The following is a 72,089-nucleotide window of genomic DNA, read 5'->3' as shown; positions in this document are numbered from 1 at the left end:
CAAGTGATTGATCATGAGTCGGGGCCAGTATGGTAACTCGTACCATAGAGATAGTCTCTTCATCCCTGGAGGCAATCCGTCATCGCACATCTCCTTTTGCTCTAACCATGCTTGTGCAGACATCCTTGGTGGCTCTCTTCCCAAAAAGCCGTCGCGTAACACATGATTCTCTGGAAGATACGCTTGATGACCTTCGTAGATTTGCTTCTTCAGTGAGGGTGCCCTACGTGCATTCAGTTTAGGTCCACATGTGACACATGCTCTATATATTTGCTTGTTTGAAGCCCTGCATGTATACACATGATAATAGATCAACTATGGGAAAAAACAATATTTACAGTGTCTGAGTGAGGAGTGTCAATAGATCACCTGAGCATTCTGTTAGCCCGGGATAGTCATGCATGGTCCACATTAGAATGCCTCTGATCAAAGCATTCCGTCGTCCTGTGTGTCGGCTCATATCCACCACCTCTATGCCAATCCACAATTGTTGTAGCTCTTCCAATAGTGGACGAAGATACACATCCATATTCCCCACTTTATATCGCCCTAGCACAATGAAGCTTAGCCATAGGTGCCCCTTCTTCGTAGTCAACCACGGGGGAATGTTGTAGTTGACGATGACAATGGGCCATACACTGTAAGATGTTGATCTTTGACCAAATGGATTTACGCCATCCATAGCCAGGCCTAAGCGCAAATTTCGAGCTTCCCTGGCAAAATCCGACCATGTTCCATCTATATGTTTCCAGGCTGCGCAATCTGCAGGAATTCGTAGCACACCATCCGAAGATTTATTCTCCTCATGCCATGATGCTAGGGCGGCCATGGACTTACATTCGAAGAAATGCTTGATGCGAGGAAGCAAAGGAAAATGTCGCAAAACCTTTTGTGGAATTTTTGTCCCGTGGAGATCTACTCGATATGTTTCGGAATCACATTTCGGACACTTCTCCATGTCTGTGTATTCCCCTCTGAAAAGAATGCAGTCATTAGGACAAGCGTGGATAGAATTGTAATCCATTCTCAAGTTTCGCAAAATCTTTCTTGCTTCATCTCGGGAATCTGGCATCACATTGTCAGCTGGTAGTATGTGCTCTTTCAGCAATCTACACAACATAAAAATATGATACAGTCGTGTAAAAATCTATCAGATCATTATACATTTAGAGTTCTATTAAAGTAAACTAACTGTAATAGATCACCTGAAAAGCGTTGTGACGCTAGTGTCACTCCATCCAAACTTTGCCTGCATGTTGAGAAGAACCAGGAGTGCTTTCAATCTAAACATACGTGCTCCATTATACAATGACGTATCGGCTTCACTTTTCATATCATCATAGATAAGCCTTTCTGAATCCATGATCGTCTCGATCATTTCATCAATCTCGGGCTCAAACATTGCCTCGTTGGGAATGTGCTCTGCATGATCATCCCCCGAGCTGTCAGAGGCTACATCTTGTGGCCTCACATATGCTGCTTGACCAAAGCGCCTGCGAACACGTCTATTGGGTTGCAAGATTGCTGCTTGTTGGCCAGCGTCAGAGTCCGACGAGTTATAATTGGCAACAACTCGATCTATAATAGATGGATCGAACTCGCCAAATTCGCGAACGTGCTGCAAAGAAACACGTCTTGTCCGTCGCACAGCATGCTTGCATTGATTACAAGGACATAAGACCCTCGTTGAGAGATAGGTGTTTCGGTTGGACGGTCCCACATCCTCGTCGCTACTCATAATGAGGATAAAAAACTTAAACCTGGACAACAAATTTAATATTCTATTGGCATTCTTCGTCTTATCTCTCTCTTTCTCTCTCTCTCTCTCTCTCTCTCTCTCTCTTTACCTCACATTCTCTAGTCATGTCCAATCCCCGCACACCTCGGTCTAGAGGTGCACGGAGATCAGAACCACCGGGTTATAATCTCGTCTTTATTGGTCAATACCTATATTTGTGGGTACAAGAAATCTACACACCCACGTCTACATGATACTGCATGTAGTGGACAAAATCCCTTTGCCTCTTCTCTAGCTGTAGCACTTCACTTCATCTTAACATCTTTTCACAGTAGATCTTTTCACTGTTCGTCTAACTCTAAACCCTAAACCGTAAGTAATTCTTGCGTGGACTCGATCTAACGTAAATAAGCGTAAATCTAAATAAACGTAAATCTAACTAAAAATAAAGCTAAATCTAATTTAACGTAAGTCTAATGACTAGAGGTTGTCTAGATGGTCATTGTGTCGGGGATGTAGTGACTCTTGCCGCCCTGAAGATCCACCTTCTTCCCTATCTTCTGAAGACATTTCACCAGTACTTTTGGATCGACGGAGCCCACCATGAGTGAAGGCAGCAATACCCTATATTCCATTGAGGGCTTTCTTCACCCGCTTCATGTAGGCATCGCAGTCTATGGAGACCTAAATCTAATCTCATATAACGTAAATCTAAATCTAACTTAAATAAATGTAAATCTAGTTAAAAATAAACCTAAATCTAATTTAATGTAAGTCTACATATAACCTAATCTTTAACGTCTTTTAAGATAGTTTCCTACGACGTTATAACTCTCTTCTTCTTGTGTGTGTGCGCGTGTGTGGATGTATGTGCCAATAAAAAGAGATAAATGGTATAACCTTTCTATCACCCATGCCAAGTATGATAGATTGATTATGCCATTTCCCTCTTGAATAATAGGTCTTCAGTTCAACTCCTCGTCGGCTAGATCTTTAGGTCTTTTAATTTTAATTAGTTTCCTACGACGTTAAATTAGTTTCTCTCTCTTTCTCTCTCAATGTGTGTGCGTTTTTTTGGATCGTATGTATGTTTTCTCTCTCTTTTCCTCTCTCAATGTGTGCGTTTTTTGTTTATGCATGTTCTCTCTCTCTTTTCCTCTCTCAATGCGTGCGTTTTTTGTTTATGCATGCTCTCTCTCTCTTTTTCTCTCTCAATGTGTGTGTGCATTCTTTGTTTATGTATGTGAGTGTGCGTTTTTGTTTTTGTTTGTACTCTCTCTCTCTCTCTCTCAAAAACACTATGTGTGTGTGTGTATGTGTGTGTGTGAGAGAGGGAGAGAGAAAGAGGGGAAGGGAACATGAGAATGAGGAGAGGGAAGGAGCATACCTGGCTCTCCTTCCTCTCCTCGTGTGTGTGTGTGTGTGTGTGGAGAAGAAAAAGAGAGAGAGAGAGAGAGAGAGAGAGAGAGAGAGAGAGAGTGAGGGAGAGCGTTACCTCCTATTTGCTTGAGGGCGCCGAAAAACTCAGATCTGAGATCTGAGTTTTTGGGCGCGCTCGGTTATTTTTTTACCCCAGCCGGCGTCGCTATGAGCGTCGCTATAAGCGTCGCTATGAGCGTCGCAAATTTACAAAGAAATTTGCGACGCTCATAGCGACGCTCATAGCGACGCTTATAGCGACGCTCATAGCGACGCCGGGAAATTTTTTTTTGAGCGTCGCTGTGTGAGCGTCGCTAATATGAAGAGCCTCTTGTAGTGCTCCTGGTCTTGAGATCTCACATTGCAGCTGCGGTTGGTGCACTTGTAGTTGCAGGAGTTGTTAGTCGTGCGATGACTAACACTGGCATGGAGCATGGGGGAGCTATGCAGGTCAAAATTGGATACCTGCAGGATATGCAGTTGAGTGTGTGTGTGTGTGTGTGTGTTGACACACACACACACACAAAGAATATATGTGCATTCTCTCTCTCTCTCTCATCTTTTTTCTGACTATGTTGTGTGTGTGTGTATCTCAACACACACACACAAACACACAATACACACACACAGACACAAACACATGAGAGTGAGTGAGAGAGAGAGAGAGAGATAAATATATATATATATATATATTAGAGAGAGAGAAAGAAATATAGAGAGAGAGTCTCTCTAGATCTCTCTCTCTCTCTCTATATATATATTATATAGAGAGAGAGAGAGAGATCTAGAGAGACTCTCTCTCTATATTTCTTTCTCTCTCTAATATATATATATATATATATATATATATATATATTCTCTATCCCAAATCTTTCTTTCTCTCTTGCGCTCTCTCTATTTATCTCTCTCTCTATATTTATCTCTCTCTCTCTCTCTCTCTCTCTCTCTCTCTATATATATATATATATATATATCTATATATGTCTTTTCTCTCTCTCTCTCTCTCTCTCTCTCTCTCTCAAGAGATATATATAAGGGGGGGGCGGGGGGGAGAGAGAGAGAGAGAGGTAGAGAGAGTGAGTGATTAAGGTAGAGAGTGGTAGATTAAGGTTTGTGCGACAACGAGAAAGCCCGAAGAGAGCATGGCAGAGGGCTGGCTTATCCATGAATCCCTCGTATACATATTTGAGTTTTTGAGCTCGCTTGACCCTGGAATGTCTCTATTAGGGACCCAAGACTCTGATTCAGGCGTAGAAGGGGAAGAGGCATAAGGTAAAGGATTGGTGCGCAAGATGGACTCCGAGCTGCGAGACAAAATCAACACGTTTTGCATCCTAAAGTCTCAGCCAATGGAGAGGTGGCTCGCAGCGTACGAAGAAGAAAAATTACAAAGGCAACAACAAAGAGTGAATTTAAAACGCAACCGCAACACACGCAGTCTTCCATATCCACCAAACTTGCATGCCCTCCCCACGTTTCCAACGCTTGCGTGGCTTGATACTCGAATCCGGGATGGAAGGCAAAATGGAGAGCTCGTTTCACAGGACAAGGAAGAGCTTGCTCTTGGGTGTGACTAGCATATGTAAGTGCTTTAGTTCTGACCTCATTCTAAATTTGAAAGCTTTGCTCTTCACTAGCCTTGACACTTGATTCAATTTGTGATCTTCATACATTATACTCCAGTTGGTGCTTTGGTCGCATGGCCGACACTTTTGTGTGGAGAGGATGGACCGCAACCGTGCAACATTTGATTGCGAAGTGCATGTAAACTTCGAACATGAGAGTCGTGCAAGTGACATCACTATTGAGCTGGGGCCGTTAGATTACTTTGAACAGCTCCAAGATATATTAAAGGTCAACTTTCGTCAATTTGACATGTTTTTTGTTGACGTACAATAGTTCAAGGTAGTTCTTCGAGGCCCCAATGCAATTGTACAATGCGACCCTACCGGTCTCATTCAGGTTGATTCAGTGAGGTTATGGACCGATGCTAGAGACACGCTAGTTTTTCCCACACATTGTGAGCAAGTTGTCTTCAAAGCAGACCCTATTGAACCACGCTGGTGGTATGTGGTGCAAGTAGTGCCCCACAGTAGGTTAGTGTACGAAGAATTAGCAGATACAGACTTTGAGGATGTTTTGTCTTCTGCTCAAGATCATCTGCTGTGGGACGGTGAGGACTCAGAAGAGGACGAACAATAGGAGGATCGACTACTGTCCGAAGTAGTTGAAGAGACAGAGGATAACACCGAAAGGCGAGGATGGTATTGTTGATGAGACGAAGTATGTGAGGATGCGCTTGAGATCGACGCTGTAGCTCAAGATGATCTTAACGAAGATATCTTGTGAAGATGAGAGGATGTGTGCAGGTATCCCCTAAAGTCGTGAGAGCCGCATTTTGCACTAGTACAACTTTTTTCTTATTTTCAGCACGAATTCAATAAATTTACTAAATATTTTTCAAATGTCTTTTGCAGGACTGATGACAGCACACCATCTAGGCGGCGGCGACTTTACGTTCCCTCCCACTCCTCAGGCGATGAGCCCTAGGGGTTTGTCAATAGCGCCACTCCAGAGCAGTAGGACTACGCGCGTGCATGTTTCTCCAGCAAGAGGTAGGGACGAGTGCGATGCCCGCACCTCTGACCATAACTCCAGTCACGCCTCACACCAATGTACACACCAATGTACCGTCCTCACCACACTTTGCCGCTCCGAGTAGCAGTACATGGCCATCTGGGTCGAGACGATCTTCACGACGATCACGTCGTCGCAGCTCAGGTGGTGGTGGGTGTTGTGGGTTTGGCTCCACTGACGCGTCGACTCCACTGAGGGAGCGGCCATCCCTTTCGTCTGTAGAAACAACACCCTTATCCTTAGCGCCTCTTCCGTGGGCCACGAGGGTGCCTTCTACTGACCGTACGTACACTGTTTGTGATGGGGCGCCCATCATGGACAATGTCGGCAAGGAGATGAGGTAGCGGATTCACCAGCTCTACACTATTCAGTTTGGGCATGAAGTAATGAAAAATTAGGACAAGAGAGACAGGCAACGAGAAGAGCTACATCATTGAAAGGATAAAATCTGAGTTCGTGCCAACTGAAGATCAAGTCAGCAATGATTGGATAAAGAGTGTGATGGTGAGCACGATGTCGCATCGTAAATCCGAGGCCCGAGATGTGTTGAGAGAAGAAAAGTCAAAGCCAACATGGTTAGATGCTACAAAGTGGCGACAGGTTCAGCAAAAGGCGGCCGATGATCCCAACAAGTATCATTAACAAAGAGAGGCAACCAGATTGAAGAATGAAAGTGTTGGTTCTTCGCATCTGGGGAACAGCGGTTACGATACACTACGAGATGAGTTTGTAAGTGCCTCATCACCGTGTTGTTTGTGTTCCATTATTTTTCTAATAGCTTTGTAGATTGATTTGATTCTATGTTTATATTGTGTTTGCAACTTGCTGTGACGAGTCGACAGATTCAACAGAGTGAGGAGCGTTATGCATACAAGCATGGAGCTCAAGCAGCTGGAGTCTAAGGGAACTCCCATTTTCTGGGAGAACCTTTGGGCTAGGTAAGAATTTGTGAGTTGGCTTTACTTTTAGCTGATTTTCATATTGATTGATTGCAATTGGTAAAGTTCCTAGTATATGTTTTTGTTTTCTTTTTTGGTTTTGCAGATCTTCACTATATACTATGTTTCTTTTTTCACACCTATTGATGTAAAGAATGACTTTGATAATAAACAAGGTTCTTTACTTCTTTTGCTATATTGTATTTTGATTACAGTTTTATTATGTTTATGAGATTTTTTTCCAATTTGCATTGTCATGTCAAAATGATGTCAAAATTTAGTCAGGTTTGTGTGAATAAACTGCTTTGTTGACATGTAATGTTTAGTTACAACATTGTGATGTGTCTGGATTCTTTGACACATACACATACGAGTACAGTTGGCAAGTACTCTATTTGGGTGCAGAATGGTCATTGCACCAACACTTGCAAGAGTAGAGTTGTTGGTGCATGACCATTTTGCACCCAATAAACTTTTGCGGGTGCTGGCTACGGTGCTGCCCACGGTAAGTTTTGTTCTTTACCAAGGGCGAGACCGTTGTGCCAAGACCGTGGTGCACATCGAGGCGTGCGAGATTTTCACGCCCGCCTTTTGGCCTCGGTGCGAGCCGCAGTAGAGGCCCGCCTTGTTGTAGTGAACGATATAATGAACCATAATCAACTAGAACAAAAAGAATTACATATCGTCAAAATTGAATATCATCAACGATATAATGAATTATTCATAAGAAGGTATATTATTAAACCATAAAAAACTGATGGTACAAACTATTAAGTGGTAGAACAAGAATGATCACAAAATTTCCTATAAATCGGGCAGAATTATCAAGAACAAGTAATAAATCATCATTTATCATAAAATAACTAACAAGATGATGTCGACGTCAAAAAACATCAAATAAAATAAAAAACTAACCATGAACCTGAGAATCGTGATCTTTGGGAATCATCAAGTGTGATATAACCAAAAACTTATTGCGAGCATCTAAGAACATCTCTGCAATGAATCCAATCAAGATTAAAAAAATTTGACGACCAACGGAAGTACCTGTTATAAGCGTTGGAGAACAGATCAAAAGCATTCAAAAAAAGATCTGTAGTGAATCTAATTACGATTGTTGGCAAGATCGATAGGTTTGTTGTGTTTCATAAGCAAAACCTGCAAAATACATTTTAATCAGGAGAAACAATGCGAACAGAAAACAAAAAGCTGCTTTACAGATAGATTCAACGTGTCTACAAATAGTATCTCAAAATCCGTGTAGAATTTGATAAAAGTTATATCTGCAAAGTTAAATACCACATCAATTTCAATAGTTTCTAAGAGCAAAACTTGCAAAATTAATTTTAAGTAGGAGAAACAATCCAAACAGAAAACAAAAAGCTCCTCAGAAAACAAAAAGCTCCTTTGCAGACAGGTTTTGCAAATGAGATCTCAAAGCTCGTGCAGAATTTGAAAAAAATAGTTTCGTTTGTAAAGCTGGAGAGCACGTCCATGCAAAATTTGAAATTAGTTTCTTCTGCAAAGTTGAAGATTACGTCGATTCCGGTAGGTTGCTTAGGCAAACCTTGCAAAAACGATTGCAACTATTCAAAATAAAAACAAAAAGCTACTTTATAGATAAGTTTGCAATTTTCAAACGATATCTCGAAATCCGTGCAGAATTTGAAAACTTCCTTCTGCAAAGGTAAAGACCACATTGATTCCAATACATTTAGCAAACAAAATTGCAAAAAAATTCATACAAAAAATAACTACTATGTGTTTGTGCTCCAAGCTTCGTCTTCTTCTTCTCTAAGCTGTGTGCATGTTTTTGCAACCCTAATTCCAACAATTGGTATCAGAGCAGGTTGTATCTCCCGATCACCAGTGTCGCCTATGCCTCGTAGGTCATCTTCTTCCATTGGGACGAGATTTCACAGTCATTTGCAGGTCGACTAATACTTTGGGCGAGCTCGATAGGCATCGATTTTTTAAGAAGTTTGATATGGGCTCATTTCGGCCTCCATTCGCATAACTGCTAGTACTGCGTAGGCTATTTTTTCCTTAAAACAGGGAAAGGGAAATGGAAGCAAAACCCACGATGAAACTTAACATTCAAGTAGTAGGGTTGGTAGACATGAAGACTAGACCAAAACTACATGATGATGAAGTTTATCTAGACTCTTCTGATAAACTTGAGCAAGAGGACGAAGCTGATGATGACGAAAGGTTAGAAGATTTAGAAAATGAAAACTCGGGTGAGCAACAAAATGAAGTTTTTTACGACTTTCCAAACCAAAGCGCTAGAAGACAAAAACGAGATAGGGGAACGAGAGAAAACAAAAAAACAAAATGGAAAACAACAAGCCATAACCAAATTCAGAAACAAGACACATTTTCTAGGGGAACTCAATGCAATTGATTGTGTTAAAGACAAAGTTCTAGGAAGGTTTCTGAACTGTAAAGTGGCTTTGGAGTGTCCATTGAAATCGTTGAAAACAAAAGAAACCAGTAAGGGGAAAACGAGGGCGGAAAATGAGAAATTGGATGTCTTTGGAAATCCAATCATTACTAAAGTTGAACGGAACAAAAGATGAAGTGAACTCAAACAGACATTAAAAAATGTGTGGACAACGGAAATGGAGAGCAGTAACAATGATGAGACAAAGGCAAGTGATGGAAGTGGTAAGATTGACGTGCCACCTCACTATTGCAAATACACTATTCAAGATAGAAAATTGGTGGTCCAACAACCCATGAGAAAACCAAACATAAATGAGTCGTATGATGGTCCTGAAAATGCGAAGAATAGATCTAGCGGAGCCAGGAGAGATCCCTCGTCCAGCTTACATCGCAATGGACTTACCTCAGGAGGACGAAGACTTGTTAATCAAAACCCTCAAGGAATATAAAGACGTCTTTGCATGGTCATACAAAGATCTGAAGGGGTTAGATCCGAATATTTGCAAACATTTGATCCCTTTAAAATTTGATACGAAACCCAGCAGACAACGTCCTTATACATACAATGAAATTTTTGCTAAACGAATCAAAGAAGAGATAGAAAACCTTTTGGAAGCAGAGTTTATCTATGAAATTGAACACACGGATTGGGTGCCACCAATTGTTGTGGTCCCTAAGAAAGATGGAAAATTACGGGTGTGTGTTAATCTCAAAAAGTTAAACACCGCAACCATCTCAGGGATAACTATATATCCTCTTCCCATTAGTGAACATGTGCTTGAACGGGTAGCAGGAAAATAGGCATATAGTTTCTTCATAGACGGGTTTTTGGGGTGTAACCAGTTGGGGGTTAAGTTGGAAGATCAATACAAAATGACATTTGCTACAAAATGGGGCATTATGCTTTTAGAGTAATGCCATTTGGTCTTACGAACGCCCCTGCTACTTTCCAAAGACTCATGAAACATGCCTTCAAGAAATATTTGAGAATATTCCTAGATATCTACATGGATGACTTATGCGTATACTCTTTGATAAGGGAAGATCATATAGATCATCTTAAAAAAGTGTTTGAGAAATACAGCACATATAGGATATGCTTGAATCCTAAAGAATGTATTTTTATGGTATGCAAAGGTAAGATCCTCGGTCATATTGTGTCTGCAAATGAAATCTCTACTGATAAGGAAATTATAAGGGTAATTGTAGAGTTACCAAGGCCAAATACCGTGAGAGAAGTTCAAGCATTTATGGGACATTGTGGGTATTACCGACGTTTTATCTACATGTATGCCATAATAGCTAAACCCTTGTACAGCTTGATAACTATCTTCATATGGATAGATGAATGTAATGAGTCGTTCCAAAAATTGAAAGATACATTGGTGTCTGCACCAATCTTGAAAGCACCGGATTGGAATAAAATTTATCATGTGCATGTGGATGCGTCAGCTTATGCTATTGGATGCATACTAGCACACCCAGAAGGGGAAAAAACAGATTTGCCAATTAGCTATGCTAGCAGGCAACTAAATAACGCTGAGAAAAAATACACCTCGACAGAGAGAGAGAAGGATTAGGAATGATCGATGCAGTAAAAAATTTTAGACACTACTTTCTTGCAAACAAGTTCACGTTCTTTGTGGACCATCAAGCGTTGTTATACTTGGTAAATTGGTAAACAAACCGTGTAACACAGGACGCATTGTAAGATGGTTCATCATTTTACTCGAGTTTGATTTTACATTAGTAGTGAAAAAAGGGACCACCCATCAAAGGAATGATCACCTTTGTAGACTATTGCATGGTGAACCACCAGTAGGCGTGGATGATGATCTACCGAATGCATATCTTTTCAATATTGAAATGGTGCCAAGATGGTTAGAATTGATGATGTCGCTTTTGATATATGGCATGAATCTGGACGATAAATGCACGATAGAGGATGTCTGACTAGCAAAAAACTTTGTAATGCTAGCAGGTAGAATGTACCACAAATGGACAAACAAAATACTGAGACTGTGTATAGGAACTGAAGAGTATGACACATACTTAAAAGAAGCACATACACAAATGGGAAGATTTCATTGTGGAAATCAAAGAACGTACGAAAGATGGACAGAAAATACTCCAAGCAAGGCGAAGATAAAGCATCATTAGTGAAGATCATGTCATGGTAGACATGAAGTCGGAAGGGGGGAGTGTTGGAGCCCAACGCGGAAGTCCATCATTGACAAACCCAATTCATTGTAACTTATGTCATTCAAGGAAAGCCATTGTAATGTAATAAGGGTTATGCAGAAGCCAGGATGCTGTGCGTTTCCAGATTGTACAAACATTGAATAAAACCCCAGTATATTTTTTGAACTCGTTTTGTAATAAGAACCCACCCCATCGACCTTAGTATATAAGTCACTTTAGGTTTTGTAAAAGGTATCATTTTCATTAATCAAAGTTATCTTCAATCGTACTCTGTGTGTGTGTGTGAGAGAGAGAGAGAGAGTGTGTGTGAGGCTTCTGTCGTTTGCTACTTCTCCTCGGGCATCACATTGACAAACCGGATTCTCCATCGTGGTAGCCTAGTTGAGAGCTACACGCCGCTCTCACATCAACATTCACGCCGGAGCTTCCCTCGCAAGAGAATTTCCTGGCCGCTCTCTCGTAAGTAGAGTTTCCGATGTCCGTTTTATGCGTGCTCATAGTCTATAGAACGAGGGCAAGATAAGCTACAAGTAGATGTTCATAAACTTCATTTCTGCACACATCAAAATTTTGCTCTGTGACTCTATCGTACTTGCAGTTGATAGGGTTTGATTCTAAATCTAGTGTTGAGATTTCTTGAGTAAGTGCATCCTATTGAGGGGATAGTGCTCAACAAGTTTTGTGTAGATTGGAGATGAATAGGATGTTGAGAGAGATATGCGTTTCGTGGATCATGGTGAGCTGAGAGTGGTTGAGATACATTGGTTAGGAAAGTGCCACATCGCTCAGTGCGTATGTGTAGGTCGGTCTCAACCTGACAAGCTAAAGAGATTGCCTCCATGCACCTACGAGTAATTTGTGTTCTTGGTTGACATTCATGTTGGTCAGGATCGTGCTGGTAGCATGAGAAGGTTGGTTTAGACTCGCCCACAAAAAACGTATATGCTTGGCACACATGGACGATCATGGATTGTGGGATGATCTAAGAAAGTGTGCCCAAATGAAAAATAGCAATCCTACAATTTTAGCATCCATTGATGTCGCTCCCCATTGGAGTGTAATCAGGGGAGTAGGAGGAAGGAGGAGGACCAAAGTGCGACTGCGTTAGGAGGCCATCATGGGGGGGGAAGGGGGGTTCTCTTCTATCTGATGTGGAGGGGTTTATGGGTGTAAAGGGATCTTACGCCTACTAACGAGGACCTCCCTACTCCGCCCCACGTAGAGGTGGAGGACGATCATTTGCACATGAGGCAACGATGGAGTGCAAGCCTGAGTGTGCATGTGAAGAAGCCGCCCAAAAAACCAAGGATTCGTTACTAGAGGCAGCTCACACCGCTTTCTACAAGGGATGCTCTATCTCCCTCTCTTGAAATCTTGAATACCCAAGCAATGTTTGTATGGATCAATGTAGGGGTCTATGAAATCTTGAGGTACGTAGTGTAATAATGAGTTTATATGTTATGTGTTTATATGCAATAATGAGTGTTCTTTATGTTATAGTGAGGCCATATTTTCTTCTTCTCTCGCTCCTTGTGTGTGACTCCTTCCTTTGGGGAGGGCTTATAAGAATAAAAAAAACTAATGAAAGAATAATGCATGAGATGGCCAGCAATTTCCAGCCGACCACCTCACACACACCACATGGTCGTGGGGTCCTCTCTCTCTCTTGCGCCTTCTCATGGGCTGACGGGTTTGATTCCTTCTCTCTCTCTCATGCGCCCCTGATGGGCTGGTTGCTCCGGTCCCTCTCTCATGGGCTGGAATCCTCTCTCTCTTGCATCTTTATGGGCTGGTTCTTCCCCTCGTGGCTGATCCGATTCAGAGCATCTCTCTCTCTCTCTTTGTGCCCTCATGGGCTGAGCTTACATCTCTCATTCTCTCCCTCTCTCTTTGCACCCTCACGAGCTGAACACATTATCTTTCTCTCTCTCTCTCTCTCTCTCTCTCACACACACACACACACACACACACACACACACACATACGCGCGTTCTCTATGCCCCTCATGGTTACCTCGTGGGCTGCTGAGTACACACCCACACACACACCCTCACTTACTCACTCACTCTCACTCTCTCACTCTCTCATACACACATGCACCCATACACATACATCTATATACGTACATCTACACACGGATATACACACATGTATACATACACACCGTAAGAAGGCAACACACTCTCACACTCTCTCTCTCTCATCAGTAAAACGCCTAGAACTTGCACACACACTCACATACACAGAAGCATGCACACATACACAAGCACCAATAAGAACCGGCCAAGCAAGGCAATCGCGACAAGGCAACGCCCGACAAGGAAATCACTTATATGCACGGACGATGGCAAGCGAGGCTCGAGCAACGTGTGTTCTCTTCCCACTTTTCTCAAGTTTAACAACCGCAAGCAAGGTGTGACGTCGGGCAACCATGGTAGATACCAATCACTGCTTCACGACGGAATTTCAAAAGTAATACTCTCTCCCCTCTCTCCGAGTATGATTATTTTGCGAGCTTTTTATTATTATTAGAGATTTCTCAATACACTGATAAAAAGAACAAAACAAATTCAGTATATATCCAAGTGCAATATACACCATGGTACACTTGATATTAATAAAATTTATGTTGTCCAACACTTGTAAAACAACTCAACACATTCACCATCAAAACCAACATACAACCCCTCAATATTTGGCAATTGGGTTAACAAGAAAATGAAACGAGACATCCACCAAGAGTGATAACATGCACCACAAAAGGTGAACCAAAAAGTTGTAACAACAAACAACACTTGCCATTATTAAAACAACTCAAAAGCTTTTTGTCATGATCAAAAAAAAAAAGAGAAGCCAAGTCTCAATGTTAAAAACGTCTTCACTGACTAAAAGTCTTCATTGACACAAAATCGCCTAAACTATCAACTACTCATCCACTTCATATTGTGCCCAATTTGTATCATTTGACAACACAGCCGCAATCAAAGGAGCCATCGGTGCCATAGATATTTCCTCAAACTGGCGAACATGGCTTGTAAAGATGGCCTCATCATGCTCCATCACAACAATGCCGATGCAACTCAGCACATGCCACTCCCATGCCACCACACCCCGCAAACACGTCAATTGTGACAGTACGCTCCTCGGTCAATGTGAGCACTAGCCACCTATGGCAACATATTGAAAAGGAAACATCAATCAAAATAAGTACACTACCACACAAGACACCAACGACAAACTAACTCATAAACTTACTTGAAGAACTGCAATAATCTCTCAGCCATGCCTCGCAATATCCCTCCACCAACATAAATGCTATTGTCTGGCTCAACCAGCACACCGCACTTCGCATCAAAGTTAGTTGGATGCACTGTGGCCCCCCTTTCTCTATCATACGTTGGGCAATTTCCTTTGCGATAAAATAGTCCCAACAACAAGAATTCGACCTATATTTTGAAGTATTAAGAAATTACTGTACCTCAATGCAAGTTGCAATAGTGTAGAAAATGTGTTTCAACTCACACTTACCAACTCTAGTGTGCCTTTCATTTTATATATACCCTAATGGAATCATGACAAGTGTGCGGTACAATTTGAAACCACACTCCATATACAGAAACAACTTTCATCTGTATGGAAGGTAAAGAGCAACTTAAACTTTTGTTGAACATAAATGCATTATGTCCTCACCGTGCCTCGTCAAAAGGAGTGACTTCGAGCATGTTCACCATGCTTGATGAAATTGTAGTGGTGCAAGTCGACAAAGACTTACCTACAAAAGTCTGTACCCCATCTCACCAGAATTACCATAGCCTAGAAAGATGCACTTTCTACTCTTTGGCTCAAGTTTGTTCCTAAATTCCTTTGGAACGTGAGTATATGCCTCACAGCCAAAGACTCTGAGATGCTTGTATGAGGGCATTTTGCCTGACCATACCATCTCTGGCACTGAATCCTTCTGCAAAACCTTGCTAGGAGATCTATTTACAAGATGAACAGTTGTTGATACAGCTTCAGCCCAAAACCCATTTGGCAGCTGTGCATTAGACAACATACTTCTGACCTTCTCTTGTATGGTCCTATTCATCCTCTCAGCAACACCATTTTGAGGAGGATTGTAAGGATCAGTAAGTTCACGTTTTATACCTTTTGACTCACAAAAGTCCTTAAAGGCCTTTGAAAGATACTCTCCACCATTGTCACTGCGTAAGCATTTAAGCTTCTTGCCACTCTGATTCTCCACAAGTGTCACAAACGTTTTGAAAACACTAAACGCTTCATCCTTGTGCTTGAGAAAGTAAACCCATACTTTCCTCGAGTAATCATCTATAAATGTCATAAAGTAAGAAGCTCCCCCTAGAGATAGGTTAGGCATAGGTCCACACAAATCACTATGAACAAGTGCCAACTGTGTATCTCTTCTACTGCTTCTATGCTTATGTGGTTGCTATGTTTGCTTACCATACAGACAATGTTCACAGAATTCAAAATCATTAAATGAAAAGCCAGACAAATAACCAGAACGAGACAAGATTTCCATTCCCTTCTTGGACATATGTCCTAACCGGCTATGCCACAAAGAAACGTTCGGTTGCTCGGTTACATTGATTACAGTTTTAGAGACATTTGATACATAAATCATGTAAAGTCCTCCAGACTTTACTCCATGTGCTACTGTCATAAAACCCTTGGATATCTTCCACATGTTCTGTCCAAAAGTGGTGACGTAGCCAACATCATCAAGTAAACCTGTGCTGATCAAGCTCTTTGTAATTGCGGGAACATGTCTCACATTCTTCAGCGTGAAAGAAGAGCCATTCTGAAACTTCAATTGAACATCTCCAACACCTAAGATCTCACATGTCTGCCCATTGCCTAGCCGAACATGATCTTTAGTGGTCACATAAGAGGTAAACCACTCCTTGTTTGGAGACACATGAAGTGATGCCCCTGAGTCTATAATCCAGTCACTCAGTGCATTTCCATCAGATGTTGTAAGAAGAGCTGAGTCCATTGTATTCTTCAAGAAGTAGATGTCTCCTGACACTACACTGTCATCCTCTGCAACAGTGTTTGTCACATTTATTTCTTGAATCTTCACTGAGGACTTGTTCTTCTCACCATGATCTTCAGCTTTCTCTTTGCCTTTTTCTGCTTTCCATTCTCTGCAGTCTCTTTTCATGTGACCCTTCTTGCCACAATGGTAGCATTCTATGTCACTCTTGCCTTAGCACTACGGGACTTGCTACGAGACTGATTCCTCTTTCCACCTTTGTACTTTTCTTTGGTCCTTCCCCTGACAACTAAGGCTGTTCCTTTGCCTTTGTCCATTGTCTTTCTATTGGTTTCTTCAGTAAGCAGACTTCCTTCTACACCTGCTATGTTCAAACCATCTGGAGGTGTAGAATTACTCAAAGCTGTGTGAAAAGTGTCCCAACTTTCCGGCAATGTGATCAACAGGAACATAGCTCTAACAGGTTCATCAAACTTGACACCTTGAGCTGACAACTGACTGTAGATTGTGTTGAATTCATTCAGATGATTGGACATAGGTGTCCCTTCTTTCATCTTCAAGTCAACAAGCTTCTTAAGCCAGTATACCTGTGAAGCTGCACTCTGCTTCTCATAAAGATCACTCAGCTTTAACCATGCTTGATAAGCCGACATCTCGTCTGCTACATTGAAGTAAACGCTTTCTGCCAAAGTCAGCATAATGGTAGAAAGTGCCAATTCATCCATTTCTCTCCATTCATCTTCGTCCATATCTTCTGGTTTTATCCCCTTGAGCTTTATAGGTTTTATCTGCTTCTTTTGTACCAACACGTGCCAAATCTGCTTCTTCCACAATGGGAAATTGGTTCCATCCAGCTTCTTGATATTGTAAAGAGCAGTGTCCTGTGATCTAGCCATAGCTACGCTTCACAGTAGTTTACTTTCCTGGGAAAAATTCGGCAGAGTTTCCCCTGTAAATTGACCTCTGAACCAATATCAACCTGCCAAATGAACCAAGAAAGCTTCAGATTCTGCAGAAATTTTAGCAGAGTCTCCTTTGTAAAATGGCTCTGGTGTACTAAAAACAGACCAAAAAACAGCTCAAAAAACCACTGTCTCTCTAACACTGTAAGCTGTGGGTAAACCTGTCCTGCACCTGTACTGTCTCTGACTGTCCTGTAAGCATAGACTGCGACAATGCCTCAACGGCAGTAAAGCAAAGATGCAATCCCAACTGTCTAACTCACAGTCAATACATCCTAGCTACCTATCTAAGGGTGCTCGAGGGATCGCTCCAAGACCTGTATCACCGAAAGGATCTCAACATTCGAGAATCCCCCAGCTCAATAAAACCTCACTCGACCCTCAACAAAGGCTGTAGTAAATCTGACAGTACATAGACTTCCCACAAAGTCATACATCCACAAATTTCCCACTGTATGCTGTAACCGCTGCAGCGGTTGTTTGCTGCGTGACTCACAGCCATCAAACCCTCAACAGACACACCTCATCTCTGACAATACATCCCATGTGGAAGTACCTGCAATGTCGATGAAATCTGGAATATCAAGTAGCAAACACAAGCTACCTGATGAACTAGTGGATGTCGCCTACAGTCTGTGTGTAGATGTGCCCGTGTCATATGTGACACGTCTCCAAGAACTGTGAGCTGTCCTTCGATGTGTAGACAGCCACAAATCAACACTCTGGGAGTGTCGATATCATCAGCACCTGCAGTCGTAGGCCGAAAATCCAAATTTGCAGAGTCGGATCTGCACCCGCTGAGATCACGTAGTCAAAAATGGCCTGCACAGACCTTTGTTGAAGCCGAACGGTGGCCGAGATGACCTCAGAATGAAATTCTGACAACACCAAGCCCTTCGGGCTTACCCACGAGATTTGGGGTCGTGTCTTCGCCTGTCGAATTTCACTCCAATCTGAGCTGGTGACTCTAGCCTCCTGCAGTGCTGCCCCGAGCCTCGATCTGAGCTCTGATACCAGTTGAAGGAGTATGAGCGGAAGTGCGACGCGAGAGAGAGTGCGAGAAGAAGAGCACGACGATATGGTGAACTCGCTCTACTGTAATGTGTAGAGCATAGTGAGTTCTTATTAGGTTTTTACAAAAGAATATGTGTACATACCTGGCAGCCCACCCACTTACCTGGGCGACCACATTGGGCTTTATACCCCAACAAATGAAAGGTGCCCCAAACACGCTATACCCTGATGCCTCAAAGCGCTTGACAAGCCCCTAAGTCCGTGGCCCCACAGCCCTTATAGCTTCATTCTCCATGAGATGACAAAGAGGAACTCTAGGTGCTTCTTGACTTCTTTTGAGTATAAAACCACTTCCTCCAAGACACGCACAGAGATATCATTCCCAAATTTTGAAGAATGATTAATAGGTTTCTCCACAAATGTTGGGGCCTCAGAATTAGTAGCAACCTGTTCTTCATTGGTAGCTTCAAGGTGAAAACCAAATGGAGCAGTTGGAACCAATGTAAGAGCTACCGGTTCTTCCTCTTCCTCCACACCAAGCTCGACTTCCTCTTCACTTTGAGCTTCTTGTTCCCCAAAAAGTGGGTCACTTAGCATGACATTGCATGATGCAGTGGATGCATGCACGTTAGCTCAAAAGCGGGTAGATCTTGATCTTAGTTCATATACTTGTCCTTGGACAAGAAAGACATTAAAAAAAATGAAAACAACAAAAAAGAATTGAATCAATCAAAGTAAGTAAAAATGTATTTACGTTGGGGTGTAAGTGCAGCACTCTTTTGTTGGAGTGCGCCGCCCCATTGCAATCTTCCAATGTTAAACCAAAATAAACGACAACAAACACAAAATTAATAGATAAATCACAAAAACCAAATCAAAAAATGATATACCAAAGTTTAACATACACCGGATTAAACTGTCAATACTAGAGTCTATCTGACTCTTAAGTATAAGTAAGAGTTCAATATATGAATACAAGCCAAATATTTGTCAAATCAATTTTACATAACCAATCTTAGAACACGCCACAAAACAACAACGTGCACTCTGTCTTTTCATTCTACTATAAAAAATATCAAAGTCAAAATTCATCAAATTACAAGGTACAAGAAACTAAGCAAAATAAAAATTTCTAGCAAACATAATTTATCCAATGCTTAAAATCCAATGATAAAACACAACACAAAATAACCGCGTGTACTCTGCATTTTCATTTTAAGAATAAAAATTCAAACAACTACTTTATGTTACAACTGTAAACCAAAAACTATTGTAAACAATTACAAAAATGACTTCAAAATACACCACAAAATAGCAGTGTGCACTCTGTCTTTTCATTTTATATTTTAAAACAAGATTAGAAGCATAAAAATACACATTTACTTTGGAAATTTATAAATATCAAGATGAAGTATAACAAAGAGTATAATATACTATGGTGCATTCAAGAATGTTACGATTTGTATTTTTTTGGACACAATGAAAACACAGCATGCAATATGTGTTTTCATTGTGTGTTACAAAGTAATAATCAACAAATTTAAACATAAAAGAAGACTGAATTAATAATTCTTTGGTTAAATTTATGAAATACTCTATTATACAATATCATATTCAAATCCAAAAACTATCAATCGCAACATCCCATAAGAATTACGTCATCAAAATACACTTTAAAGTTTCAAATAACAAAAAAAAATGATATAACTTCAATACAATTTCAACAAAAAATTATACATGCAATTTTCAATTTCACAAAATAAACAACCACATATACCGTTTTCATAACTCAATTAACAAAATTAACATGAAAGGAATGAAATATACCAACAAATTTGATAAACCGCAATAAACAAATAAAATCACTTGATTATTATTATCTGTGTATGTGTGTGATAGTGTGTATGTATGCATTTGTGTGCTCATTAAAAAAAAATGCATGTGTATTTGCATGCATGTATGTATGTGTGTATGCTTACATATGTGCATGTGTAACATGTACACAAGTGCATATCCATGTGTATGTGAATGCGTGTGTGTGTGTATGTGTATGTAAGTGTGTGTGTCCTCCATGAGCAGCGCGTTGTTCACCAGCCACCAAAAAAAAAAACAATTTGTGTGGCTGGTGAACGGCGCGCACGCTACTCATAGGGAAGGGATTTCAGAAATTTTTATACACATTTGCTTTTGAAATTTTAAATTTTCAAGATAAATTATAGCAAAAAGTATAATTTAACGTAGCGTATTCAACAATGTTAAAATTGGTGTTTTTTTAAGCACAATGAAAACACAACGTGCAATATATATGTGTTTTCATTTTGTGTTTGAAATTGAAAATCAGCAAATTAAAACATAAGACAACAAAATTGTAATAATGCAATATATTAATTTATGAAGTACTCTATTATACAATAATTGATTCGTATCCAAAATCTATCAACCGCAACATCCCATATAAATTACATCATTACAATACACTTTTGAATTTAAAGTAAACAAAACATAATATAGCTTAAATATAATTCAATAAATATTTATACATACATTTTTCAATTAAACAAATTAAAATCATCATCTAAAAATTTCATAACTCAATGAACAAAATTAACTTCACAACAAAGAAACATATAAAAAAATTTGCTTACCTCACTGAACATACACAATAACTTAATTAACATTCTCCGTGTATGTGTGTGATAATGTGTGTGTATGCATTTTTGTGATTGTGTGTATGTGAATGTGTTTGACAATGTGTGTGTATGCATTTGAATAATTATGTGTACATGTGAATATATGTATGTGTATTTGCATGCGTGTGTGCATTTAAGTAATTGTGTGCATATGTGAATTTATGCATGTGTACATGTGAATTTATGCATGTGTATTTACATGCGTGTGCACTGTGTGCATGTGTGTATGCTTGCGTGTGTGCATGTGAATGTACACATGTGTGTATGCCTGTGCATGTGAATGTACACATGTGTGTATGCTTGTATATGTTGAGTGTGTGTGTGTGGTGTGGCGGTGGAGATGGGAGCAAAGCTGCCCCCATTTCCCCTTTTCCCTCCCCCGTGAGCATCGCTGCTCAAGGGGGGGGGAGTGGGGGGATGGGGGAAAGGGGGGAATCTTTGCCCCCATATCCACTGTTGATGGATGGCGGCGATGGAGATGGGGGCAAAGTTGTCCCCATTTCCCCCTTTCTTAGGGAGCAAAACACACATCCACACAAATGTGTGTGCACACACCCAAGCATATGCATCACAAAGAGAATGGAAAGTGTAACCTGGCATCGCGATGGGAGAGGTGATGTAGGCGGTAGAGAGCTCCCTTCTTCCTCTTCACTATTTTTCTCCTCTCTTCTCTGTTCCTCACTCTCTCTTTGTTTTCTTTTGTTCTCTTGTTCTTTTTAAATTTCCCCTTCTTATGCATATTCTTGCGTACAAATCATGGCTACTACTGAAATCAAGCTTTCATGGAAGGTATGTGACAAAATTGTTACACATCAATTGAACCTATGCAAGGGAAAAATGCTTGTGAGTGAGTACTATCTGCAAAGTTTATTACCCCCTAGCTGTAAGTTCATCACTCTCAATCCGGTAGTCTAGTTTGGTTATATTAAATCAAAAGTCAAAGGTACAAAAGGATATGAAGGACAACAAGCACTTTATAATAGAAGCATCTCTTTCAACATAATTTTCTATAGTTCATTCTTTGATTGTGCTTTATGTTTCTGATAATGGCGAGGAGCTTCCAATGTCTAGTGATAGTAGTGGGAAAGAAGCTGAGCAACACAAACCAAGTGAGTCTACAAAAACGCGCATACACGCTAGGTGGTGACCCCTCATACCATGGTAGCTGAGCCTATTCTCCCCTGAGGTGATCGTGGACTCCAGCCGTGGAGGTGTGGAGGCCACTCCCATCCGACTGCAATTCTTTGCCATAATTTCCTTGGTTCCCCCAGCGAGGAACACTTTTAAAGAAACCTTTAGTTTACAAGCTGACATGTTTGCACCTAGTGATGCATGAGTGGCTTAAGGAGTTCTCTAACTGGACCACCAAAGAGGAAGAAAACCTAGAAGAATTAAGGGCTTTAATTGAAACTCTTCTACTTGGTGTCTTTGTTTTAAGATTGGAAGAGGTGGCCTCACCAGCTCGCCAAAGAATATCCCAAGAAGGCGAAGGCGTCGAAACACAAGGCAAGATTTTGTATGCAGTCATTGCCATTGTCCTATTCACTCCATCAATGAGTGCGTCTCAAGGAAGAAATGAGCTAACAACTTTCTCAATTGACAATCGCACTGGCATTTGCACAGCTATTGGCTATTACATTGCACCTGATGTCCTCATTCCGGAGCCAACAACACCTTCCTCACCTAAGCCAAAAGAGAATCTTTGCAGCCTAAAGAAGTTGATACGGACGAGTTGTCCCTCTCTTACTCTTGCAACAAGAAATCCTACTACGAACAAGGCGGTTCTTGGACCAAAGAAAACAACCATTACACGCTGGAAAAAGGTATATAACATCTTGGACCCCAACATCTCATTACCTTCTTATTGGCAGGAAGCTAGCAATAGCAGCATGGAGAGTTCGTAAGTCAAGGAAGCTTGCACCTCCAGCCACTACCTTGAAACGTGAAGAGAAGAGCTCTCTCACCTTATCGTATGATGAATGGAGAGAACCGGCCTTTTGTGTCAGGGCAACCATATGCACCGCAGAGGGTGCAGTCTATCGAAATCATTCTCGATCGCAAGATGCACTACCAACAAATAATCACATCAATGTTTGGAAGGGAGCGTCTACACGAGATAAATACCTTAGATCAGCCTTTTGTCCTACCACTGATTCATCACATTGTTAGCTTTGATTTATGGATTTACGTACTTATTTGAGCTGATGATTTCCGCATTAAAATGTTATAAATATTATTTAAAAAAGGAAAAAAGAAAAAAAAGTGTTTCTAAATCCAAGGCTTGAATGCTATGGCAAATATCTCTTTCCCTACATTTACTGGTAAAGTGGGTGAAGATGCTGTAGATTTCCTTGACAATCTGGAAATAGCATGTGTCATCTCTGGGCGAGATGACAATGCTTCTCTACTACGAATTTTCCCTCTACTGATGAAGGTGGAGGCCAAATCATGGTACAATGCTTTGCCGCAACCCACCAAGGAGGAGTGGGAGCTTTTACGAGTCGCCTTCATAAGAAAATTTGGTGAGGGTACCTCTTCGAAGAAGCTCTGCTGGCAATTGCTCATAGAGCTGAAGCAAGGAGGCATGTTTGAGTATGCACCATACGAGTCTAGGTTTGTGGATCTTTGGGAGCGATGGATCGCTTCGCTACAAGAAGGAGTGGCACCAGATTTCCTCAAGAAGGACCACTTCATTGCTGGTCTTTGGACTCCGCTTAAAGAGAAGGTGAGAGGAAGGTTTCCTGTTCCATTTGAGGTAGCAGTTGAAGTAGCCCACCTTAAGAACAAGAAGCTGTGTTTCCAAGCCAGAGGAGCAGAGAAGGAGGAAGTTGGTGGGTCCGGGACACCGCAAGCGATACCGACACCCACGCCCATCCAAAGAAGTCTACCCCAGGAAGAAGAAGAGAATCAACATGCACTGTTGAATCGGATCACCAGTCAATTGGAAAATCTATCAATACACTTAGTATAGCAAGGGCGCGCGCCAGCGAGAAACCCAGAGCAAGGAAGGATGCAGCGACGGCAAGCCCAAGAATACCACTGCTACAATTGCAGTGAAAATGGACACGGTATGTATTACTGTCCACATCCTAAGAGACAAAACTTTAATAGGGAACCTAGGCCAAACCAGCTGTCACCACCAAGGGAAGTGCCACAACCACCACTACCTTGTTGGGTATATATAGCAGTAGTGCTATATATAATCATATATAGCACTACTGCTATATAGTCAAAATACCTAACATAGTACAAAGGAGGAGCTTACAAGAGTAAGAGATAGATGTCTACAAAAGAGACTACGCGTTCATCTTCTTGGATCCTTGCACGCTCAAGCTTCCATGAAAGCTTCAAAGTTGAGAGATCTCCAAAAATGTACATACAAGAATGAGTTATGAATGAGGGATTTTGGCTTAAATACTAACTTATGACCATGCCACACTCGGGCGGACACTTGGAAAGCCCAACCCAAAAAACAAAAGTTTAAAATGGTCTCTCTAATGAGCTTGGGAGCTCTCCCAATGCTAATCCCCATTGATCCTTGATCATCTTCTATTGCACTCCATCTCCATCTTTGCTCGTCCATGCATGTTGCCCTCACAACCCGCACAATTCCCTTCTACCAAATCGGCTCTTCGTCCGCGGGAATCGTCAAAGGCGTTCCTGGAAAATCAAACAAAAGTGAGGATGCATGAAAGATAACTAAAATGAGTGCAATAACGAGTGCAAATAAATTGCAAGAAAATATATTACTTGTTTCTATGGATACCAATGGCCCAAAATAGCTATCAAGGAACTCATAGATGAAGACATCCATGGACACAACATTGCAAAAGGAGAACAATAACAACATGCAAAGACACTAAACACTCATCATCGAAGCATGACATAATACATTATCCTTTAAAGCACAAAATAGTTCCTTGAGTGTCTTAAGTTATGGTCACCTAGCAACACAACCCAACACATGGATGTGACTCTAAGATGAAATGAGCTTGTGTTGCTTTTACTTAGCTTTTTATGTAGCTTGCAAAGTAACCCGGGAGGCTTCCCCATTTCTTCTCTTTATTTTTCTTTTTCTTTATTTTTCTTTTAATTTGTTGGGAGCCTTGAGGACTCTAATACCAATGCCTTGATTATTTCTCTTTCTTTTTCTTTTAATTTGTTGGGAGCCTTGAGGACTCTAATACCAATGCCTTGATTAGCTGGGAGCCTCGTGGACTCTAATACCAACTTGAGCCGAGTGGACTCATGGCCACATTTATTTTTCAAGCATAAACATATATCACAGACAATCCACTATTGTACTTTTGAAAAGATGAAACGTGTACAACAATCAGCTTTGCGTACATCAATTTTCAAACCATCTTAGGAACACAATCTTACATTGAAGCGAAAAGCTACCAAGGTCATAGCTTTACATACTCCCTTGACATCAATCAAACCTTATTGTGACACAGGGTAAGTGGATTATACCAAGCCTTAGGAATCTAAGATGCTTAGTGACTCTCCACTATTATTGACTCAAAGAAAAAAGTAAGATCCATAGAATTAACTCAACCATGCAATGCCTTAAGCTACAAAGACCGTGTATCCATAGAAAAAAGCAAAATATTGTCACACACATGCATGTGTCTCTCTTGCTTGTTTTCTCTTTTGTTCTTTTTTTCTTATCTTTTAGACAAAATGAAAAATGAAAAGATCTTGAAAACAAATTGAGGAAAAAGGAACGAATCAATTTTGAGGACTGAAAATTATTCTGTTGCCCATGCAAAACTTCACATCTTATGCTCCTGCAAAACAAATACACTACAAAAACCCTCGCATGCCTCTACATCCCCCCCTAGACTACAGATATTCTTATTCAATTGGTCTTTTAAGGAAACAAAATGTTGTAGAGATCAAGAAGTAGCCCTAAAGCAACCCCTCTATCCGCAGGTTCAACAATGTCATCAAGATAGATAAAATCCTCGCTCCATGACACGCCTCAGAACAAAGACCTAAATCCTCCTCCTCATATGGTATAGAAAGGTATTATAAATATGTTGCAAGGCCACAAAAGTCAGTTTTCTCAAAAAAATAGGCCTCTGTGAGTGGCTCAATTCCCTCTACTGGGTATGGGTCACATGCAAAGTAAAGTCGTACTAGCCACTCTATCTCCTCAACATGTCCCTCACATCTTAAATCCATTATCATTTCCTAGTCAAATATAAGAATTGGATTGGCATAATCAATTACCCCCATGAAATATGAAGAGAAGACCAGACACCCAAAGAAGAGCCAAGAGATGAGGATGGAGAAGTCATATATGTGACAAGCATCCACAACATGAGTATAGTAAAGGAATTCCTTTCAAGAATGTTACTTAAGAAGAACAATAGATTCAAATGTAGAGACATGATTTAGATGTCTGGGTTGTCATATGTAAAGACTACGGCTAAAGGGATGTATTTGTGAGGCAATGGCACGTGCTTGAATGGTTTACGGTCTTGGATTGTCAACCTTGGATTGTCAACCAACATAACTTGGGAGGGTGACATATCTTGACTCACATGAGAGATCCCATGGGCAGTAGTGGTAGGTGAGGGAAACAATGGTTTCTTTCCCAATGGAATCCCACAAGGAGCCAGTGTATTTTCAATATGTAAGTTTTGTGGCTTGGGGAGTTGTGTTTTTTGGCGCTATGTTGGTTGAGATTTCCCACTCTGCACACTCAAACTGGGCTGCATGTTTCGACATGGAGATGGTACGTTATGAGGTTTTGTGGTCATTGGGCTAGCTTGAGACTTGAAGGTACCTTGGTTAGGTTGGATTTTCTTAGGAACCCACAAAGTGGTGACACCATCATAGTATCCTTGAGCCATTAACAAATGTTCTGGGACCTATCATTGCCTAGTAGAGCTAGAAGATCTATGCCAAGACTTACGTTTCAATTTGTGAGAGACGTTCATTGGTGTTTTAGACTTTAGATTAAGCGTTTGGGGCTCACTTTTTACAAAGACATGAGCTTTGGAAGTGGAAGCTTCGTGGTCATGAGTGCCTTTGACAAATAGCTCAGGTGATGTAGATTCCACAAATGGTATTTTGATGGTGGGTATTGGAGGTTGTGTAGACTCTTCATGCGACAACACCATAGATATGGTTACATAAGAATCCTTGGAGGAAATTTTCACGGTGTTGGCTTCCCAGTCAAAAGAACATTTGTTCTTCCGCACATCCAGCCTCTACCAAGGATGGCTAGGTGGATAGATTGTTTGGGCTACGCAATGTAAAAAATGATCTCATCCTCAAATGTTTTATGACATAATCGGAGTGAGATTTTTCCATGCACAATGGTATCTATTGGGCCAAAGGATGTGAGTGTTGTGGAAGACTCACATAAAGAGCAATCAAGCTTTTGGAATGCCTCATAAGAGAGTACATTGACATAAGCCCCAAAATCAAGGAGAGCCGTAGAATTATGTCCTTCAACAAAGAAATTTACAAGGATAGGGAGTTCATAATCATCAACCATGGTTTAGGAGTGCACAAACTTGATCCATTAAATTCACTCCCACTGCTGGGTGAATAGATGTTCGGGAAGCATATTGAGAGTGCCGTGGTATAGTTGTAGCAGCTAACGATGGTGAGTGGCTTGGTATTAAGCCTTCCAAGTGAGGTTTTACTCTCACATGCTTGCTTGGGATAGGGATTACTTGCCTGGTAAGATCTTTACTGTCATCCTTAGTCGCCTTGATATATAGGTTTCCCCAGTCATCAATGTACTCAAATGATCTACCCCCATCAGACTCATGAACATTCATCGTGAGAGTATACGTAGAAGGGTAGACTGGGCAACATATTGGTCTTATAGAGGTCAGTATTAGAGTCCTCATACAACACAAAAGTATTTTGATCAGGGTAGAATCTATTGACCAATATTCTTGTTAAGATAGCCTTGCCACGAGGAATTGGCATGCTTGGAGCAGCGGCCGAAACCCTAGTTGGGACCCTAGAACTCTCAAAAATATGGTGCAGTGGTGGAGCAAAGAGGGCTGGCAATGTTCAAGATCCTATGTCAAAAGAGACAGGAGAGGTTCCTAGACTTTGCCAATTACTAGGTCGCTCACTAGCAGCCCTAGAGCCAATCACTAGGTTCCCCCATCGATTCATGTCGTCTGGTCTCATGGTTTTAAGGTATTTAAAACCCTCCGCATCCATGTAGTGATCCCCGTGGTCAGTAACATTCACCACTTTAGGAGGACCAAGTGGTGGGATCCCACTAATGTCTCTCACCCTAACTGCAAACTCAGTTCTATCATTGGTGTAGACCTTACCCCCATGGTTGTTCAAATATTTGTAGATCAAAACAATGGTTGGATAACCCAGTAAATCTACAAATAGTGATTCCTCAACCTCTTGCCCCTCTCGTTTTTATTGGACATTGATTTAGACTCGGAGTCTTATGAATCTGAAGAGCTTATAGGGCCCTCCAAACTAGCCTCTAAGGGTGCTTTGGCAGCCGCTCTACTACTACGAGTGGAAGCCCTAGAAGGCACTTGAGAACTAGATGGCAACTATTTGTTTGATCTCATATGCATGTAGCTTTTTGTCCGTAAGTCCAAGTGACTTGGGACTTAGTGCGTTAGAGCACACTCGGGAAGGACTACAATCACTCCAATCTAAAAAAATTTGGAGGATGTTTTTTTTGGGCGGCTTTTTTTCTGTTTTGCCCTAAAATGGTTGTATCTAACACCAGAAATATCAGAATGTGTAGCTGTTTGTTTTTATGGAATCCCTAGGCTTGGTGGACGCATCTACCAAATTTGGGTCAAATCAGAGATAAAAAATGTGCACTTTTGTTTTTTCCTTCGGCCTTAATTCTGTTACCCTAAACCTAAACCTAAACCAAAAAATAGAAAATGCAAAACATGAAAAAAATGCAGAAAACATAGATTACCCTAAAAATGCAGATTACATCAAGAATGCAAATTATGCAAAAAAATGCAGATTACACTAATCATGCAAAAAGTGCAACAAAATGCAGATTACACTAATCATGCAAAAAGTGCAGCAAAATGCAGAAATTGCAGAAAATGAAAAAACACACGAAAAATGCAGAGTTTGCAGATTATGCAAAGTAACTAAAAAAAAACTTTCAAGCATGTTGTATTTTTGGTAGTTTACTCAACTGGCATGTTAGTCAACAATGGTTTGTGAAGACATAAATCCTTTTCTTTCATGCAAATGCAAACACCGAAAATCATGAAATGAATGTAACAATAAGAATACCTGCCAAAGAATGTGCGGTCTAGCGGCAAGCAAAACACACTCACTCAAATATATCAATCCGAAAGAGATAGATCACCCACAAACTAGTTAGTTGTTGCTAAACCCAACTATCTATCTACACATAGAAAGCTAAGGATCTACCACCCACTTTCCATAGCCAACAAAGTACTTGCATATAAATCAATATATCCTCTCAGTGATGGATATATCCTGGCTGCCCATGCACACCGGGTCACTATCATGCTGCGGGATTTTGATACTCTTCGTAGGCTTCGTTTCCACTACAATGGGCTGCTTCAGCCAGTACCAATCCGGGATAGTAGAACCATGGATATTCTCAACATCCCCCCTCTCCATCCTCGTGCACGACAGACAGAGCCGTCTAGGGCTGAAACAAACAACAGAAGGACCCGATCACGGGTCGAGAGAAACGACACAGATGGGCAGGCTCAGATAGCCGCAGAGGGCCAAGAGAAAGCCAGAGTGGACCCCGAGGCAGTCATGGAAGAAACAGAGACAGTTATCGAGGATCTAGCTAGACACCAAAATGAGCAAGTCATGGAGGATCCGCAGCCCATCGTGGATGATGAGGGACAAGAGTAGGTCAGGGTGGAGCCTGAGGCATCTATGGAGCAACCAATATTGAAGGAAAATGATCCGGAGCCTGAGGCTGTTAGGGAGGAGCCTGAGGCAGCCAGGGAGCCAACTTAAGAAAGGGAAGGGCAAGGCTCTGCATCAGAAGGGCCATCCATCGTATTGGATGAGTCAATCATTTTAGAGCAAATCAACGAGGAGAATGAAGAGGAGTTGAGAATTTTGTTGAGCTCAGCGCCTCTGCATGCGCACATACAACTGCCTCCAAGGTCAGACGAGGCCTGCATTACCAACCTCGATAATGTAGACTTCATGTGCATGCGCAAATTCATCGACTCGCTCGCAACAAATGAGGTCGTCAATGTTGCTTTGTGGTAATTCTCATGCTCTTTAATTATTATGCTCATTAAATGGGTCTCTACCGAGACATGGGTCAATACCAAGCGAGACAGTGGGTAATGAAATTGAATTTTGGTACTACTCGCTCGGTATTGAACCATGTCTCTGTGGCAGTTGCCAAGTTTTTCTTTATAATGGTTCACTACCTTAAAGACATGGGTCAATACCAAGCGTGTCAATTGTTTATGGAATTGGAATCCACCGCTGACTCGCTCGGTATTGATCCATGTCTTTAAGGTAGTCGTCAAGTTCTTCATTTCAGCCAAGACAATGGTCAATACCAAGCGAATCAGTGGCGTATGGAATTTGATAGCTGCCCCACTCGCTTGGTATTGACTCACTTGGTGTTCAAGTCTAATCTTTGTCATTTGTTCATATTAGCCACGTTGTTTTGCTTCTGCCCCCTGAGGTTCAAGAGAAAGTATACGTAATAGATCCGCTGATATTGCCTTATCTGCAGAACAACTCAGTTTCCTTTTTGAGTCTGATGAACTGGTTTAGCAGAGTCAACTTTGATCTAGCGCGCTTTCTGCTCACTACGTACAATCAATCGTGAGTATATTCTTGCCTTGTAAAAAACATCTTGCATTGCGAATCTCTCCTCATCTTTGATGGTGTCTTTGTAGTGATCATTAGAGTCTGATGTTATTTGACATGGAAGCTAAGATTGTTTACTACACAAACTCCGGGCAAAGTAGGGCATTTCACGGTCGTGTAAAAACGTAAGGTCTATTTGGGTATATTTGGAAAGCAGTGTAGTGTCTCTTTGGAATGTGTTGCTGACTCAAGTGGTTATGTATGTAGTGCCGCGAAAAAACTTTTATGTTGTGTAGAGCATCTTTTGTTAGAACATGATCTAGGAAATGTAGTCAAGCACGAATGGGTAACCGTGCCCACACAGACTGATGACTATAGCTGTGGCTGGCGAACCTGTTTAAATGCCGTGTTTCTCATCAGTCAAATTATGGATATACCGAATGTAAGTAATCTGGTGTTTTATTGTTTGCTGCAACGTATGTATGAAGCAACAGATGTTTGTATCACGCTTCTACAGAAACTTCGATTACATAACTACACCAACAATGATGGGTGACATTTTTCTGTAATGACCATCCAGCATATTATAATCTCGGTAAACAGACGCACAAGAGAGGAAGCGGCGAGAGCTGACGAGTTTGAAGAGGCTCGCATTAACGAAATGACCCAACACCACAATCAGACTCAAGAAGAAGTTCAAAATATGCAAGAAGCAGTACACCAATATTATGCGGACGCTGCAGAAGTAGAGGAATGGGCTGCACGTCGACGGCAAGAGCAAGAACAACGGGAAGCTTCATAGGTGCAAGAAGCATGGGAAGCCATGGAAGAGGCCCATGATTTCGAGCGACGCGAAAGGATGCCTGAGACCAGCGTCCCCAGAGGCAGAGGTAGCAGCAACCGGAGCAGAGGACAGGGAACGAGTGGCACAAACCGGGGGAGAGGACAATAGCTGGGAAAGGGAGAAAATTACTCTTGACAGAAACAACACAATATGTAAAGTTTTGAAACATTGAAAATATACATTTTTGAAACATTGTATGACCGCCAAAAAATATCTCTGCATTAGTCATTTTGAAGAGTACATCATGGTTTGCATGGCATCAAAGCTCTTTGCGTGCACAAGGTATGTGACCTAGCTTCCGGTGGAAGCAATTAAGTGAAGTGCATTTGTTATGGACTCCTTGCACAATGTTGTTTTCTCCTTGCGCCTGGGAATCTGAAAAGAAGAAAAAGTTAGATTCAGTCATAGTGTATTAAAGACAATCAAAATTTGTCGATTTAGTAAGCACCTTTCTATTGTTGAGACTGAATGCATACAATTCCGGCAAAAGTGGAAGTTCTTCACATGTAAGATCTATCCTGAGCTGTGCTAGAGTTGTGCTTGACATTGTCTCCATCACAGTAAGTAGGCTGTCTCGAAAGTAGAGCTCCATCGATAAAGGTTTGTTCTTGAGGCTGTTCTCTATATCTTGGTCGAGTGGAATAAGCTGCCTACTAAGAAGATGATATCTAATATAGTAAAACGATACTAAGAAATTTTGAGAGCTTATAATGAACTTGCAAATTATGGACTTCTTTTACAAAATACAGATTTTGTTCTGTGATTGTTTCCTATCCTAGTTATCATCTAAAAAGTCCAAACAGCTCTCAGACTTGCAAATGAACATTGTTGCGGTAGTTCTTATTTGCTCATCGAAGAAAAAATATGCAAACACTTCAAGAGGCATAAATACTGCGAGCCAAACTATTTTTGTGGCAATTGAATACTTGAGGGACTTTTGTATATCCTGAAACAACTTATTCCTGAAGCTTTCACTAGTTTGCGAAGTAGGCAGGGACCAATCCTTGCTGTTGAGAGCGAATTTTTTGAGATGGGGCTCAACTCAAGACTCCCACCAGACAACCACTCCGTGAGACCCTACACACGCATATTTCTTAGGGGCACCACCCTCTTTTATGGAGAAAGAAGGAAACCAAAACAAACCATATACAACACACACACACACACACACACACACACACACACACACACACACACACACACACACACACTCTCACACCTTCCTTATGTGCTTCAACACAAAATGCCCTTCAACCATTCAACACACACTCCTTAAGCAATCCCTTTGAACACTGCACAAACTCACATGCAAAGATTGACCTTCACCATATTAGTGCTCATATACTTCTAAGAAAAGCAAGCACAAAACCTCAAAACGCAAAACACCATAATGCACAAATACTTGACAACTCCTTTCCTTTCCCAAAAGAAGAGACTACTTACACACATAAGGCGGCATGCATAGAGAGCTCTTCTCCATCTATGCAGCCCCAAGACTTACTTACACACAACATAAGGAGAGAAGCCAAGCAAATAGACACCATGGTGCACAAAAAACTTTCTCAACAAACAAGCAACCCAATGAGCACAAAATATGAGAAGCTGCCAAGATAGGCTTACCAATTTTACATGCGTTTAGAGTAAAAGTGTGACGACGACACCCCAATTGCAACAATTTGTTGATCAGACCATGAGATAGATCATTGAACTTGATATCCTTGCTCTCATATAGAATCTACAATCCTTATTTAGGGGTGAGTATGATAAGAGAAATGTTTGCAAGAGAATGGTAGCAATAGCATATTGATGCTCTCTCTATGGTGCCGCTTATGATAGCGAGCTTAGGAAATGGATAGGGAGACAAGAGGAGAGAGAGATTAGGGCTTCCCTAACCTTAGGGGAGCTTATTTGCAGCAATGGAGTAGGTGTGTGTAGTTTTGTGCTTGCCAAAGGGCCTTTTTATAGTTGTACAAGACCTTGGGTTAGGTTAAACTTGACTAGGGTAGGTAATTAACCATAGTTAGGTTCCCTTTTGACCATTCCTTCAATTATGCAAATAAGGGACTTATTTTTCATTAAAAATAGCCTTTTAGGTCGTGGAGGCTCCATAAGGGTTGATAATGTATGTGGGCCCCACCATGATGTCCCTCCAGTGGCCCCTGCAGAGTGTCCCCATCCTGTTTGTTGTATCTCTGGAAGCATCTTGAGCCGACCCCTCCACATGCAAGTGGTTTTTAACTCCCCATTGGTATTTTAGAATGTTGGAGAAGTCAAGAAAACTTTTCACCTTTGTGGCTTACCTGATTGTAACTTTGACCTGCAGTAACAGTGTCCGCAGCACCTTGTTTTCACCATAACTTTCAGCCTGTAACTCAAAATTGGGTGCTGTAAAAGGCAAAGTTGACCTTCTCAAAGTGTTTAGGCTGATTTTGGAGTGTTCCTCAAGTATACCCACGAGCTAAGGCGTTCAAGATGCATCCAAAACACCTTTTGAACCAAGTCTCCTTGTAGGGGGCCCTTTAGCATGCATCCAAGGTGTAGCATGCTTTTTTCAAAAGGGAATCCACCTTAAACAAATGAGGTAGGCTCCAATAAAGTTTGATTTATTGGGGATATACATTATATTTAAGATTTGTTGACCAACACAAGTAAATGATCCAAGACTTGGGTCACATAGTGGTGGGGAAGGGAAGGCCTACAAGGTTAACCCCACCCTTGAGAGAAGATGGGTAAGATAAGTGCCCATAAATTATTTATTTACAAATTATGGGATGTAGATAGCTATTTAAATTAGTAAAGGTAATTAGTTAAAAGAATATACAGTAAAAAAACTAGGAGAGTAGAATTAAGTTTACTATTTACATTTAGCATGAAGAGAGAAATATGATGTAAATGCATAAAGATCTAACAGGGTAAGGTGTTTGTATGGAAAAAGGCTATTACGGAAAGAGAGAATGAACACTAGGTTAAAACTTTGATAAAAAATATATACATTTGAGTAGAAATGTAGTGCAAATGCAAGGTTACCATTTAACGCTACTCATATTAGCCCTCCCCCTTCATCTAGGATCATTCATGCTCCTAGATGAAACAAAAGAGTTTTTTCTTTCTTCTTCTTTTTTTCTTTTCTTTCTTTTTTCTTTTTTTTTCTTTTCTTTCTTTTTTTTCTTTTTTTTTCTTTTTTTCTTATTTTTTCAAAAAAAAAGGAGGAGTGATATACACTCTTTTACTCCATTAGACCTGCTTTTCATTACCTCAATCCCATAAATCGGAGATGGGAGGGTTGCCTTGGGTATGTTGAGATTCCAAGGCTGTTTCTTCTTTGCACATCAAAGCTTTAAAAATAGGTGGAGCATTTGCCAAACCGAAGGGAGCCATGCCAATTTGGAGCTTAGACGATGTAGGTAGATGACTTCCTATCAACGGATTGATACGTTGAAAGTAGGGCTTTAATCTCCATCCATTGACTCTGGTCTTGTGGAGTTTTCCTGATAAATCTGCTAATCTGTAACTACCATTCCCAAACTTTGTTTTTATCATGAAAGGTCCCTCCTATCTTTGCAAAAACTTTTTGTCAAGTCGAGTATCAAGTCGGTTATCATAGCGAAGAACCAACATACCTTCCTTCAATCCTTTCCCCTTGAGCTTCTTGTTGATTTTGTCTCTTTGGCTTGTGGCTTGGGCAATGTAATAGTCGACGGACTCTTCTCTATCAAGTTCAAGTCGTTGAAGATCTAAAATTCTTTCCTGCAAAGCTTCTTTTGGCTTCTTTGCTCCCCGTGAGAGAATGCGTAGGCTTGCAATCTCCACCTCAATAGGAAGGAGTGCCTCCTGTCCATATACCAAATGAAAAGGAGTGAATTGAGTGGATACCTTGAAAGATGTTCTGTATGCCCATAGAGCTGCGGTCAAATGACGATCCCAGTTGTTTGGTCGATCTGCAACCTGCTTAGAAATGATCTTACATATCATTCCATTCACCTTTTCAACCAACCCATTGCACTGAGGGTAGTAAGGTGTAGAATGCAAATGTTTGACTTTTAACTTTGTCAAAAGATTACCTAGGAGCTCTGCTCTAAACCCTAGACCACGATCTGACAAAATCTCTAATGGTGTGCCGAATCTACTGCATATGTGATCAAAGATAAATTTTGATACCTCCTCGACTGTAATTCGTGTTGTACTTGCTGCCTCCGCCCATCGTGTCATGTAATCTACTCTCACAATGATGAAGACCTTCCCGGTAGATGTGCGAGGTAAGGAGCCTATTGCATCCACACCCCACTTCTCAAAAGGACCATACGAAATTATTGGAACTCGAGGTTCGTAAGTGAGTCGTCGATCTCCAGCAATCTGACAACCTTTGCATGACTTACACCAATGCTGGACATCACGGTGTAGACTTGGCCAAACAAAACCTGCTTGCAAAATCTTCCTGTTTGTAATATCATGAGAAAAATGACCCCCACAGACATCATCATGGCATGAAAAGAGGATTCTCTCTATTTCTTGAATAGAGGGCACCCTTCTTAGCACCAAATCTTTCCCTTTATGATACAGATCATCTCCTATGAGTTGGTAAGGAGTTGCCTTTTTTACCAACCTATGCCTTTGAACTTTATCCAAGTGTTTAGGGCACTCACCAGTTTGGAGGAAAAATATGATGTCCTTCAATTCCTCTTGGCCTTGGTACTTTGGTTCGTAGAGCTTCACACCTCCCACCATGATCTGAAGTTTCTCATTGGCGAGATAATCTGCTTCCTTGTTGAGGGTTCTCACAACATGCTGTACCTGTGTAGCTTCAAAGTTCTTTATCAAAGCCTTCACCTGTCTAAGCCACTCCACTAGAGTAGGGTTCTTGCACCTCCATATCCCTTGGATTTGCCTAATAACTAGTAAGGAATCACCTCTTATTATAAGTCTTTCGATGCCAAGTTTTCTGCATTCTTCAAGCCCCAACTTTAAGGTGACATACTCAACCTCATTATTAGAATGAACATTTTCCAAGGTGATACCTTTCTTAACAAGAACTTCCCTTTGTGGACTTAGAATAAGAACCCCCCCTGCTGCCTGATCGTGTTGTCGTCGGTAAGCTCCATCAAAGCACAAAATGTGTGCATTGTCCATCTCCTCCTCATTATTTTGTGGTGTAGCTTTGTCTCCTGCCTTTGGTGACTCTTTCCTTTCTCTCACTTTGTATGTGAGAATGTCTGCAAGACCTGCCCTTGTGCTATCTTCCACAAGAAAAGTGTATTCGAACTCTTGAAGTTCTAGAACCCATTTGGCTATCCTAGATGAGAGGCTCATGTGTTGCACAACATATGGTAAATTGTTTTCCATGGTGAGAATGACAAATGGTGCAGGTAAGAGATATGATCGGAACTTTCTTACCGCAAACATAATTGTGAATACCACCTTCTCCATATCGGTGTAGCCCTTCTCTGCAGCGGTCATGACTTTGCTTGCAAAGTATACTGGCCTCATGTAGCATGTTTTTGGGTCTTTTTGCATGAGAACTACACCGATGGCCTCCATTCCTACACTTGGCGTGATGTAATATGTATCCTTTGGATTTGGTGGCATTATTGTTGGAAGAGAGTTGAGAATACCCTTTACTTCAGTAAAGCATAATTCGTGTTCCTCTTTCCATTCAAATGTGGGTTTGTTTGCTAGCTTGTGCAAAGGTGCAATAGATTTCGCTAGAAGGTGAATGAAACGAGACATGTACCTTACTTTGTGGTTGAAAGTCATGAGCTCCTTGGTTGTCGTTGGTGGTTGTAGTGACAAGAGAGCATTTACTTTTGATGGATCCACTTGAATTCCTTGCAAAGAAACCACATGACCTAGCAATACCACTTGTGACTCTGCAATGTGACACTTCTCAGGATTAAGCTGTCCCCCAAATTGATGAAGCCTCCTAAGCCCCTCCTCAACTTTTTGGCAATGAAGTCTTAGGCTACTATAGATACAGAAGTCATCCATAAAAACCCTAATTGACTTTCCAAAGAAGGGCTGAAAGACAAGAGTTGTAAACCTTATAAAGGTACTAGGAGCATTTGTGAGCCCAAATGGAATCACTCTATAGGCAAAGCAACCCCAAGGTGTGATGAAAGTGGTTTTTAACTGATCTTCTTCTGCTATTCTGATTTGAAAATACCCTGAATACCCATCACACACTGTGTAACATTCATAGCCGGCTACTTCGTTTAAGATTTCATCTTGGAAAGGAAGAGGAAAATGATCCCTCTTTGTTGCAGCATTGAGGGGTTTGTAGTCAACACAGACCCTCCATTTTCCGTTCTTTTTAGGGGTTACTACAATTGGGGATACCCACTCAGAGTTAGACACAGGGTAAATGAAACCAGCTTTGAGGAGTCGGTTAACCTCTGTCAAAAGTGCCTCTTGTTGTATTTTTCCTAGGCGCCTTAGCTTTTGAGCCACAGGTTTAGTACCTGGTTTTAATTCTATGCCATGCTCTATAACATCCACACCTCTAATTTGTGAGTAATCAGTGATAAAAAAATTGGGATACCTCTTGAGCATATCGATGTAGGACCACTTCTCCTCAGGGGTAAGATCTTTTGCAAGCATCCTCTCAAAGTCTTCAAAGTGCTTGTGGTCACCTTTGTCATCCTTTGTTTGCTCCTTTTTTGGGTCAACCTCTATTGATGGAGTTTTTGATGTGTTGAAGATGATTCCCATTACCTCCAAAGATGATTCTTCTTTGCTATTGGATGTAGTGGTTGAACTTTCCTCATCGCTTGAGCCAAAACTCTCTTCACTTTCTTCATCAGCCGTGGTCTCATAGTTGATGTCGAGCTGCTTTCCTTCATGCCAATCGTATACTACATGTTGCCCCTTTTTGAGAATCAATTGTCCTCGTCCCCATTTTTGATCTGCATTCACAGCAATGAGCCAAGGCCTCCCTAGGATGATGGGATAGCCCTCCCCCTTGGCTGGCATAACATACATGTCCACACGTGCATCTATATTACATACAGAAACTTTTACATTCTCGATGATCCCTAGGCACTTCACACTTGCATTGTTGGCCAGCCTAGCTTGACAATTAGAGGATTTAGTGATTTCAAGCCCTAGTCTATTCATGGCTCTTTCCGTGATCACACACATTTGTGCTCCACCATCAACATACACGTTGGATACCTTCCTACCCCTTACATAAGCATCTACAATAGGTTCCACATCTTGTTGTGGCTTTGAAGTCAATGTCTTTACTGTCACCTTTTCTTTCTTTCTTGGGAGTCTTGTGCTTACAAGTTTGGACCAGTGCTTTCTCACCTTGGGTGATAGATGTAGGAGTTGAGGCCAAGAAATATTGGGCTTTTGAGTTTGCAGATCTTCTAAGATGTTGTAGGGTTCCATATTCTTTCCTAATGGAAAATCGTTGATGCCGATCTCCCTTCGCCTTGACCTTTGCTTCTTGCCTCCTTCCTCCTTCTTTGACTTTTTCTTCCTCTCCTTCCTTGCAGGTTCTGACTCTTCATTCCTTGTGTCTTCATCCTTGTTGTGTGCTCTTGTGCGCTTTTCTGCTGGCATAACATCAAAATGTATAGGGCTCACCTCTATCTCCTCTTCCAGCTTTATGACGTTTACTTCTCTCTCTTCCTCCACTGGTGGGACAGGAGGGATGTTTGCCACTGGAGGTGGTGGTGGTCGACGAAGAATTTGCGGGGCTTGAGCATGCTCTTGCTGCACCATGAGCGGGGGGTCTAGGAGGGTATATGTCCCCTGGAAGCCTTCGAGGGTGAGGGAAATTATACATGCCATGACCAACTTCGTTGCAATTCCAGCATCTCAACTCTTGTGCTTGACGTCGTTGATTGCGATTCCCTTCTCTTGGTTGTCGTTGTTGGGGTAGGCCCTGCACTAGATTCAAGGTGAGACTCTGTAGTTGTTGAGTTAATCTTTGCAAGATCTCTTGTTGTGATCCTTCCCCTATTTGTGAAGTTTGGGCAAGAGAGCCCCTAACTTGTGCTCCCATGCTTGGTGAAGAATCCCTCTCAATGACTTCATTTAGGTCCCTTGTTCTATGTGCTTGAAAATTTAACTTCTTGAATTTGACCATGGCCACCTCACGTGCTTCCTCAAATGTTGATGGGAATTTTAACTCTACCTTGGTCTTCAAAATTGGATACAAGCCATCCATGAACCTATCTTTCTTTAGAAAGTTTGGTGCACCACCTTGGTTTTGTAAGGTAGCCTCCCATCTATCCCATAGGTTAAGGAAAACGGCCTCATAAGATGGGTAGTCTTCAAGGAATACCTGTTTATGTTGAAGTAGACAATTCCAAAGACCCTCTGGAGTATCTCCTTGCCCAAATTTGGCAAGAAAAATTGCACGTAGCCTCTCCCAATTGGTTTTGTTTTGAGGTTGCAAGGCCTCGTACCATGCCTTAGCCTCCCCTTTGAGAACGAGTGGAAAAGCACGCAGCTTTACCTCTTCTTGATCTCTCCCAGAGATGAGGTGTGCCATCTCCAAATTATCCAGAAATTCTTGTGCATCCTCACCATTTTTAGAATGAAAGGTAGGAAAAGTGCTTGACATTTTTACAATACAAGGAGGCTTGTGTACCACAAAGTTTTGACTACGATGAGTGATCACATCAAAATGAAAATATATACATCAAGTGTTAGTTCATAATTTATCATAGGCAAAATAAAAGGGTTGATTGAGGCATTAATTTCATTAATGCGAGTGGGTCCAAAAATTCTCCTAATGGTTGCTTGAAATCTAAATTTTGTAGCAATTATGATGTGCACAGATTGACGAGCTATGGGTGTAAAAGGAGAAGCAGCTCCAGGTTGGTTCATGTGACAATGTGTTCTCCTTTTTCTTTCTCTTGAAGAAAGTTTCCTTTGAGTGGATCGCTATCTAAGCGCCTCTTGTCCCTGCCTCAAAACAAAATAAAAACATGGACATCAAATGAATCATCATAATTAATGAATGGAAGAATGATGGGATTTGGAGATGCCAAGATTTCACCAAGTCGTTCTGCTCCAAACATAAAAACAATGCGTTGTTGGTAAAAAAAAATGCGATCTACACAAATGTTAATTCTGATGTGTTGTGAAAAATGAAAAGCATATGGTGCAACTCTATTGTTCATGAGGAGAATAGAAGGCAATTAGGAAAGTTCCTCCGTGGGGGCACCACTTTTATGAGAGCGGATTTTTTGAGATGGGGCTCAACTCAAGGCTCCCACCAGACAACCACTCCGTGAGACCCTACACACGCATATTTCTTAGGGGCACCACCCTCTTTTATGGAGAAAGAAGGAAACAAAAAAAAACCATATACAACACACACACACACACTCACACCTTCCTTATGTGCTTCAACACAAAATGCCCTTCAACCATTCAACACACACTCCTTAAGCAATCCCTTTGAACACTGCACAAACTCACATGCAAAGATTGACCTTCACCATATTAGTGCTCATATACTTCTAAGAAAAGCAAGCACAAAACCTCAAAACTCAAAACACCATAATGCACAAATACTTGACAACTCCTTTCCTTTCCAAAAGAAGAGACTACTTACACACATAAGGCGGCATGCATAGAGAGCTCTTCTCCATCTATGCAGCCCCAAGAGCTCTCTCTATGGTGCCGCTTATGATAGCGAGCTTAGGAAATGGATAGGGAGACAAGAGGAGAGAGAGATTAGGGCTTCCCTAACCTTAGAGGAGCTTATTTGCAGCAATGGAGTAGGTGTGTGTATTTTTGTGCTTGCCAAAGGGCCTTTTTATAGTTGTACAAGACCTTGGGTTAGGTTAAACTTGACTAGGGTAGGTAATTAGCCATAGTTAGGTTCCCTTTTGACCATTCCTTCAATTATGAAAATAAGGGACTTATTTTTCATTAAAAATAGCCTTTTAGGTCGTGGAGGCTTCATAAGGGTTGATAATGTATGTGGGCCCCACCATGATGTCCCTCCAGTGGCCCCTGCAGAGTGTCCCCATCCTGTTTGTTGTGTCTCTGGAAGCATCTTGAGCCGACCCCTCCACATGCAAGTGGTTTTTAACTCCCCATTGGTATTTTAGAATGTTGGAGAAGTCAAGAAAACTTTTCACCTTTGTGGTTTACCTGATTGTAACTTTGACCTGCAGTAACAGTGTCCGCAGCACCTTGTTTTCACCATAACTTTCAGCCTGTAACTCAGAATTGGGTGCTGTAAAAGGCAAAGTTGAACTTCTCAAAGTGTTTAGGCTGATTTTGGAGTGTTCCTCAAGTATACCCACGAGCTAAGGCGTTCAAGATGCATCCAAAACACCTTTTGAACCAAGTCTCCTTGTAGGGGGCCCTTTAGCATGCATCCAAGGTGTAGCATGCTTTTTTCAAAAGGGAATCCACCTTAAACAAATGAGGTAGGCTCCAATAAAGTTTGATTTATTGGGGATATACATTATATTTAAGATTTGTTGACCAACACAAGTAAATGATCCAAGACTTGGGTCACATAGTGTTGGGGAAGGGAAGGCCTACAAGGTTAACCCTACCCTTGAGAGAAGATGGGTAAGATAAGTGCCCATAAATTATTTATTTACAAATTATGGGATGTAGATAGCTATTTAAATTAGTAAAGGTAATTAGTTAAAAGAATATACATTAAAAAAACTAGGAGAGTAGAATTAAGTTTACTATTTACATTTAGCATGAAGAGAGAAATATGATGTAAATGCATAAAGATCTAAGAAGGGTAAGGTGTAATTTGTATGGAAAAAGGCTATTACGGAAAGAGAGAATGAACACTAGATTAAAACTTTGATAAAAAATATATACATTTGAGTAGAAATGTAGTGCAAATGCAACGTTACCATTTAACGCTACTCACTGTCAAAGGATGGAAGTGACAAAGGAGCTACACGACTCCAACTAATGGAAGTTCTCGCTTCCACATATGACATATCATAAAAGAAAATTCCATTATCTGCAAGTTCCTTGTGTTGTCGTCCTCGGTACATTTGCTCACCAATAAATGCATGGAAAGCATCAAAAATCCCAACTTCACTCTCAACTCGTTGCCAATCTGTCCTATTCGATGGATAAATATCTGAAACATACCAAAGATAATATCCACCACTTAATATTCGAATATAATCATGCACTAAGAGAGATGCTGAAATAACTTACAGTTGGGTCGATGCCTTGGAAAACTTGGAGGAGATGTTTGCAACCTTAAGTCTGTATGCTGGAAAGCATGTTGTATGAGGACCTCTTTCACCCGCTTGGTTTGTGCACACACTTTAAACTCTTTAACTTGACCCTTGAAAGACTCCAGGAAATGATTGCGTTGCCTCCTCTTCCTCCTCCTAGTTTGCAGTAGAACCCAACTTCCGAGAGTTATACGAGATGGAATCCATGCTTGATCGTCTGTAGTGTAACTGTTAAAAATGCTAATAGAGTCAATGGTAGTGCTAGGCCTTCGAGAAGTAGACATGGTGTGCAGTAGAATGAATACACAGAAAGGTTAGCGCAAATATAAAAAAGGGAAGAAGTTTTGAGAGGGAAGTAGAGCTACTCAAAGTCATATTTGGGCAGGAACAAAGTACTAGATAGAGTCTTCAATGAAAGTTCTGAAATTCCTCGGTACATAGTTAGTACGACTTATGGCATTTATGTCTTGAAAGCGTGAAATTGTGCAATTTGATGAACCAAAATAAAATTTCCTCCCTTTTTAAAAAAAAGAGTTTGACTCCAAAATGTCGATTTTCAACGTAACGTTAGCCTCTTCCTCATTGGTTGAGCGCCACTCTCTCTCTAGAACTGAAAGGCCCAAAAGAGAGTCCAACTTTCTCCTAATGAGAGAAAGAGAGAGAGACAAGACGAGACACACACCATGTACACTCCCAAAGACTGATTCATATTGAGGACAAGGTACAAATATATAGGTGAGATCAAGTTCAGTAGAGTGAGCCATATATAGCTCCAACACCCCCACTCAAACAAAGGTCTCTAGCTTTGGATGAAAAACCCTTGGGGAGTTCAAGGGAAAAACCCAAGCCCCTATACAATGTAAAAATATAAACCAGCGATGATGATGTGAAAGTGAATTGTGTATCTATGTACAAATATACAAGTGACTCAGAGATCACAATGTGCAAATGTGGAGTGTGCATGGTGCATGGTACCTATAGGATTACAATGTCATATGTACAAAGCTACCACAATAGCAGAGAAACCAATCTAGAAAGAGTGAGGCCAAAGCAACTCTAAGCTCCGAGCACAAGAGGATGAAACGTGACTCGTTGAGGCCTTTGGTAAGAATGCATGCAATCATCTGGTCACTTGGGTAGTGTTCAACCATAATGGTTCCTTTGCATACTTCATACCTAACATAATGATAATGGACAACAATGTGCTTTGACTTATTATGTTGAACGTAATCTTTTGCAAGACTAATAGCACTTTGATTGTCACACCGCAAGGGTGTGCTAGAAAGAGGAGAGTGACCAATATCAACTAGCATTTGTCAAAGCCAGATCAGCTCACGAACTACAAGTGATGCCGCGACATATTCTAACTCAGTTGTAGAAACTGTAACACAACGTTGTTTCTTGCTGGTCCAAGAAACAAGACAATCATTTATAGAGAAGCGATTTCCACTAGTAGATTGCATAGATAAATGTGAGCTTGCCCAATCTGCATCTGTGTAACCCAAAAGAGAGAGAGATTGAATAGAATCCAATGTGAGTTTTTGACGATAAACCAAACCAAAATCTATAGTGCCTTTCAAGTATTTCAATACAAGCTTTGCTACAGACCAATGCTTAAGAGAAGGACGTGCAAGATGTTGTCCAAGATAATTAGCAACAAATAGAATATCAGGACGAGTATTCATGCCAACAAACTGAAGACATCCAATCAAGTTAGCATAAGGTTGATTTGTGACAAGTTGATCGCCATTGTTAGAAGTGTTCTTCGTAGAGCTCACAAGACAAGGTGTGTTGGCCAAATGTGCGGATTCCATATCAAATATTTGAATAGTATTTACAATAAACTTTGACTGTCAAAGGAATAAAATACCTTTTGTACGGTTTTGTTGGATCTGAATGCCAAGACACGAGTGAATCTCTCCAAGATCCACCATATCAAATGCAAAAGACAAAAACTTTTTCACTTGTTGAAGAAAAATTATTGGAAACAAGGATGGTATCATCCACATAAAGAGCAAGAATCACAAAGCTGCTACCTTGGCGTTTTATGTATAAGTTGGGGTCTGAGGAGCAAGAGATGAATCCTTTAGAGGTGAGAAAAAGATTGAAATTTGTATACCAGGCTCGTAAAGCTTGTTTGAGACCATATAGTGCCTTATGGAGTTGAGCAACAAGGTCTTCTTTACCTAGAATAACAAACCCTTATGGTTGTTCCATATAAATTTCCTCTTCCAAGTCACCATTAAGAAAAGCAGTTCACGCATCCATTTGATGAGCTTCTAAATCAAATTGAACAGCAAATGCCAATAAAATTCGAGCATTTGTAATGCGAACAACTGGTGAAAAGGTCTCTTGATAATCAACACCAGCTACTTGGGAGTAACTTTTTGCAATTAGATGTGCCTTGAACTTGTCAAAAGATCCATCTGCTTTTGCTTTTGTCTTATACACCCACTTACACTTAATAGCTGTACCACCACGAGGTAGTTCAGTTAGTATCCATGTATCTTTAGAGATAAGAGAATCGTACTCTGCTTTCGTAGCCTCTTGCCATTGATCCTTTTGTGGTGAAGAGATAGCTTCATCATAAGTAATGGGATCTTCAGAAGTAGAGAAAGAATTATCAACAGTATCTTCATCATAAACATGACATGAGCCATGTTCAAAATTAATAGGCATATGAATAAAAATATCAATATCATCATTGGCAACATTTGGAATGGATGGTTGTGAAGATGAAAGCTTCTCTATAGGAAGAGTTTTATCATCTGTAAGAAATGGAAAAGCCTGAATCAATGATTTAGTATCATCAGAATCATCCATGGACCATGAGCCTCCCATAAGTTGCTCGTTAAAAGTGGCATCACGATTCACAATTACTTTCTTGGAGGAAGGGTCATAGAATTTGTAGCCTTTAGAAGTGTCAGAATATCCAATAAAAATAACTTTAAGACTAGAAGCATCAAGCTTTGTTCGTGTTTCTTTGGGAATATGAATATAAGCAATGCATCCAAAGGTTCGAAAATGAGATATAGAAGGAAATGTCACCCTGTCCATGATGTGATGGGTATCTTACCAGAGGGTGTAGCAATAGGAAGATGATTCTAAATAAATACTGTTGTCAAAGTAGCTTCAGTCCAGAAAACACGAGATAAACCAGAATGAACCAGCATACATCTTACAACATTGAAAATAGTGCGATTCTTTCGTTCAGCAACGTTGTTCTGTTGAGGTGAACATGGAATAGTGTGTTCATGATTAATTCAATTGTCAGCACAGTAACTCACAAACTCTCGAGAAACATATTTGCCTCCATTGTCACTACGAATCTTCTTAAGGTGACAACCGGTTTGAAGTTCCGCAACCTTGTTGAATTGCTTGAAAATAGATAAGGCCTCATATTTCTGTCTAAGTAGAAATACAGTCGTATACCGTGAGAAATCATCAATGAAAGTAATGAAGTAGCGATATTGTGATCTCAAAGAAGATAGAGGTCCACATATATTAGTATGAACAAGATCCAATTTGTTATGAGAATGAGTTGTATTTGAAAGAGGAAAGGGTTTACAATTGTGTTTCCCAAAAGCACAAAACTCACAAATTCCCATATGGGGATGGGCTTTAAGATCTATGCCATGAACAAGATCACAATGCTGAAGATCAAGGAGTTTTGAGAAATCAGCATGAACAACACGGTGATGCCATACTTTGCAATCATGATCACCTGGAGCAGTAACAACATTTTCTACAACATCGTTGAGAGAGAGTTCAAAAAAATTACCATTTCGAGGAGCAGTGGCTATAGTCTGTCCATCTTCTCAATTCGGCATTTGGTATGATCAAATTCAACAAACAGACCAAGATCAACAAGTCTAGCAGCTGAAGGAAGATTACGTTGAAGATCTGGTACATGTAATACTCCTCGCAAAATTCGCGTGGAAGAAGATAAGGTACCAAGATATAAGTCTCCAATACTCTTTACTTGACAAAGTAGTATCATCAGCATAGTTATGGAGCCACTTTGATATGTCATATTTCTTGTAGCGCCAAAATCAACAATAAAAAGTGATCCATCACGTACATGAAGTATTCTGTCTTGAGCAACTGAACATAGGATGTGTTAGGGTAAGCCCACGCTTGTGGCACCACACGCGAAAAGCCCCTAGCACTTGCATGGCTATTAAGCTGCCACACCTCTTCACAAAGAGCATTCCACTTAATAGGTTATGTTGCACACTCCCATGGCTTATTCTACTTCCATATCTATAGCCTTCTTGTACACAATTTCCAACCCACTTTTTGTGAATTGATGCTACTCTATCACTTTGGTACAAGCTCTTGTCCATTGTTTCTATCATAATTAAGTGACTATTAACATAATCATGTAATTATGAATGCTACTAACGTACATCCTCCATAGCTATTAACCTTAAAACTGGTATCAGAGCGTGGCTTATATTAGAGTTTTCTAATCTATTAGATCTTATGCCCTCTCTCTCTCTCTCTCTCATCCATCAGCTCCTGCCATTGAGATTTGTTGTTTTTAGGTCTGCCATGTTTCCACTCAACTTTTCATTTGTGAGCACTCGGAGGATCAAACTGAGAGCCTTGAGAAAAACTTAAGAGTGCAACTATTCGTCGAGTCTCCATTAGCCCATAAGCCCTGTAGGAAGGTCTCTTGAGTCCACCCATTGATCGAATCTACACCAACCGACTAGCAATCACAGCTTGTCATCTGTTACCCTAGCAAGTGATTGCTCACATCGGCCCTCTGCATAAAATACACTAACCTATGCCCCGACGAACTTGCGGCCCTCAGATTGGTGCATGACTCATTTGTGAGAGAAAGGGAGAGAGAGAGAGAGAGAGAGAGAGAGAGAGAGAGAGAGAGAGAGAGAGAGAGAGAGAGAGAGAGAGAGAGAGAGAGAGAGAGAGAAAGAGCACGCAGAGGCGTGGGCAAGAAAGAGAGAGAAGGAGGATGTTAAGCCTGAGGAACCCAAGAAGACGATAGGCCAGAATGAGATATTATAGATTACTATGAATGGGTTTGTTATATACACGTGAGGAGGCAGTTACAGATTCATGGGAATGCGGGCCGTTGTGCCTACTAGGATGACAGATGTGTGGTGATGTGGATTATTTATTCCCACATGCCCCTGTAAGACACATCGTCCATACAGAGGCATGTATGTGTGCATACTGTGATGTGATCATGAGATAAATCTACATGCTTTGGGAAAATACAATATGCGTATGCAATTATTCTTGGTGTGACTTCCGAGGTCTTCAACCTGGATCAAGGTCCGACTTTGTAATGGCGAAGTTCAGCAACTCTGATTGCTTCATTGAACAAGCTTTGAAGGACTTCTTCAGGGTCACTCCATGAGTGATTTCATGAGCTTGTAAACCACATATTCGCCCCCGTAAGCGAAATGAAAATACGAATCCAACTTGAGACATGTGAGTCGATGTCGAGGGTAAGACTTGAAGCACAAGCATGGTAGAGTGAGAGTTGGTAGGGAGCAGTGACCTACCATGAGAAGCTTCACCTCCTGGATCAAAGTTGATTGGTATCCATGGAAGCAGAGATTTGCCTTGAGCTCGAAATGCTTGAGCATTGGTAAGTGTCAAAGAAAAGCAACTCAGGGGAGTAGCAGCAGCTTGAGAGTCCGTGTGGAAGAGGATCTCAATGGGTAAAGGGTGGAAATGATGCTCAGGTGGGAGGTTTACAACCATGTAAGAAATAAGTAAATCCAGCTTGAAGAATGGATTTGAATAGTTATTTACTGTACCTTTAAGGAGAGGCCAGAGATTGGATTTGCTCAAATCCTTGGAGGAAAGGTGGAAAACACCGCTCGATGTAGGAGGCTTGCAAGATGGCTCGCCGTCAAAGCTCGATGTAGGAGGCTTGCGAGGTGGCTCACCATCAAAGCGGGTCTTCAGTGTTGAGCAAGTTTTGTGTGGGCGTCTTTGGCAAAAACGGCAAAGGTTGAGACCAGGGTGGGGACGGTTACCATTACGGCCATCGTCGAGGGAGTAAGAGCTGCAATTGAGGGAGGTTTACTGCAATCGAGGGTGGGTAGCATTTTTGAGAGGAAGTGTGGAAGCAATATCAATATTGGGAATTGCAGCAGAATCTTTGGCAGCATCGTTTGCAATAGTGGATTTGGCTGCACCATTTATGTCCGCAAGGATATTGGCGGCATGTTCGGCTGCTGTGAGGGCTGCACCAGTGTCAGCAGCAGCGTGGGTGCCATCTCTTTTGATGGCAATGAAGTTTGAGACAGTAGACTTGGTTGCTTTGATGGCTCCACCTGTAGCAACTGCCGGAGCAAGGGAAGGCTTCTTGGCTTTAGGAGCTGTTGATTCTAGAGGGGTGGCGATAGTACCGGCCACAAAAGGCTCGTCTGCTAGTGGTGCAGCAATGACTACTGCACCAGTAATACTAAAAACTTTCTTGGCTGCAGTGTTGGCAGCGGTGTCGTCTACAGCAGGAGGTTCAAGATCGTCTGCTTCTGCAGAAGGGGTGGTAGCCGTGCTTTGAGCACCAGTAGCGGATGGTGTCTGGTTGTGTTGAGACACAACTTTGTCTTCTTCTGCAGGGGTGGCGGCAATATTGACCGCAACAAGCTCGTCTACAAAAGGATCATTGGCTGCAGAAGAGTCTTCGACCTCCAAGTCCCCAAGAAAAGTCGCGATGATGGTTGCACCACCATCAGGAGCTGTAAGTGAGGCAGTGGGTGCAGTATGGCTGTCTTCAAGAGGCCACAGGGCTTTGCTGACTGGTAGCAGGGAATTGGGAGTTACACCGGCAAGAAGCCCGGCTTGGGTGGATTGATGAACCACAGCTGGAGTAGCCATGTTGGGAGGAAGGGGTTCAATTATAGCAGCAGCGTCAACAACAGGAGGTAATCTGTGTGCATGCAAGGGGTTGTTGTATGAGGCCTGGGCTGCAAGAAGCGCTAGCAGAGGGCTTTGAGATTGCACCTTGACTGGGCTTGCTGCAGAAGGCGTGGGTTGAACGTCCACGAAAGGTTCTACAGTAGTCAATGTCCTGAGAAAGGCGTTAATGATGATCGCATCATCATCAATACCGGCATCTACGGCTAGGCAGGACTTAAGGCTAGCGGCTATGCTTGCAGGAAAAGAATCGCAAGGGTACGCATCGCCTACAAGGAGGGTACTGACCTCGACTTGTAAACAAGGCTGGCAACCTAATGAGGCTGCAGGGAGGGGCCCGTAGGAGCCAAGGTGGGTTGACCGCATGGCAGCCAAGAGAGGCGGCGATGAGGCTGATCTTTGCATGAACATTTGATGCGCAGGAGGCATGGTTAATTCGGCGCAGGGTAGTGAGGAGAATCAGTAAGGAGGGTTTTTTTGCCTTAGTGAGAAATGTGCAGGGTCATGGTGGGGCTCCGCACAGGGCAGCCAAGATAGCCTGCTGCAATGATACCATGTGAGAGAAAGGGAGAGAGAGAGAGAAAGAGCACGTAGAAGCGTGGGCAAGAAAGAGAGAGAAGGAGGCTGTTAAGCCCGAGGAACCCAAGAAGACGATAGGCCAGAATGAGATATTATAGATTACTATGAATGGGTTTGTTATATACACGTGAGGAGGCAGTTACAAATTTATGGGAATGCGGGCCGTTGTGCCTACTAGGATGACAACTGTGTGGTGATGTGGAATATTTATTCCCACATCATTAGCATTTGAGGATTTCTACGTTTTTTGCCATTGACAGTGTTTACATTTAGCGGCATCCTCTATGGAGAGAAACAGAACACACCTTGGCAGCTCAAGGACGTGCAGGCCCTGCTGCTCGGACAACAACCCCTCGCCTTTTGCCAAGTCCTCAATAGAGCGCGGTTATCATCAGCTGTTGCAGACACACTCGCCTTTCAATTCCCTGGCCAATGACCTGACCAATGACAATGCGACACATTTGCTTTGCTTGGTATTCAACCTCGCACACACACGTGTGCTTCCCTCGGGGATCACTCACTCTACACGCGGCTCCAGAGACCCTGCCTGGTCGTCGATACTCTCCTTGTGCAATCCTATGTTCATTGAAATTTTGGCATTGTTCCCACAAAACTGAGTCAGCAGTGCCCCAAGTTAAGGACACTTTCCCACTACCTACAAACCTCGTCCACCAAAAGCTTCAAGGCAAGGTCTCTTTTGCATGTAAAATAAATGTATCATTAGCATTGCACACATAGACACGACACGAAGCACTTGTATGTATCAAAACTTTCAGAGCCTTTCTCACAATAAATATTATGTATGCAACATAAGTGCACCAAGGCACACGAGTTCTAGACACTGCCTATACTTCATATATACAGTAAGACCGCTCGGCAACATGAGCACACACATAAGCATATTCCTTGGAATGTATGCTTACTTCATGATGTTAGCCATGAAGGCCACACCCTCGACAAGCTGGACCACTGAAGATCAAGATCTATATCAGCATGAAGATCATGAAGAAGACATCAACACATGACGAAGCTCTCGACATATTGAAGACAAAGACGGTGAAGGGGGCGATATCGACAATCCTTCAAACTAAAACCCATGAATAAAATTTGTATCACCTTAGGTCATTAGAGAACCTATCTTAAGTCTCTTTTGTGAACCATAGTGATGAATTCAGTAGAGAACCGCTATGATGTGTCATGAGTCATTGAACCATGGTTGTTGAATCTGCTGAGAATCGCCACGATGTATCCAGTGATAGCCGTTTTTTCGGCTCTCTGTAATTGCCATAGTGAGTTATCTCACCCTATCAAATCACTGAAACACTGTGGTTACCCTCACCCTTTCACTGTATATAGGTGCGTGTGAGTTAGGGGACTTTTCCCATATCTCCTTACTGAAATAAAAAACCCTCAATTAGCTAGTCATTGGGCTAGTTGAGCCAAAAAAATAAAAAATATAAAAAATATAAGTATATTATGGTCCATGCGTATGTAAATATTTCTTTGTATATAGGGCCTAAATAAAAGATTTTTTCATAATTATTTTGGTATTTATTTAAATATTTCTACCTAGGTGTGTGTTATTTATGCTCTGTACATTGCCTCACCATTACCACAATTTTTCTTACCATTTTTCATACTCTTTATTCCATATAGAAACATTTTCATGTAAGCTTCTCTTATATTTGGTGTAACTCCACCCCAACAAAAATCCAAAAAAACTAGTTTTATTTATGTGTATATTTTTTCACTATTGTGATTTTTCCCTTCCTACATCTATTTTGTTTTTTTTCTAAAAAATTAGAACACCAAAAATATTTATCTTTTTATGGTAGCCTCATAATGAGAGAGATTTCTTTTGACCCCTTTATATTTTTTCCACTTATATTATTTATATTTGACATGTACATATTTTTTAGACCCCTCAATATTTGATTTTCTTAGTTGTACTATTCACTTATATCATGATCTCAACAATATCTTCAATTATAGACCTACCAAATAAGGTCAAGGGTAGGTGGCATGCATACATGCACTATGGAGGGCTCACTCTTGGAGGTATTCAAAAGAATCATCCAAAGAAGGACCCCACAAGGACCTTGTGCAGTGGAAAACAACGGTCGGTTTTGCTGATTTTTTAAAGTTCACTTTCTCTCCGAATTTGAAAAAGTGATACAAACAAAAGTTGTAGCTCGTGGGCTGAACTTTTGCCTCAAATTTTTTCATATTTTTTTGAGCTAGGAGCTGTGAGCTATGATTTTATTAGTGGACCCCAGTTTTCCCATGCTATGCAGCCACACTCTCTCTTCCACTTTATCATTTTCCTCTTTCACACACACTTCTCCACTCATCATCCCCACCTCACTCACCACTCCTCTCTGCACCCTACTCACCTTCTCCTCAACCTTGAAGAATAAGAGAAACCATGGTGAACTCATACCTCCCACACACAATTCCATTCCAAAATTGACCACCTAGTCTCATTTTTCCTCCTCCAAATTACCCATATCTATCAAAAAAACCACAAAATTCAGCCTCTTCTCTTAAAAGACAGCATCATGGTGGTTGATTACTCAGCTTCAATTACCTTGTCTCTCAAGAAGGTCAAGAGTGGAGAAAAAATGTACCGTCAAAGCTAGTGGACCGTCAACAAGCATCAAAATTGGCCCTACTCAAGACACTTGGAGCATCAACCTTGTAAGAAATCCACCTTTTCTTACCTCTTAAGAGTTTTTCTTCCTTATTTGTATCCTACATGGATACTCCCATTGTAAATATCCAATTCCATTTGTAAATTAATACGAACTCTACTAACACTAACCCACTATGAAAAGTCTTATCACCTCCATTTCTCTCCTCTCTCTTTTCCCACCAACTTCTTGATAATTCCAAGCAAAAGAAATTAGATAAATTGTTGAAAATCTAACCCAACCATGGTTAGAGGAGTAACCCTAGCCTTCAAAATTGCTATAAAAGGAGGGTGTAGCTAGCACAAAAAGGGGGGGAGAAGAAAGAGCACTATGCTATAGCTTGAGAATCCAAGCTCAACCTCTTGAGAAGGAGCTCTTGAGTGAAATCTCATTGGCATTAGGCATATGTATGTGTTATATTAGGGGTGATTAGCAAGGGAACTCTATGCCATTGTAAGAGAGAGTGATCATTAAATTGAGAGTAGGAAATCTATCATTTCTCCTACTAGAGTAAGCCCAACATTTGCTGAATCAAGGAGGGTGAATTTGGACTAAGCATGGATACCTTGTCTCCCTTCCAACATGAAGTCATGGACAATAATGATGTGTAAGTGTCTTGGTGTTTTATTTAAGTTCTTGATAGCTTGTCTCCGGGTATTGTTATCAATTTAGCCATAAATCCCACATGCTGTAAGAGGGCGACAGGGTGGAGAGGACTCCCCTGGCCTTAAGACAGTGATTGGGGTGGCTTTTTTCTTGTGATGTGTTGTGGTGTAATTTACTCAGGCTATGTTGAACAAATACTAATCTCACTTTGATTGGTCATGACAGATTTGTAAGAAGGCATGAGTGCAACAAGCACCCCCTTCCCCCTTCTCTCTCTTTCTTACATATATATATTTATGTTTGCTTGATCATTAACAATACACTTCAAAGCAGCTCGAGCACCATCTCTCCCTCTCTCTCTCTCTCTCGTGTTTTAGTGTGTGAGAGTGTTCCATTGGTGTTAGGGTTAGTGTAAATTCCTTGCTTGTTTGTGGGTTGCTCTAACGATTCTCCTCTTTTGCGTCCTAGTTCGCTCTTAAACTAGGTGGTGCCCCTTGTGTAGTTGGGATTTGGCTGGGGGTTTATTGTTTTGATTTGTGTTGTGTTGTGCCCCAGCCCCATTGAGCAGCACGGGAGCCTTGAAGGGTGTCTAGAGGTTGCTCTTCTTGTTGCCCGCCCCGGACCGCTTCAAATTGGTGCCCCCACGGAGGACAGGCTTGTGTATGTATTGTGAAGGCTCAACCTTTAGCATAATCAAGTAGCTTGCATGAATCACGAGAATTTGTATGATCCCTTCATTCCCATTGCAAGGCAAAAGGTACACATGATTGTTAGTACTAAGTTGCAATTTCAACGGGTAATTCGTAGGATTTTAGGTCCTCTTAGGTTAGCCGAGATAAACACTTCGGTAAATCCTTATATTTTGCCTCTCATTAGGTACGATATTAGCTTGGACGTCTATATTTTTGTGTTATTTTAAGCATTAGGACATGCATAGGCCATGGATAATGGCCCAGGAATAGAGGTTTTTTCCTTTCATTTTACTCCACACATTAGAATAAACGTTGCAATTAGTAGAAAGATCCATTTTCAACAACGAATGGTGTTCATGTTTGGTGCCCAAAGAGTAGGAGAAATTCTTGCATCACCAAACCCTGTCATTCTACCTCTCATCAACTACCACACTTCTTTTGATGTACATGTGTTCATTTTATTTTAAAATGAAGTGCAGCCCGGCAAAATAGTGTGTATGTTTGTTTTTTTCTTTGTCCAAGTTGTTACAAGAAACAAAAAAACGATCATTTGTTCTAACTGGGAATGTGTGTGCAGTGAAAGTTTAATCCTTAGAGATCTAGCTCTATTACCAATTGAGTTGCAGGTGCAAGTAGTAAGGAGTCTCCCTCATAACAAGAGGGTGGTGAAGTTAAGACGGAAGGTCCTACGCGTGGATTCCATTTTCCTCTTGTTGTTGGGCACTAAGGAAGACCGCGCATTCATCCAACTAGTGTGTGCCCTAAGATTGGTAAATAGAGTGAAATTTGGCGTTTGGCGAGTGCATTTCACCATTGAGGAAGACTCTTCAGGAAACTTGCGGCCAGAGTTCATGCTTCATAGACTCACATTTGATGAATTTTTCCCTCATTTGCGTCTTATTAATAGTCTTCCCTTCGCTTTCAACAAAGGAGATAGGGATCTATTCAAAGCTTGTCTTAATAAAGAGAGCATAGAGAAGATTGCAAATTTGTATAAATTCTCATCCTTCTCTACTTTCTATGACACTTTGTTCATAGAGACATTGTAAATCTCTTTATGCTTTTGAATGATTTAACCATAATCCTAAGGAGTTTTTGTCCAGGAATTTTGTAGCACAAGTGGAGTCTTTAAATCTTGCAAACTTGATTGGACTTGATGAGGATGTTCTTTATGAAATTGTGAGAAGGTTGCCTCACTCCAATTGTGTGGAACTCAAAGGAAAGGAGCTCCTAGTCAATTGTTACTTTCTCACGGCCTTCGACGAGCATGAAGATCTAGTTTTTATACAAACCGCTTGTGCGTTGGGAATTGTAGAGCAAGTGCAATTTATCACTTGGGACGTCGTTGCTCTTTTGGATCCAGAAAATGAAGTTCTAGAGATTTCTGTTTATCGCCTTAGCTTTGAAGAATTTCAACCCTTCTTAGATCTCATCAATAGTCTACCTTTTTGTTTTGATCAAACAAATCGAGACCTCATTGAAGCTTGGATAGCTGAAGAAGAAAACCTAGAGTGGTATTTTCTTACTTCTTCATTTGCAGGTGAGTGGTTCTAAATCTCTATTGTATCCCTTATTGTAACTCGTGTTGTAATCTTTCATAATAATGGAGAGTCAATGCCAAATGTCTGGATATCCTCTTTTCTTTGGAGAGCCTGGAGAGGATGCATAATTATTTTTAGCAAATTTCAAGATGTCTTGTCGTATCAAGAGGATAGTAACCGATCAAGAACGTGTAGAAATGTTTGAGGTGGTCCTTAGGAAAGATGCTAGTACTTGGTTTGACTCTTTGCCTGAGGAAGTTAAGGGGAATTACACAGAAGTTTTGAATCGTTTTAAGAAATACTTCTTTGATCCCCAAAACACTCAAAAACTATGGCAAGACATTGTTTCTCATAAGCAAAAAGACTTAGATGACTACTACTTGTACAAGCAAGAGTTTCTACGTCTTTGGGCTCTATGGATACGAAATGTTTCTAACCCTGGTGATGGTGCAGAATTTTTAAAGAAGGAGAGGTTCATAGCCGGACTCTTTCCTGACCTTAAGGTAAAAGTTGAGGCGGGTGCACCTGCTACTTTTGATGCAGCAGAAACTAGGGCTGCTGAGAAGTATAGGAAACTCAAGTGCTTAAGGGGAGAGGTTCCAATAGAAGGTCTTAGACCCAAAGGTAAGTCACAAGCATCAACATCTAGGGAGCTTCCTGAGGTAACGGCTGAAGTGATTGAGAAGTTAAATGAATCTTTAAGCAGCCTGTCAATTCACCTTGCACAAGCTGTAGGTCCAAAGGGACAAGCAAAGAAGTCAGAAGAGAGAGAGCCACGAACTAGGAGAGTCTTGCAATGTTGGAATTGCGGAGAGTCTGGACATGGGATGTATAATTGTCCTTGGCCCCGTGGAGAGCCAGGGAGACCTAACTTGAATTACCCAGTGATGAATGCAGGAGAAGGAGCTGGTCAACAACCAAGGCTTCTACAAGGCCAAATGGACCAAGACCATCTCCACAAGGGGTAGAAGGAGTTCCACCTTTGCCAGATCCAAATGTGCATGTGGTAGAGGTGACAAATTCAAATGAGGTTGACATGGAAGCCAATGGCATTAAGCGTGGCCGAGGAAAAGGTAAAGAGAAAGAAGGAGTCACATCACAGAGTGACCATGGACAAGGCAAGAAGGCAAAGGAAACCAAGGAAACCAAGAGGACTCGACGTCGTATCAACCTCCAAGACTTCCCTCTTGGACATGGTATGGCTCCGTATGACTTGTTGGAAGACATGAGAGGTAAGGGTCCTGATATTTCATGGCCTCAATTTCTTGCATTATGTCCACAAGTTAGGAGGGATTTAACAAGGGCAGTTAGCACTAGGAGAAAGGTAAAAGAGAGTGTGCCTGTTGTAAAAATTGCACAAGCTAAAATGAATGAGGACATTACACCGGTGCTAGACTGTTACATCAAAGGAAGATTGGTTAGGAAAGGTCTAGTGGATGGGGGTGCACAAATTTGCATCATGACAGAGGGACTCATGCAAAGACTAGGCATACACATCCATGAGACACCTGAAATCAAAGTCAAGATGGCAAACAATAGCAAGGCTAGGTGTGTAGGCATTTGTAAAAATGTCTTTGTAGAGGCCTTTGGCATTAAGAAAGCGGTGGATTTTTATGTTATGTCGACCAAGGGAAGTGGTTATCCATTTATCCTAGGAAGACCATGGCTAATGAAAATGCGAGCTTTGCAGGATTAGGAGAGTGGGAAATTAATTTGCAGGAATGACAATCATAAGAAGGTTGTCTTTGACATGAAGGAGCAACGCCAAGAGGAGCTCCATGAAGAATCATCTCAAAGTGAGACGGAAGAAGGTTGGACCGATAGCACTTCAAAAGAAAAAAGTAGCGGCAGCATTACTGAAGAGGAGTCTTCCATCGAAGTCATGGGGGTAAGGTTTAAGCCAAGCAACCAAGAGACCTCTTGTCAAGGCTTGGAGGAGGTAGGTCCTCAAGAGAACGAAGGTGTTCAAGATGAAGGGATACTGGAAGGTATGCTATCAACAACACTTACAAAGGATGAAAGAGAGGAGTTCAAATGTGTGCTAAGGAAGTTTCCTAGGCTTTTTGCTAAAAACTACACCGACGTGCGTGGGGTAGATGTTGTTCAACACAAGATTGAGTTAAAGCCTGAGGCCACACCTAAAGCTCAGAAGCTACGAAGGCTAGGAGTTATAAAGGAGCAGGCTCTACTCAAGGAGGTAAGAAAGCTTCTAGCAGCAGGTTTCATTTATCCAGTGGAGAATTCAGAGTGGGTCTCTCCTGTTGTTGTCACTCCTAAGAAAAATGGCAAGTGGAGGGTGTGTGTGGATTACCGTCCCCTCAATGAGGCAACAAAAAGAGATCACTTTCCCCTCCCATTCCAGGATGAGATACTAAATGAGGTAGCTGGTCATGAGAAGTACACTGTGTGCGATGGTTACTCAGGTTACTTTCAAATAGGGATTGCATTGGAGGATCAATTGAAAACAACCTTTATCACTCCTTGGGGTTGTTATGCTTTTAGACTCATGCCATTTGGTCTGACAAATGCTCCTGCAACATTCCAACGTTTCATGAATATGGTATTTCAAGCATTCTTTGGAAAGTCAATTAGGGTGTTCATTGATGATTTCTGTATTTTTAGCTCAAAATCATTGCATCTACAAAGGGTAGAAGAAGGTTTAAAGAAGCTCTACAACATGGGAGGTCAACTCAACCCCGACAAGTGCCATATAGGTGAGGATGAAGTAATCTTGCTTGGTCATAAAGTTTCTTACAAAGGCATTGAAGTGGATCCTTCAAAGGCAAAGGCTCTTATTGAGCTACCATCACCCAAGAGTCTTAAGGAGGTCATCTCATTCATTCAAAAGGTGAAGTATATGTCACGCTTCATTCACTTAGCCTCGGAGTTACTGCACCCTTTGCAAAAGTTGACACAACAAGTAGAATTTGCATGGTCTGATGAGCTTGAAGAGTACTTTTGTAACATTAAAGCCATTTTGTCAGAGCTACCAACACTCATGCCCCCTTGTTGGGAGTACACATTCTTTGTTAGCTCTAGTGCTGGGAAAGAAACAATTGATGCAGTTTTGCTACAATAAGATCCCTATAGTACCAGGATGCGGCCCATCTACTTTGCTAGTAGGGTCATGAATGCTTTAGAGAGAGGCTACACGGAGGCAGAAATCATGATGCTTTCTCTCATGTTTGCGATAAGGAAGTTTAGATCCTACTTGCTCCCAAAACCTTTTGTAATCCTCACTGCAGAGAATTTGTTCCCTTGGGTGTCATCTCAAATGAATCTTAGTACTAGGATCTCAAAGTGGATTATGGAGTTGCAAGAGTTTCAATACTCTTTCAAGGTAGAAGATAGTGTGTGTGCACAATTGGCAGGGATTCTCACTTATAGGGTGCATGAAAAGGAGATTAAGGTGCCTGAAGTAAAGACCCTATCATTGCCACCACCAAAAAGTATTCCTAATGCTTTTACCTTGTTCTTTGATGGAGCTTTTCGTCGAGCCACAGGAAAAGCAGGGGGAGGGCTAGTGTTGCTCAACCCAAGTGGAGAGGTGGTCATGAAAGAGAAGTTCAATCTACCAAGTTCAGCTAGCAACAATGAAGCAGAATATGACACACTACTTCATGGTTTAAAAATATGCATTGGCCATGGTATACAATGTCTCATGGTAAAAGGGGATGCACTTCTCATTGTTAAACAGATTTTAGGCATTTGGGCATGCAAAAATGAAAGCTTAAGGACAAAAGTTCATGCCATTCGTAGGATGTTTAATCAGTTTGAAGAAGTGCAACTATATCATATTCCGAGGAAACAAAATGAAGATGCCGATTTACTTGCACAACAAGCCATTGCATGTGTAAAGAAAGAAGTGTAGGTCATCATGGTGGCGGCTGCTGTGAAGCAACCGAGGTACCAGGGATTGGAGTCATTGGCTCCCATCATTGGCTACATTTTGGAGGGTGAGTTTCCACCAGACTTCACAAAAGCTCAGAAGAGGAGACTCATGAAGAAGGCAAGCATGTATCTCTTCCTAGAAGGCTCCCTCTATCAAAGAGGGAAGGATAAAGTGTGCAGAAGAGTACCAACTATCGCGGAAATTCCAGCCATTCTAAAAGGTTTGCATGAAGAGGCATGTGGTGGTCATTTTTCCCAAGGATTAACTGTGAAGAAGATTTTGCTTGCGGGGTATGTTTGGCCAAGTCTGCATGTGGATGTCCAACATTGGTGTAAAAGTTGTCACAATTGTCAGGTGAATGGGAATAGAAGATTGATTTATGGTCCAAGGCAAATTGTGCTTGCAAATGGACCCTTTGAAAAGTGGGGCATTGATGCTATGGGTCCTCTGCCTAGGACAAAAAATGGTAAACTCTACATTCTAGTGGCTGTAGACTATATGACTAGGTGGGTGGAAGCACAAAGTGTGGCAAAGGTAAATGAGAGGACAGTGAGCAAATTCGTCTACACTCACATTTGTTGTAGATTTGGCACACCTTTGGAGATTGTTTCTGATAATGGTCCAGGGTTTAGAAAGGGATTGCTCACAGAAGTCTGTGAAGAACTTCGCATTCTACATCGTCACAGTACACCCTACTATCCCCAATCAAATGGTTTGGTAGAAAAAGCTAATGGTGTCATTGTAGGCATCATTAGAAAGATGGTGAAAAACAAGACAAAGTTGTGGGATGACTTCTTGGATGGTGCCTTGTGGGCGTATCAAACCACATATAGGGAAGCCACGGAGTTCACACCATTTCACTTGGTCTATGGTCAAGAGGCTTTACAGCCAATTGAACTAAACATTCCAACAATGCGACTTCATGGCAAATCAGCACAAGATGATCAAGAAGCATGGATGGATCGACTTCTTACCTTAGCTGAGCTTGAGTGGAAAAGAGAAGCAACATACGAGTGCTATAAGAGGAAAGCCACACAGACAAAGGAGAAGCTTGGCAAGAAACTGAAGGACAAAGGCATCAATGAAGGAGATCTTGTGCTAAGGTATGACAATCGACTCGATAATCATTTTGATGCCAAATTTGAAACAAGATGGCAGGGGCCATACATAGTCAAGAAGGCTTTCAATTCAAGTTACTATCAACTTATGGACATGAATGGGAAAGAGCACTCCAGGAAGGTAAACGGCTATCGCTTGAAGCCTTACTTAAGTCTCCTTCTACCAAAGGATCTACCAGAGCAAAAGGCAACTATCCCATGTAAGTATTGTTCCATGAAGCATGAGTGTAACACAAACCAAAATTCCAAGGGGCCAAACAATGAAGATCTTGTCAAGGACTCTGAAGCACTCTCTTTGGAAAATATTCTTTATGATGGTACATGAATATACCATCATCCTGGGGGAGGGCTAATGATAGCCGTTTTTTCGGCTCTCTGTAATTGCCATAGTGAGTTATCTCACCTTATCAAATCACTCAAACACTGTGGTTACCCTCACCCTTTCACTGTATATAGGTGCGTGTGAGTTAGGGGACTTTTCCCATATCTCCTTACTGAAATAAAAAACCCTCAATTAGCTAGTCATTGGGCTAGTTGAGCCAAAAAAATAAAAAATATAAAAAATATAAGTATATTATGGCCCATGCGTATGTAAATATTTCTTTGTATATAGGGCCTAAATAAAAGATTTTTTCATAATTATTTTGGTATTTATTTAAATATTTCTACCTAGGTGTGTGTTATTTATGCTCTGTGCATTGCCTCACCATTACCACAATTTTTCTTACCATTTTTCATACTCTTTATTCCATATAGAAATATTTTCATGTAAGCTTCTCTTATATTTGGTGTAACTCCACCCCAACAAAAATCCAAAAAAACTAGTTTTATTTATGTGTATATTTTTTCACTATTGTGATTTTTCCCTTCCTACATCTATTTTGTTTTTTTTCTAAAAAATTAGAACACCAAAAATATTTATCTTTTTATGGTAGCCTCATAATGAGAGAGATTTCTTTTGACCCCTTTATATTTTTTCCACTTATATTATTTATATTTGACATGTACATATTTTTTAGACCCCTCAATATTTGATTTTCTTAGTTGTACTATTCACTTATATCATGATCTCAACAATATCTTCAATTATAGACCTACCAAATAAGGTCAAGGGTAGGTGGCATGCATACATGCACTATGGAGGGCTCACTTTTGGAGGTATTCAAAAGAATCATACAAAGAAGGACCCCACAAGGACCTTGTACAGTGGAAAAAAACGGTCGGTTTTGTTGAATTTTTAAAGTTCACTTGCTCTCCGAATTTGAAAAGGTGATACAAACAAAAGTTGTAGCTCGTGGACTAAACTTTTGCCTCAAATTTTTTCATATTTTTTTGAGCTAGGAGCTGTGAGCTATGATTTTATTAGTGGACCCCAGTTTTCCCATGCTATGCAGCCACACTCTCTCTTCCACTTTATCATTTTCCTCTTTCACACACACTTCTCCACTCATCATCCCCACCTCACTCACCACTCCTCTCTGCACCCTACTCACCTTCTCCTCAACCTTGAAGAATAAGAGAAACCATGGTGAACTCATACCTCCCACACACAATTCCATTCCAAAATTGACCACTTAGTTTCATTTTTCCTCCTCCAAATTACCCATATCTATCAAAAAAACCACAAAATTCAGCCTCTTCTCTTAAAAGACAGCATCATGGTGGTTGATTACTCAGCTTCAATTACCTTGTCTCTTAAGGAAGGTCAAGAGTGAAGAAAAAATGTACCGTCAAAGCTAGTGGACCGTCAACAAGCATCAAAATTGGCCCTACTCAAGACACTTGGAGCATCAACCTTGTAAGAAATCCACCTTTTCTTACCTCTTAAGAGTTTTTCTTCCTTATTTGTATCCTACATGGATACTCCCATTGTAAATATCCAATTCCATTTGTAAATTAATACTAACTCTACTAACACTAACCCACTATGAAAAGTCCTATCACCTCCATTTCTCTCCTCTCTCTTTCCCCACCAACTTCTTGATAATTCCAAGCAAAAGAAATTAGATAAATTGCTGAAAATCTAACCCAACCATGGTTAGAGGAGTAACCCTAGCCTTCAAAATTGCTATAAAAGGAGGGTGTAGCTAGCACAAAAAGGGGGGGAGAAGAAAGAGCACTATGCTATAGCTTGAGAAGCCAAGCTCAACCTCTTGAGAAGGAGCTCTTGAGTGGAATCTCATTGGCATTAGGCATATGTATGTGTTATATTAGGGGTGATTAGCAAGGGAACTCTATGCCATTGTAAGAGAGAGTGATCATTAAATTGAGAGTAGGAAATCTATCATTTCTCCTACTAGAGTAAGCCCAACATTTGCTGAATCAAGGAGGGTGAATTTGGACTAAGCATGGATACCTTGTCTCCCTTCCAACATGAAGTCATGGACAATAATGATGTGTAAGTGTCTTGGTGTTTTATTTAAGTTCTTGATAGCTTGTCTCCGGGTATTGTTATCAATTTAGCCATAAATCCCACATGCTGTAAGAGGGCGACAGGGTGGAGAGGACTCCCCTGGCCTTAAGACAGTGATTGGGGTGGCTTTTTTCTTGTGATGTGTTGTGGTGTAATTTACTCAGGCTATGTTGAACAAATACTAATCTCACTTTGATTGGTCATGACAGATTTGTAAGAAGACATTAGTGCAACAAGCACCCCCTTCCCCCTTCTCTCTCTTTCTTACATATATATATTTATGTTTGCTTGATCATTAACGATACACTTCAAAGCAGCCCGAGCACCATCTCTCCCTCTCTCTCTCTCTCTCTCGTGTTTTAGTGTGTGAGAGTGTTCCATTGGTGTTAGGGTTAGTGTAAATTCCTTGCTTGTTTGTGGGTTGCTCTAACGATTCTCCTCTTTTGCGTCCTAGTTCGCTCTTAAACTAGGTGGTGCCCCTTGTGTAGTTGGGATTTGGCTGGGGGTTTGTTGTTTTGGTTTGTGTTGTGTTGTGCCCCAGCCCCATTGAGCAGCACGGGAGCCTTGAAGGGTGTCTAGAGGTTGCTCTTCTTGTTGCCCGCCCCGGACCGCTTCACCAGTTGGGAACCGTGAAGTGTTAAATCGAGTGAGAGCCAACGTGTTAAATCAGGGTAGCTAAATCCTATAAACCTAGGAGTGTTTTATGACAAAAACAAAACTACTTGTTTTTGGTATAATATTGTTTCAATATTTAGTAGCATATGCTCTATTACAATCTGTGTCGAATTGACACTTATAGCACATATGAGTGGGATGATCAGATCATCCACAATATTCACAAGAAGAAGAAGAAGAGTCTTTAGATAAATGTGGTTGTTTCGTGGTCATATTGTGTTCTTCATCATATTGACGTGCCCAACAATCATCTTCAGTATGGCCATTTCTGTTGCAGTAAGAACATTGCTTATTGGGAAATTTGAGACGAGAGAAAACATTACCACGACGTCCACCTCTGCGATTTCCTCAATGAAATGGACGCTTTCGAGCATAAAAAGCACTTTCCATCTGTTGTGACTCAGTCTCCTCTTGTGAAATCATAGTTGTATCATGACCAGCATTACCACATTCTTGACGTTGAGAGTATTCAATTAAAGACATGCATGCTTGGTTGAAATCCAAACCATCTTTATTGGAGAGAATAGTAACAATGTTATCATAAGAGGAGTCCTTCACCATATCAAGAAGAAGTGTAATCAGTTGTTTTTGTGAAACAGGATCACCGGCAGCAGCAACAAGTTGATTAATAATAGATCTGAAAGATTCAATATGTCCCGTCATGGCAATACCAACTTCATATTGTAACTTGTTAAGCAACCCTCTCAAATAAAGTATTTCTGTAACATATTTCTTCTGAAAGTTTGCAATAAGATACTTTCATACGTCGTGGAAAGTAGGCAGTTCATACATATCAAGCAAAAGGAAATCAGTAAGAGCAAAAAGAATATACCAACGAGCTGCTTTATCCCTTTGTTGCCAATCTGTATAGGCAACATTCCAATATTCAAATATAGGTCCTTCAGTGATAAGCACCTTATCATGATCCGTATCAATAGGCTGCGGTGGACAAACACAATTTCCAAGGACAACATTAGAGAGTTCATCGCCTTCAAGAATTAACAACATCTTTGCTTTCCAGCCTGGAAATCTTTGGCCTTGGAAAGGAGGAACAGAACACTGGCCAGAAGAAAAGCCATTGACAAGAATAGTCATAGCCATATCTTGTTGCGAGAAGACGTATAAGATAAGATCACAGAATCTGCACACCATATATGGTGAAGGCCGCAATTGAGAATGAGAGAAATATGACGATTGCATTCTGTCAACGATAAACGCAAGAAGGATACTCAATGAACATCCAAAGATGTGAGAGAAGTCACCCAAAAAAAGCAGGAAAAAGGAGACGTTAATAACAATAGAGTCCTCAAAATAGAGTGGCGTGAGACGCAAGATTGACGGCCACAATATGAATAGCAAAAAGATAAATTTGCTCGAAAAAGTTGACGCCAAAATTAGAAAAACGATCGTGGACGCTTCATGAAGACGCACGAGGACGAAAGCTGCGTCAAGCTCAATTGCAATAAAAACAACATAAGTTTCTGCTGCGAACTCCGATTGACGCAAACCAAGAACTCAAATCAAAGAGCTCAAGGAGACGAACAAGTTTTGGATGAAAAGTACCATGTACGCTGCGCTTCATCACGCTTTTCCCCTTTCTTCAAATTTTGAGCACAAGACCCCCAAAAATTGAGATGAAGTTCAGGGTGTCATCAACAAGAAAACGTAATCAACGATTCATTAGATTGATTAGCAATAAACACCACACAAAACACTAATCATATTCTTATTCACACAAAACAACCACAGTCAACAAGAATCAATGCTCAAAAATAAAATTTGTAGCAATTTTAAATCTTACATGCAAATCGCATACACATATTGTTTTGTCACCATGAATTGAATCGGTGCGTGATCGTTACTGCTATGATACCATGTTGAGATGTAGAGAGAAAGAGAGAGAGACGAGACAAGAGACACACTATGTATGCTCCCAAAGACTGATTCATATTGAGATACAAATATATAGGTGAGACCAAGTTGAGTAGAGCAAGCCATATATAGCTCCAACACAAAGATCAACAAAGTAATGAATCCCTAAGTTCCTCCGAAGATGTGGCTCCACGAAGAAGGCCGACTAAACGATTGCCAACTCCTCTCAAGAGGAAATGGCTAACCCATAGTTCTTCTCCTCATCACTCCAAAAGGGAAGAGAGGAAATAAAGGAAGAAAAAGGAAAGAAAGAGGTCACCCTCTTCTCCTTGTTCTTCACCTTCCTCCTCTACCGATGAAAGCTATGGCTATTCTCCTAGAGAATACAAGAGGGGAGGACATCGCAAATTTTACTTTGCATGGCGAAGGTCACAAAAGCTATGGAAGTTCAAAGAGGGAGGAAAGAGTATCTCTTTTGTCACCTATGATGGCACCTTTGGTGCTACCGACAAAGTATTGGCCTTCATCCAACAATTTGATGTGGCCTTTGGAGACAAGGGCTTCATGGAATCCTCCAAGCTATGCCATGTAGCTACGCACTTCCAAAAATTGGCTCGTCAATGGTGGGATAGCCTTTGTGGCAACGGTGAAGCCCCAAAGACATGGAAAACTCTACAAGTTTCCATCATGAAGCAATTCCTTGCAAGTGCTGCAAAGGACAAAGTGATCACCGAATGGCGGAGTTTGAGGCTTCTCTCTATCCACAAATATGTGAACAAGTTTTGGGATTTACATCCCAAGGATACTGTCTTTCAAAAGATAGACTTCGTCGAGCAAAAGCAACAATTTTGTGCGGGATTAAATGGTCCAGTGTGTCAACTCCCAACGGCCTGGTTCTATCACCAAAGTAATTCACCACACCATGGTTGCTTCCGCATCAATTCCAACAAGGGGCTAGACGGAATGTCAAACCCATGGAAAACAAAGACAAAAATTATGCAAAGGGAAAAACCAATGCCCAAAATTCTTCCCAAGGCACTTCCTTCAACAACAACAATAGGTCCAAGGAGAAGGGATTTTACAAAGGTAAAAACAAACTCTTTCATGTAGAGCTTGATGCTTTATGCAAGGACCATAAGTGTTTTAAGTGTGGAGAGCAAGGACATGGCTATCATTCTTGCCCCAAGAAAAATGCTCGTAATGAGACTTCTAGGGATTCCACCATCGAAGCTCCAAAAGAGGATGCTCATTGCAAAGGATCATCTCTCTCGTATGCTTGGGGAAAGGTAAGGGAGCATGATGCCTTCATCTTGTTTGACCCTGGGTCTACTCACAACTTCATATCAACTGAGTTAGCCACTAAGTGGGTCATTCAAGCTTTTGAGATGGGAGATATTGTAGTGGCTTCCTCCGTTACTCCCTTGATTGGGAAGTTGAGGCTTCATGTCCAAAGGTATGTCGACAAAAAAGACTTTTTTATCTCTCCTCTCCAACATGAGGATGCTTTCCTAGGGGCACCATGGTTTGATTGCATGGCTGCGAACATGAAGTTCCCTGAGAGAAGAATCTACTTCAACTATACAGGGAAAATAATATGTATATAGATGCTAATGAGTCTGGTCGTACTACACCACTTGTAAATCCTCTTGCCCTTGATAAATCAATGAACAACTCGGTTTCTGTGTACATGATTTTTGTCAAAGAGTATCTAAAAGGTCCTAATGTTTCATCAAAGGTGAATGGTAGGAATCAAGAAGAGTTAGAGTTGCCTAACTTCTAAAAGGATTCCAAGATGTGTTCATCGATGATATCCCTATGGACTTACCTCCAAAACAAGGGGATGATGACCATCGAATTGAGCTCATATAAGGAAGCTCACCACCTAACAAACCTCCTTATCGAGTTTCCCAAGCTCAACAAGAGGAGATCATGAGGCAAGTACAAGAATTGGTAAACAAAGGGATGGTGAGGCCTAGCTCCTCTCCCTTTTGTTATCCAGTCCTTTTAGTGCAAAAGAAAGATGGAACCAGTGCCATGTGTGTGGACTATCGCGGACTAAACCATATCACTATGAAAAACAGATTTCCCGTACCTCAGGTACAAGATCTGTTTGATAAACTACAAAGCTCTACCTACTTCAGTAGGATTGACCTCAAAAGTGGCTATCATCAAATATTTATAGTGGAGGAAGATATACTAAAGACTGCGTTTCGTACAATGTTTGGTCTTTAGGAATATCTAGCCATGCCTTTTGGCTTGACGAATGCACCTGCCACATTCAATTGTTTGATGGAGAAAATATTTAGACCCTACCGCAAGTTCACTAGAGTGTTCTTTCATATCACGGTTTTGGGAGGCTCTTCAATAATTGGTTCATTTGGAGGCTCTCCTCTGTAGGGCTTAAGTAGGCTCACGTGAAAAGCATTGTGTATGAGCGAATGTCTAGGTAACTTGAGTTGATAAGATACCTCATTGATTGGCTTCAAAATTTGAAAAGGACCATAGTATCTTTTTGCTAGTTTAGCATAATACTTTTGATGGCCCGTAGGATTTTTACCCGTCGTTTGCCTCAATTGAGCCTTAGGAGACTTAAGTAAGACCCAGACATTTTCTTTGAACGTAAAGGCCCTATGCTTGTCAGCAACAGCTTTTGCCTTAGTTGAGAGATGGATATAGCCTCCTTAATCTTTTAAAAAGATGCTTGTAGGTCACGGCTATACTCATCCACAACAAAGATCATCCCACGTACTTTAAGTAGCAAGGTATTTTTAGGTCTTCCCTCTATGATTTCAAAAGGTGCTTTTCTCGTGAGTATGAACCTTGTCAATGCTTACAATGCTACATTAGAGTAAGCAAATGTAAATGTTTCTTTTAAATGATCAATGTTTTTGTCTTATAACACTTATTCTCTCTTTATTGCACAAATTTAAGTAGTATGCATACTAAGAATCATGTTTGTGATGATGATGTCTCTCAAACACCATGTAGAATTCGTCACTCTACTTGGGAGGTCAAAATGGACTAAAGAGCAGACATGCTTGTGGCAGCTATGTCTCCCAAGAACCAAATGGATTAGTCATCCATCTTGGAATGATGTCGTAGGGTAAAAATGGATCCTCTACCCGCTAAGATAAATTGACTAATGACTATGGATTTATCTCTTTTAGCTCATAGTCGAGGACAACTATGATTTCAAGAGAAAGGTAATGTCATAAAATTTAATATCTCACCAACCCAAATGATTTTCTCATATTAAACTGATCATTTAATGTGGGATAATAAACGGGAACAAGGGTTAGAATATAGACATATGCTTACGGATCTATCTCAACACGGGGCCAATGGTAAAGGGGTCCAAATGAGAGATGGTATGTCAAAGATCAATGCTACCTAATGGATTTTAAAAGACCTTAGGGTTAGCTTCATTAAAGACCTCCAAAAGTTAGTGTTAAAAAGTCCTTTGACCTTACGCAAGCTAGAGCTAACCACGAGGTGGGAATCGAACCCAAACATGAGGTGCTAAGACGCTTAAAGTGGTTGTTGGAACCTTGCCCAAAGCTTGAGGTGATTTTTATGCTTAAATGACTAAGGTTTTTGATATGTTAAATTCAAAGATAAGTTCTCCAGAGGCATGAATGTCCATGCTTGATTGACTAAAGCTTGAAGTATGAGATTCAAAACAAATCACTTAAGAAGCATAAAAGACACATACTTGCTTGATTGAATAAGTCCTTGAAGTATTCCATTCAACCAAATGACTTAATAAGCATAAAAGACACATGCTCAAATGATCCTCCACATGTGGCCCTCATGATGTGCTTGAATGCTATTGGTTAGGTTTTAAAGGGGTCCAATGAGAATTTAGATACATAAAAATAAGTAATTAATCTCTTTCTCTCAAAAGAGGAAAAAGAGGACACATATCCAAAGGAAATAATAATATAATACAAGAGAGAGAGAGAGAGAGAGAGAGGTAGACCAAGCATGAGAGGGGGGGTATACTCTCCCACACACACACACCCACATTCTCTCATTGTGTGGAGTGCAAAATGCAAGAGCTCCATCTCGTTCTCCAAGTTTGCTGAGAAGTAGAGAGCCTACACCAACACTCTTAGCTATGGAATGCAAAAATCCAACCAAGAGCCATGCTTAAATGCTTAAGCTTGCCATCTTCTTCATCTTCATTACTATGCTATTATGCTATGCTAAGCAAGAAGAGTGATGATAAGTGAGGAACTATTTCTTTCTCCTACGGAATGCTTCTTCTTCCTCTTCCCTACCCTCATCCCCCACTAGCTCTCTCCACCTTGAAAGGTGTTTGAGGCCTTGGGATAGTTAATGCTTTTTGCAAAGTTTATGTTAAGCTCGTGATGCAGGAAGCTTTCCATCTTCATAGCATCACCAAGGTCACACGGAGCACAAAGAGTGTATTGTAACAAAGTCTCTCTTGATGGGAGAATCTATAATACAAACGCCTTTTGGAGGGGGGACCGGCTCCAAGTAAACCCGGTCCTCATCTATTGTCATGTTCTCTACTACTCTCTCTCTTGCAAAAGTATTGTTCATGCCAAGTTGATTAAGTACTATGTCTATGTTGCTACCATCAATTAAGTTCACCCTCCAAGTTCTCAAAGTAACCTCACAAAAATTCTCACTCTAATTCTCTTAATTCCACTATTCTCAAAGTTCATAGGCCATTTGCATTACATATGGTATGATTGATTCCAAGCCAATTTCTATGTCCTTGGATATTAATGTGAGGTTGAGTTCACTTGTTGGAAATGCACTCGAGAATGTCACTATATATATTTGTGTGTATATGTATGTAGATATGTACCACACACACACACACACACATATATATATTTGTGTGTTGAAAGCTGAGTGTAACATCAAAGCTTAGTTCATCAGCTGGATCATTAAAGGGATTTTTAATCATTTTTCCTTTACGTAATCTATTTGCATGCATGTCTAATGACTCTTCTATGTCTCTTTCCATGTTTCTCTCTTGTAGGGAGATTGAATCTGAATGCGTGTCCGAGGACGAGCACTCTAGAATACTTTCCAAATTCCCACAGAGCGTGTGCCACTCTCCTGAGTTGATATTTGTGAGACAAAACCTACGTGTTGTGACCTTATTTGTCGCCTAGACCTTAAGTTCATATCTCAATCATCATTTTCTTTGATAATAAGTTAGGGTGCTATTAATGAGTTCATATGTATTTGGTTAGAGTTGGAAGTCAAATATGCCAGATATGGTGTATCTTGCAGATTTCAGAGTCCAAAATCGTCCGTACAGGGGTTTTCCTTCAGCTAAGAAGAAACTTGAGATGCTCACTCTATAGAGCTAGGAAAACATTCTAGTATGCTCAAAATCAAAATTGCACCTTCTAACTGCTCAGAATCGTAAACCCGACTGGAAAAAAATTACCATTTTTTGAAATTTTTTGACATAGTTGTGCTCTACTCAATGAGGAGATTACAAATATGCAAAGACAGACGAAAAAATCTTGCTGGTTAGTGAGCATGACTGGTCAATTTTTTCCTTTTCTTGAATTTTTTTGGCACAACCATGCTATGCTCACTGAGGAGATCACATATATGCAAAAACAATGAAAAAAGAGTTGCAGAATCATGAACACGACTGGTCTCTCCAATCAGAGTCACGCATGTAGAATTGAACCAAGAAGGGTTTTGAGGTTTTGACAGAGCATATATGGTGTATATGACTGAACAAACACTCTTAGCCCTTGAAATCACTGCTCTTTTTCAAAAGCACTGTTGGGTGAGATACATCATATCGGAGAGCGTTTTCCGGTCATAAGGCCTTTCGACGCAAACCTTTGTGCCCACTCTTGCCCAAAATGGTCCCCCACACGCTTTCCTTACTTGACCAAACACGCGTGATTCCTTAGTTCGACTCCACTCTTACTTTCCTACCAAATAATCCTCGTAAGGCCTCAGCTTTTCCGGAATTACAATATTGAATCCTTACCTTATCTTACCACTTCTTTTCGTCGATTGGCGTTGCGCTTGAAGCTTAGCTACACATATCCAAGTTAGAGCACAAACTCATGCTTCCGAAAGATGCAATAAACTCATAAAACATGCAACCTAACATATCTTTTGTGCTTCCTAAATTATGCAAGAAACAGTTTAAAAAAAGCACAAACTACCTATTTTAATGGTAATCTAGCGCAAATGGTCTTTACATACATGCAAATTTCTAT

At 41.0% G+C, this 72,089-nt stretch overlaps 1 protein-coding gene and 1 pseudogene across 1 annotated transcript; both read right to left on the bottom strand.

The window, feature by feature from the left end:
* Positions 1-20,344: 20,344 nt before the first annotated feature.
* Positions 20,345-21,507, bottom strand: LOC147432764 (uncharacterized; annotated as a pseudogene).
* A 21,028-nt stretch (positions 21,508-42,535) lies between these two features.
* LOC147432763 (uncharacterized) lies at positions 42,536-48,341 on the bottom strand. Its single transcript, XM_086491985.1, has 3 exons — positions 48,173-48,341; positions 42,859-43,098; positions 42,536-42,778 (listed from the first exon to the last, which is right to left on the bottom strand). Exons 1-3 carry the CDS (start codon positions 48,339-48,341, stop codon positions 42,552-42,554), a joined length of 636 nt encoding a protein of 211 aa, XP_086348111.1. The 3' UTR covers positions 42,536-42,551.
* Between the last annotated feature and the right edge of the window lie 23,748 nt (positions 48,342-72,089).

This window comes from Adiantum capillus-veneris, chromosome 20 (assembly GCF_014529385.1).
Source record: "Adiantum capillus-veneris isolate H3 chromosome 20, ASM1452938v2, whole genome shotgun sequence".
NCBI classification, from domain to species: Eukaryota; Viridiplantae; Streptophyta; class Polypodiopsida; order Polypodiales; family Pteridaceae; genus Adiantum; species Adiantum capillus-veneris.
The sequence above is the reverse complement of the archived record's forward strand: the minus strand, read 5'-3'. Positions and strand labels throughout refer to the sequence as shown.

Excerpts from the sequence above, each read along its gene's own strand:
- LOC147432763 (XM_086491985.1), bottom strand. The coding sequence starts at position 48,341 with ATGTCTCAAGTTGGATTCGTATTTTCATTTCGCTTACGGGGGCGAATA. Across the intron at positions 43,099-48,172 it reads AAAGTCGGACCTTGATCCAG|ACGATCAAGCATGGATTCCA; the intron begins GTTGAAGACCTC and ends GTTACACTACAG. Across the intron at positions 42,779-42,858 it reads TCCAAGGCATCGACCCAACT|ATATTTATCCATCGAATAGG; the intron begins GTAAGTTATTTC and ends GGTATGTTTCAG.